The sequence below is a fragment of the Taudactylus pleione genome, unplaced genomic scaffold (genome assembly GCF_031769625.1).
Source record: "Taudactylus pleione unplaced genomic scaffold, aTauple2 ptg000181l, whole genome shotgun sequence".
Lineage (NCBI taxonomy): Eukaryota > Metazoa > Chordata > Amphibia > Anura > Myobatrachidae > Taudactylus > Taudactylus pleione.
Window position 1 is genome coordinate 8964758 of NW_028284583.1, and position 72089 is coordinate 9036846.

A 72089-nucleotide genomic window follows, 5' to 3' on the forward strand; every position below is an offset into this window, starting at 1 on the left:
TGAAAAAAACCAAGAAAGGGGGTCTACAAGAAAGAGCCCCTAACTCAGAAACACGTCTGGCTGAAGCAACGGCCAGAAGGAAAACAGTCTTAGCTGTTAGCCATTTAATATCCACTGAGCCCAGTGGTTCAAACGGCGGTCCTTGGAGAGTCCTCAGGACCACAGCCAAATCCCAAGGCGCCACAGGTGGAACAAAGGGCGGCTGAATACGGAGAACACCTTGCATAAAGGTGCGCACATCCGGGATTGTAGCAATCCTACGGTGAAACCAGACAGATAGGGCCGAAACCTGTACCTTCAAAGAAGCAAGGCGAAGCCCATGATCTAGTCCCGCTTGCAGGAAGGCGAGAATCCGAGACAGACGAAACTCCCGCGGTGCATAACCTCTCGGTCGACACCACTGGAAGAACGTATGCCACACGCGATGGTATATCCTCGCGGAAGACGGTTTCCGAGCTCGTAACATGGTACACAGCATAGAGCTGGCAAACCCCCAGGACCTCAGCATGGCCGTCTCAACAGCCACGCCGCCAAAGACAGCCGAGTCAGGTCCGGGTGAAGACAAGGACCCTGAGACAGAAGGTCCGGTCGTAGCGGCAACCGCAGAGGACTGTCCACGGACAGACCCTGAAGGTCTGAGAACCAGTGCCGTCTGGGCCACGCGGGAGCTATCAACAGGAGCGTCCCTCCTTCCTGTTTGAATTTCCGGATTACCCGTGGAAGAAGGGAGACCGGAGGGAACAGGTATGCGAACCTGAACGTCCACCGGACGGACAGAGCATCCACCAGAGACGCCCCTTCGTCTCTTGTGCGAGACCCGTACACCGGCAACTTGTTGTTGTGCCGGGACGCCATGAGGTCGATTTCTGGAAGACCCCACCTGTCCACCAGTAGTTGAAAAACGTCCGGGTGCAGGGACCATTCCCCTGGATGAACGTCCTGGCGACTTAGAAAGTCCGCCTCCCAATTTAGCACTCCCGGGATGAAGACCGCTGATATGGCCGGAAGATTGCGCTCCGCCCAAACCAGGATCCGAGAGACCTCTACGAGAGCCGCCCGACTGCGAGTTCCTCCTTGCCTGTTTATGTAGGCCACGGTGGTAGCATTGTCCGACTGGACCTGCACCGGGTGACCCTGGAGAAACCGCTGTGCCTGCAGGAGAGCATTGAAGACCGCACGGAGTTCCAAGATATTTATTGGAAGCTCCGCTTCTGTCGGTGTCCACCTGCCCTGGAACAAGTGTGGACCCGAAACTGCTCCCCAGCCTCGAAGACTGGCGTCCGTTGTCAACAGGACCCAATTTGGAACCCAGAACGGACGTCCCTTGTTGAGGTGGGTCATCTTTAACCACCACGCAAGGGACAGGCGAACCTCCGGGGTGAGCACAATCGTCTGGAACTTCAGAGACTGAGGCAGCCCGTTCCACTTGGACAGGATCAGGTGCTGCAGAGGTCTAGAGTGAAACTGGGCGTATTCCACCATGTCGAACACCGACACCATGGAGCCCAGTAACCTCATCGCCGAGTGTAAGGACACCCGGCGGCTGTGCAGACAACTGCGCACCCTTGACTGTAAAGCAGAGATCTTGTCCTCCGTCACGAAGATCCTTTGCTGTCCCGAGTCCAATAAGGCTCCAAGATGCAGAATCCTCCGAGACGGGATTAGAGTGGACTTCTGCCAGTTAATTAGCCAGCCGTGCCGTTGCAGCAGTGCAATGGTCAGGTCCAAGTGGTGTAACAGGAGCTCTGGAGATCCTGCCACCAATAACAGGTCGTCCAAGTACGGCAACATGCGGACTCCTTGCCGCAGAGAAGCCGCCATGACCGCCATAGCGTCCTGTATGTCCAATGACACCATGTAGTCCCCAGGTTCCAGCGCCAGAATGATGGACCGTAGGGTCTCCATCCGAAACTTCGGGACCCGCAAAGACTTGTTGAGTGCTTTGAGGTTGAGAATCGGACGATATGACCCATTGGGTTTCTGTACCAAAAATAGATTTGAATAGAAACCCTGGCCCCTCTGGGAGAATGGAACAGGCACTATAACTCCAGCCTGGAGCATAGTGTGCAATACCTTCCGCAGCTCCGTAGCCTTGTTCCGGTCTGATGGTAGACCCGTGGTGAAGAATCGAGCCGGGGGTCTGTGCCGGAAGGAGAGGGCGTACCCGTGAGAGACCACCTCCAGAACCCAAGTGTCTGTCGTAGTGAACGACCAACACCGGGAGAACTGCAGCAGGCGGCCTCCCACCCTGGGATCCCCCAAGGGGAGACCCGGACCGTCAGGCCGCAGGCTTGTCATCTGGCTTGGGGGCCGGACGTCTGGTACTCCATGCCTGTTTCCGGGGCTTGCCCGATTTCTTAGGGCCAGCCTGTCGAGGAAACGACTGTGGTTTGGGCCTGCCCTGGGCCCTAGATGACCGAAAGGACGATGGTCCAGAACCAGAAGGAGCAGCGGCCGACGGGAGACAAGCAGATTTGGCTGCCGCCAGCGTGGCCACAATCTTATCCAGATCCGGACCGAAGAGAACTTCTCCGGTAAACGGCAACGCTTCCAGACCTTTCTTGGATCTGCGTCCGCCTTCCAGGATCGCAGCCACAAGGTGCGACGAGCAGCTACCGCTGCTGAAGAAATTCTAGACACCAGAGTACTAATGTCTAGAGCCGCCTCGTTGATGTAGGTGGCCGAATCACGGAGATTGCCAATCAACTCCGCTTGTTCGGCCGGACAGTCGGATTCAAAAGAAGCCTCTAATGAATCCGCCCAGCGCTCCATCGCTCTGGCAACCCAGCAAATGGCCATAGCCGGCCGTGCTGCCCCCCCTGCAAGGGAATAAGCGGACTTCAGGCAGATGTCTACCTTGCGGTCCGTAGCATCCTTAAGGGAGGACATGGATGGCATCGGCAATGTGGCACTACGGACAAGACGGGTCACGTGAGAATCCACCTGTGGAGGGGATTCACACTTAGCAAAATAATTATCCGCGAACGGATAAGCCACCGCCAGGCGTCTCTGCGGCTGGTATCTTTTGCCAGGTTGTTTCCACGCCTCCTCTAAATGGTCCACCAACTGACCCGAAAGAGGAAAGACTGTGGCATCGCCCTTCACATCTTTGAAAAAGGCATACTTAGATTTAGCCGCTGGGGGAACTTCGTCCTCAATCACCAAGGCTGTGCGGACCGCCCGAATAAGTCCAGGAATATATACTTTGGACTTAGCATCAGCGTCCTTAGTATGGAAAGGTTCCTGATCGTAAGGATCCAGAATCTCCCCATCATCAGACGTCCCTTCGTCATCCTCATAAGGAGCGGACAGAGACGCCACCGGCCTTTTATGAGGCCGCATCACAGACTCCCCTTGCAATACATCCGACAAGTGCTGTAAAGAACTCGTCAGGGAGTTAACCCACGCTGGCTCCTGAGAACCCGGGAGCGGGGAAATAGGGAGACTGTGGGGTACCACCAATTGTCGTGGGAACCCCTGCATGGGTGACGACACCACAGACTGCTGGGACAAACCCATCGGAGTAAACGCGGGCTGCGGAGCTAACTGGCCCACTAAAGCTGTTAACGCCTGAGCGAAACAAGCCCAGGGCGGCTCCTGTACCGGTGCTGTAACCGTAATAGGCCGCGCCATGGACAACACTGCCGGCAAAGGCCCTCCGCGCTACCCTCCCCCTCCGCTAACGGTACTTTGCACGTGGTACACTGTAGCCGGAGGGGAAAATCACTTTCAGACATGATGGCACCACGTATGTGACCTCTCTCACCAATTAAGTATTAAATAGGCGAGAGACCACCCTGCAGCACCGCACCGCAAGGGCTTTAGCAGAAAGAACAGGGTAGTAATAAAGCTGACAGTTTAGTGAAGAATAGTTACAGGCAGCAGCGCTAGCACAGTCACATACAATGCAGAAAAATAACAATTCCTGCACTAACAGCGCTGATCACTCAACTACACAGACACAGGGCCTGGTAGGACACAGCGCTGCATACACAGACCTGACCACAGCGGAGGAGAGGTATGCGGGGGGACCCAGACCACGATGCTTCCTTCCAGACTTCCAGCAGCGTTCACCATGCGTTGCAGAGAAGATGGCCGCCGAGGAGCAGAGAGAAGCTGGCCTGGGGGAGGAGCGCTGACACAGGACCAGTCAGCACAGTGCAGAGAGGGCTGTGTGCAGCGGGGGAGGCGCCGGCTGTGAGACAGGGAAGGCGCGCTCCCCTGGCATGCATTTAACCCCTGGGACGCCGCAGCGCTACCGCTCTGCTGCGGTCCGCTGTCCCAGGGGGTAGTGGAAGCGCAGGTTGGTCGCCTGGCTCCACGCTGCAGCCAGTCCCCAGGGAGCCCCCTGCCTGGGGACTTAGGACCATGTGATCAGCGGGGACCCACCGCGGGACCCCGCTGCTTACCTCTGTCCCCCTTGAATCCGGCCATGGTCCGGAGCATCTGGGGTCACCGCTAGCTGTGACCCCAGACGCCCACCAGCATCCCCGGATCAGTACCGGCGTTCTGGTACCGGCGGGGTGTAGGGAAGACAGCATGGACGTCAGGACTGACTGTCCATGCTGTTCATCCAGTTGTGCAGCCACAGCTGCATGAAGAATAAGCTTCAGGGGCTCTTCTAGCCCCCACTCCAACAGGTGCACCCGACTCCGGCCGGGCACCAAACTAAACTGAGGTGCCTTGGCCTGGGGGCGGGGTATAGGAGGGGGACCTAGTGCATCCTGGGAGGCTGAAAGCTTAACTCTTTGGTGCCCTGCGACTGACGTCACACCTATACCCCAAGGTATCCTGTGGATACCCTATGGACCCTGAAGTAGAAATATACTTTGGACTTAGCATCAGCGTCCTTAGTATGGAGAGGTTCCTGATCGTAAGGATCCAGAATCTCCCCATCATCAGACGTCCCTTCGTCATCCTCATAAGGAGCGGACAGAGACGCCACCGGCCTTTTATGAGGCCGCATCACAGACTCCCCTTGCAACACATCCGACAAGTGCTGTACAGAACTCGTCAGGGAGTTAACCCACGCTGGCTCCTGAGAACCCGGGAGCGGGGAAATAGGGAGACTGTGGGGTACCACCAATTGTCGTGGGAACCCCTGCATGGGTGACGACACCACAGACTGCTGGGACAAACCCATCGGAGTAAACGCGGGTTGCGGAGCTAACTGGCCCACTAAAGCTGTTAACGCCTGAGCGAAACAAGCCCAGGGCGGCTCCTGTACCGGTGCTGTAACCGTAATAGGCCGCACCATGGACAAACACTGCCGGCAAAGGCCCTCCGCACTACCCTCCCCCTCCGCTAACAGTACTTTGCACGTGGTACACTGTAGCCGGAGGGGAAAATCACTTTCAGACATGATGGCACCACGTATGTGACCTCTCTCACCAATTAAGTATTAAATAGGCGAGAGACCACCCTGCAGCACCGCACCGCAAGGGCTTTAGCAGAAAGAACAGGGACAGTAATAAAGCTGACAGTTTAGAGAAGAAAAGTTACAGGCAGCGCTAGCACAGTCACATACAATGCAGAGAAATAACAATTCCTGCACTAACAGCGCTGATCACTCAACTACACAGACACAGGGCCTGGTAGGACACAGCGCTGCATACACAGACCTGAGCCACAGCGGAGGAGAGGTATGCGGGGGGGACCCAGACCACGATGCTTCCGTCCAGCGCTTCCAGCAGCGTTCACCATGCGTTCTGGAGAAGATGGCCGCCGAGGAGCAGAGAGGAGGCTGGCCTGGGGGAGGAGCGCTGCCACAGGACCAGTCGGCAGCATGCAGAGAGGGCTGTGTGCAGCGGGGGAGGCGCCGGCTGTGAGACAGGGAAGGCGCGCTCCCCTGGCATGCATTTAACCCCTGGGACGCCGCAGCGCTACCGCTCTGCTGCGGTCCGCTGTCCCAGGGGGTAGTGGAAAGCGCAGGTTGGTCGCCTGGCTCCACGCTGCAGCCAGTCCCCAGGGAGCCCCCTGCCTGGGGACTTAGGACCATGTGACCAGCGGGGACCCACCGCGGGACCCCGCTGCTTACCTTTGTCCCCCTTGGATCCGGCCATGGTCCGGAACATCTGGGGTCACCGCTAGCTGTGACCCCAGATGCTCACCAGCATCCCCGGATCGGTACCGGTGTTCTGGTACCGGCGGGGGTGTAGGGAAGACAGCATGGACGTCAGGACTGACTGTCCATGCTGTACATCCAGATGTGCAGCCACAGCTGCACTGAAGAAAGCTTCAGGGGCTCTTCTAGCCCCCACTCCGACAGGTGCACCCGACGCCGGCCGGCCACCAAACTAAACTGAGGTGCCTTGGCTCGGGGGCGGGGTATAGGAGGGGGACCCTAGTGCATCCTGGGAGGCTGAAAAGCTTAACTCTATGGTGCCCAGCGACTGACGTCACACCTATACCCCAAGGTATCCTGTGGATACCCTATGGACCCTGAAGTAGAAATAGGGTATTTCAATTTTCTTACCTGGGCCCAGAACTGCACTGCAGCGCTTGGATGGTGGCTCCCTCCTTGGATTTAACACCGGGGATGGTCGCGAGATTGTGACGTCAGATCCCCGGCGCCCAAGCACAGCCACAGAGAGGAAGCCGGGTTGGAATGTGGAAAGGGGAGGAGCTAGGAGAGGGGAGAAGACAACAGCCCCTCCTCCCCTGCAGATACTGGTAAGCTGTGTCACTCTGGGGGGGAGGAGCTGAAGGGAGAAGAGAGTGGCCACTCCTCCCCCTCCAGCCGTGCCTGGACTGTCATTCAACAATGTGGGAGGTGTTCAGGTAGCGGCGGCACAGCGGCATATAATGAGTCAGTGTGACTCACTGTAATGCCGGCGGCTGTGGTGGACAGTGGCAGGACTCGGGAGATGGCGCCCTTAGAGCTTGGCGCCCTTAGAGCTTGGCGCCGTATGCGGTTGCGTACCTGGCGTAATGGGCCGGCCTTGCCTCTGCCAACCAATACAAACTTTCCAACTGCATAATGCCTGCAACACAGAAGCTATTAGAACGTGTATATATTTAGCCATAAAACCCTTTAGGGTCGCATTAAAGACATTACCAATATGGGAGAGACTATCCGATTACTACCGAAAAGTGTGTAAAAAAGTGTGTAAATGGTGTATAACGCAGACACAATAATAATGTTACCATGTTTCATGTATTGACAGTGTAGGATTTGTATCAGAGAAAGTGTACTGGACATAAGTCTTATCTTCTCACATGACTGAATGAGATTGTACCTCCGACACTGCAATGCTCCCTTCCCTCTTTCCTTTAACAATAATGAACTTTCCTAGCATCAGAAAAAGGCATAATGGGAAACACTTTTAAACATCTTGGGCTTTGTCATGCTATGCAAATTAGATTGTAAAAAGTTAAAATGCATATCTTATTTTATCAACTTAATTTAGATTTAATTGTTCCCTAAAATCATGCAAACGTTCTAGACTTCAGCTATCTGTATAGAAAAAAAAGTGCACAAAATACTGACACATTCTACCTTATTACTGTTCTCAACATTATTTACTTTAATAGAGTGGACTTCATTTGGATTTATTCCATAAAGTGCATTAACAAGCATATGTAATTGTGATAAAAGGAAGAGCTATCAGGTACGCACTAGACGATGTGTGTACCCAGCGACAGCACGACAAATCGTCCATTATATAGTCTAGTGTGTACCCAGCTTAACTCTACAGAGTAGTTTTCTGGCCTGTCAAATTTAAGAGCTGCTACAGTATCTACTTCACAGCCCTGATCAGACCACACACAAATCATTTTATGACCCTTACAGTAACAACTACTTTCATAAGATGATGCAGTCGGAAATTGAGGTAAAGTAACCTCTGCTTTTTGTTAGGAATCTTGTATCGGCACATATTATTATACTGCAAATTCATCAGCAGCTCAGAATCACAAAGATAGTTTAAACTCCTCAACAGCCACTCCTTCACAATATGGATAAAAACTGCACAGTATAAAAGGCACAGCCTGGAGCTGGAACGCATTATATTACATTCCTCTTTGTTAGCAAATGGGTTACCTAAATGTGTAGCCGCTTTTAAAAATATTCAAAATACTGCTGCAAGATTATGCCATATTATACTGTCTTTTCTAATTATCTCTGTATGGAATCTCAATTAACATTTTATATACAATATTTTTCAAAGACTTCAACACTCAGACAACATGCTATTTTTCAGGCCTAATTTAGTCTAGTCTCCATATTATATTCCAATACTGCCCTATACAAATAACCACTTAATAATCTTGGACCCCCCATGACATCAATTTCAGTCATGTCTAAAACTGTTGAAAAATGTGCCTTGAAAAGGATGTTCTGTTAACCTGACCAGCATTCTGAAGCAGTGTAGAACACATATTTAACAATTTTACCCCGCCCTGTTTTAGGCTTGGAGCACTTTGGGGTAGGGAGGGGATGAGGTCAAGAAGCAGATGATCGAAATGCCGTCCACCAGCTTCCCGACTGTCAAATCCCGGCAAGGTACTAATGACAGGCGTCGAAATCCCAACGCCTGTCATTAGACCTACGCCGGGAGCCCGACGCCTGGCATACCGAACGAAGGTAAGCCGGGCGCGGACAGCCGCGGGTGGGTGGGGGTTAGGTTTTAGGGCTCCCGGGGGGACTTAGGGTTAGGCATCCCCCCCCGGGAGGGCTAGGTTTAGGCTAGGGGAAGGGGGGTTAGGGTTAGGCACTAGGGAGGGAGGTTAGGGTTAGGCACCCCTAAGGGAGGGTTAGGGTAGGGTCAGGGGTACTTACCAAAATCAGCTGTCGGGATCTTCACCCCTGCCGGGTACCGCTGTCGGCCGGTGGTATTACATACAGATTCCGTAGGGAGCCAGTATTGCTTTATACTTGTGTTTAGAATGAAATAGTATCCATTATTTTCTGTAGAAAGTATATACAATTGCATATATAAAGAAAGAAAACATAATAGGCTTTATTCTAATTGATATTGTTTATTATGATTAGACTCATGTCATTTAAAAAGATCTGTCGGACAGGTAGAAATAAGAAAGTATGCAAAAAAATCTGCAAACAAAACCATTTTGAATCCTTTAGTGGCAGAAAAAAAAAAAACTACATCGACCGACCTCCCTAACTGGAAGCCATTTATGCTATAGCAGCCAAGTAATCCTTGACTTCAGCAGGAGTGAGTCGCTTAAATCCAGCTTCATTACAAATACCCACTTCAATGTTGTCTTCTGTCATTTGACCCTCAAAGCTTTCCTATTGAAACACAGAAACAAACAAGATTAGATATCTGTCACGGTTTTCATTAACAACTAAAAATTTGTTTTCAGTATTCTGTTACCTTCAATGTTAAAATTGCTGTGTGGATGGCATCTTCAAGTTCAAGATCTTCATTATATCTTAATAAAAGAATATATATCGATATTAGACATAATACAATTACACTTGAAGACAACCTGTCTATACAAAAGGGTAAATATAAATAAAACCACAGCAGTTGCTGGTGGTCTGTAGGCACACTAACAGTCCAGGTTTTAAGGATAGCCATACTAGAGCACAGGTGATTTAACTAGTACATTTATTTTGATTTAAGCATCTGTGCTCAAGCATGATTAGCCTGAAAAACTGGACTGTGTGCCTCGAGGAGCAGGGTTAGAAAACACTGGGTTACGCTACTCCAAATGTCACATTTAACAGAGGCTGTACTAATGTTGAATTTAGTAGAAATGGCCCCACAAGTTAGACCTATATACTATCAGGGCTTCTACATCCCATTCTGTTGTAAAAGCTCATATGTCTCAGAGCATAATGGGACGACGCTCCTTCACAGTATACTACTAGTAATAGTAAGCATGCACCTTATATGGAGGACAATTCTCAGGTGTTTAATAAATTCATCTGGGACTTAACTCTGCACCAAGACAAAGACCGAATGGGGTATTTATTAAAACTTTCAGAGAAATCAAATTGTGAGAGAAAGCGCCAATTAATCAGCTCCTTACAGTCAGTATTCAAACACAGCCTGTAAAATGTAAGTTAGAAGCTGATTGGTCAGTACTTTCTCACAATTTTTTTTTTCCCCCATCATAGAATTTTTTTACTGACATATCAAAAACAAACTGACTGAGATAACAAAAGATCAATCACAGAGAAAAGTTAGATGACAAATTAAAAAAAGTGAACAATAAACGAGCGTTGATACTGTACTCGGTGATAAACCATAACATGTAGTAGCTTATCAAACACATTCATTTTACCAAAGTGAAAAATGCAATATAAGGAAGCAAAAAAAGAGAAACAGGGAAAGAACAGTGAGTAGCATAAAGCTCTTGAGGGGAGAAATCAAAAGGAAACATAAGGCGAAGAAATAGTCAGAGGATAACATAAGACAGCACAAATTATTGCGAGGAATCCTCAAAAATCCAGCTGGGGAAGAAAAGGTGGAATCGAGGGAAAAGAAAAAAAAATCTAAAATTGTGTATCAACCAAAAAATAAAGAGAATAGTAAAGTATATAGAAGTGATAAAAGAAATTGTATACGGGAAGAGGAGGAGCGAGCTGGGGGAAGGAGAGAGAGGAGGGGCCAAAGAGATGAGAAAGACGGGAAAGAGGGAGACGATCAGAGAGAGAATAGTGGGAACAGAAGGGGTGAGCGGGTTCGGTTTTACTCGGATCTTTAAACGGCATTTTATTGGCTATCGCCTATTAAAAACCGAGTAAATCCGAGCCTGCACATCCCTAGAACAGAGGGCCTGATTCAGACCCGTTCCCTAGGATACGTTCACACGCAGCCGTCAGCAGCCAGAGTATGCAAATCCCACGATCGCTAGCAAGACATTAGCATGCCCACTATGTCTTGCCGTGCGATCGCGGTATGTATTTAGACGCCCACCAGCCTGACACAAAACGCCCACTTTCCATTTGTAACATGTCATCTCCAGGAAGTGTATTAAACAATCGGTAACAGCGGACCCATACGCACCACTTGTGGCTGACCATACCCTACCGCAAGCACTGCGAGTACTGCTGTGTGTAATTCAGCCATGTGACGTGTACGCTGACGATGCGTTTTAATTATGCACGCCCCTGGAACGGCATTCAGACGCACAGACACGCCTGCGTTCGAACCACCACACCCGTTTCCATCGACCACATCGTTACCACCCTCAAAAAGCTCATCCTGTCACTCATTATAGAGAAGAGTCTGTGTACAGTGATCGCATGGAGACTAGTTCGCTCAATGTGTCTTATATGCATGCGCAGATTGCAAACATCGGCAGGCTACGTGCAAACACAGCCTAGCGAATGGGTCTGAATCAGGCCCAGAGAGCGAGTGGGCTAGGAGAGGTCAGGAGGAACTACACCCTGAATCCTATACCAGGGAGATCAGACTGCATTAAACTTGTCCACCGGGTTGTTTTGGAGGCTAGTTATATATTCATATATCTTACAATTTTATCTCTCCCCAAGCTTGTAGTAACAAAAGCAACATCGAGAGACAGAGGTAAAAAAAGGTGAGAAGTCCACCTAAAACTGTACTACAATCTAAGGGCGGTATTCAATTGTTTAAGCGTGCCCGATCTCCCGTCTAAAGTGACAAGAGATCGCAGGGCACTATTGAATTGATGCCCATTTTCGTGCCCATAGTGGTTGGGTTAAGCCGCGTAAACCCCCTCCCCCCCCCATCCAATTGAACAGCTCCTGTTGGGCGCATTGAGGGACGAAACAATTGAATTCCGCCCTATGAGAGCCATCTCACCAAGCTCCTTTCTACCATTACTGGAGCACCAGGGCAGCTCCAGGCAGAACTTCTACCACAGTTCAGCTCGTTCACAAGTTCATTTTGAACCCGAACAAAAATTAAAATGTTCTATTTTGATCGATGAGCAGCCATAAGTGCACAGTCACAAGTACAACTAGCAATCAGGTAATAACAAGCTACAAAATGTTACTGCATTATTTTTATACCTTTTTTCAAGAAATGTCTTTCCATTTACATAATTCTTCCCCATTGCTGTAGCTTTCCATGCAAAATATGCACCCTGAAAAAAAAAAAAAAGAAACATTTGGTTACAGAACAAATGCTTTGTGCGACCAGCACGGGGAAACAATAGGCACTTAAATTAGGTTAGGTTACCATGTTCATATTAAACTCAAACTTGTTTGTACGCAAGTAAACTCATGCGACCTTTACAAAATACAGTTTCGCATTAAACACAACTGAATCCAGAGAAAATCTGGCATAACCCTTTAAGCAATTCAGCCTGATAATATAGAACATGGATTCCCCAAGAATATATATTTAGCTGTATCCATTACTTGCTCTATAAGTTTCAGTCGTTGATCAGATCAAACACCAGAATAGGGAAGAAATGTGATCTAAGAGACTTTGGCAGTGGACTGATTGTGGTGCATGAAAGGGTAGTTTATGCATATCAGAAAGTACTGATCTTCTGGTATTTTCACACAAAGGGGGAGATGTATTAAGACTACTTAACAAACGTTAATTATTTGGACCTGCTTTGCCCGTTATCGTGGCAAAGGGGGTCCAGATACTTGCCGCAAGTATTATCTGATTTACCAAAGAGGCGATGTTGTTAATTTGCCTGTCCAGCGAACTGCGCTCTGCCTCTGACAGGCGCTTGCACTGAAACTGCGCATGCCCCAGTAAAAAACTTCCCAGCAGTATTCGCAGTGTTATTGAAAAAACAAAAAACAAACAACTTTGGTTTTTTGTAAGCAGAGTCCCTACATATCCCAATAGCCAGGAACAATGTTGTGGTACGGAAACAGCAGATGCATCACCACTTTGGCGCCCTAACTAGGTATAGCAGCGTCGATAATGACAGGTGAGCATGGCGCCCCTCTCATTCTTGTCACTTCCCTGCATTCGTGCATGCATGTGATCAGTAACTACAGTACATATCGTGCGCAGTTACAGAAATTACACCTATCACCCCTTCATACATCTCACCCACAGTCTCTAGAGCTCACAGATAATGGTGATGGGGCGCAGCGAGTGGCAGTCCAGAGGACAAAATTGCATTGTCAATGAAATGTCAGAAAACAATGGTTACAGCTGTCAGTAACTCAATAACCATGTGTTATAATAATTAGTGTTCCTGCTAGGCTGTTTCAGCGAGGCGTTGCGCACCGCCCAATATCAAAACGGCAAAATGCTCCCTGCCCTTATGGCGGTGCTCTGCTGAAACAGCCTGCCAGATGCGATCCCCACCCGCAGACCAGAGTGTCCCGCTGGTGAAAAAAATCGAGGTTCAGCACTCACTGCCAGTGAAAAGATTCCATGCGCACACAGAATTTATTCAGGGAGGCGAGAGCGTGGGGGCAGCCCAGCATGTCCGTAAGTGCTGGGAACGCCCCCAATATTGATGAAAAGGGGGTGTGTCTTAAGGATACACCCCCTCTTCCGGTGGCCTTCAGCATGCGCATGAGTGACCTTTTTATGGTCCGGTGCCCTGCCCCGGACCTAAAATGAACACTAATAATAGTATGCAGAAGAGCATTTCTGAACCTTGAAGAGGATGGGCTACAGCAGCAGAAAAACACATACCTGCCAGCTAAGAACAGAAAATGGAGGCTACAGTGGGCATAGGATCACCAAAACTGGACAGTTGAAGATTGAAAAACAGTCAGCTGGTTTGACAAATCTATTTTTGCTGTGAAATGCAGATAGTAGGATTCGAATTTGGAGTAAACATTAATCCAGTCTTCCTTGTCTCAACAGTTTAAGTTGATTGTGTAATAGCATGAAGAATGTTTCTTGGAATACATTAGGCACCGAATACCAACGCTGAGTATTGTTGCTGACCATGTCCACAGTCTAGCCACCTTCAAACGTTGCTTCACACAACAAGTCACAAAGCACATGTCAAATCAGCTGGTTTCACGAACATGATAATGAGTTCAGGGTAGTCGAATTGCCTCCACGGTCAACAGATATTAATTCAGTAGTGCACCTTTTGGGATGTGGCGAATGGAAAATTTGCAGCGTGATGGCAATTGTGCAACTGCCTTATGCTAGAATGTCAACATGGACCAGAATATGTCAGCAATACTTCCAGAACCTTGTTAAATCCATATCACAAAGAATTCAGCCGTTCTTGAGGCATAAGGGGATCCCAACTCAGAACTCTAAAAGTGTAACTGATAAAGAGGCCATTGAGTGGATATGCAGAAATAGAGAACTATATGTATAGGAACAGACACCAGGCTTTTACAACCAGGTCTCACCAAATGCGTCTCCTCATTTTTTTATTCCAGACATTAGACTCCATAGCAATACTGCACTGTTTATTATAGATGTATGAGATTTAGTACCCAGAATGCTAGGGGTAACATGCTTATGAAATAAATGACACTGTCTAGCCCTCAATAGCAGAGCTCCTTACAGTAGTTCCAGCAGAATACCCTTTGTGTACAAGTCTGTGTGTAATACAAAACAACCCAACAGCAGAAATAAATGCCACTTTTCTGTTTTCCAGAATGTTATACATAATGAGTTACCTATACACATACTTTCTATTGTGAGTAGCATTTTTTTAGCTTTTTGTGCAATTGCAATTTTGTTTGTATTTTATAAAGTTAATTAGCGTAGTAGAACACCTTTCCATATTTTTTGATGAATTAGGATGTACTAATAAAACAAGAGATATGGTAAGAACTTACCTAGGTTATCTCTGTTTCTCCGAAGTCCATAGGGTCCACAGGGTTGACCTTGGGCTATAGCTGGATCTGGATTCACGGGCACCACGCAGTTAAAGCTTTAGCTGCTCCCAGGATGCACATGGGTCCGTCCTCCTCTATACCCCGCCCCCGAGCCACAGGCACCTCAGTTGGTAAGCAGCCAAGGCCGGAGGAGGAGGAGACTAAACAGAGAGAAGGAAGCCTGGAACACACAAGAAACCATACTCACAGAAATGGGAGACGGAAAAACCGGTGACCAGCCACACAGCCCATATGAAGCCAGGTGCGTCAGGGCGGGCGCCCTGTGGACCTTATGGACTTGGTAGAAACAGAGATAACAAAGGTAAGTTCTTACCATATCTCTTGTTTTCTACTTCAGGGTCCATAGGGGGTCAAACGCATAAAAAGGTGTCAAACGCATAAAACCTCAAAGATGTCTGAATTGAAGACCAAGTGGCAGCCTTACACAGCTGAACAGCGGAGGAACCACGTCTAGCAGCCCAAGAGGGACCCACAGACCGAGTGGAATGAGCCTTAACAGAGGCTGGAACAGGTAAACATTCCTGTATATAAGCCTCACCAATAACAGAACAAAGCCAACGGGCTAAAGTTTGTTTGTTGGCAGGCCAACCCCTCCTGTGAAAACCAAAGAGGACAAAAAGAATCAGGCCTTCTAACTGAAGCAGTCCAGTCCACATAAATTCTTAGAGCATGGACAACGTCCAACGAAGCCTCACCAGCTGTAAGATCAGGAGACTGAAAAGCTGGCACCACAAGTTCCTGATTGATGTGGAACTTAAGAGATTACTTTAGGCAAAAACTCAGGACGAGTGCGAAGCACCGCTCTGTCCTGGTGAAAAATTAAGAAGGGGGGCTACAGGAGAGCGCGCCCAACTCTGACAGCCTCCTTGCTGAAGCAAGCTCCGGACATCGGAGTACCAAGGACGTCTGGGCCAAGCTGGAGCCACCAGCATAAACGTGCCTCCGTCCTGTTTGATCTTTCTTAGTACCCGAGGCAGCAGGGAGATTGGAGGAAACAGGTACGCTAGGTGAAATGTCCATTTCATCGAAAGCGCATCCACCAGACTTGCGCCTGCGTCCCTTGTCCTTGAGCCGTACACGGGCAACTTGTAGTTGTGACGGGAGGCCATCGGGTCCAACTCCGGCAGTCCCCATTTTTCCACGAGAAGTTGAAACACCTCTGGGTGAAGCGACCATTCCCCTGGATGCACGTCGTGATGGCTGAGGAAGTCCGCCTCCCAATTGAGGACTCCCGGGATGAAGACTGCCGAGATTGCTGGAAGGTGGCACTCTGCCCAAGCCAGGATCCGAGACACCTCCAACATCGCCACTCAACTGAGAGTTCCTCACTGGTGATTGATGTACGCCACCGTGGTGGAGTTGTCGAATTGCACCTGAACCGCCCTTCCCTGAAGAGCGGTGCCTGATGACAACAGAGCCCTGTACACGGCCGCAAGTTCCAGAACGTTTATGGGAAGAGTTGCTTCCTCCGCAGACCAACGGCCCTGAAGAGACAACGAGCCGGTCACTGCCCCCCAACCCCGGAGACTGGCATCTGCTGTGAGCAGAACCCAGTCCGGGATCCAAAAGGGGCAACCCTCGATGAGATGAGCTGTCTGAAGCCACCAAGCTAGAGACAGGCACACTTCCGGAGACAACACCAGCGTCTGGGATCGGATCAGGTGAGGTAATCCGTTCCATTCGGATAGAATCTGCCCCTGAATGGAACTGGGCAAATTCCAATATGCCGACAACATGGACCCTAGGACTCTCATTGCCAAGTGGATCGACACCCTGCAACTGCCCAGGCAACTGTGTATCCTCAGTTGTAGAGAGGAAGATCCGCTGTCGACAAGAATCCAGAATGGCTCCCAAATGGACCATCCGTTGTGATGGGATCAGAGATGACTTCTTCCAATTTATTAACCACCCGTGTGCTTGAAGACAAGCTATGGTCAGGTGGAGATGTCGAAGCAGTACCTCCGGGGAGCTAGCCAGCAGAAGAAGATCGTCCAGATACGGCAGTAGCCGAATACCCTGGTTTCGAAGGTGGGCAGCCATAATTGCCATCACCTTGGTGAACACCTCGGAGCCGTGGAAAGGCCAAAAGGCAATGCCTGAAACTGGTAGTGATGTTGCAGAATAGCAAACCTCAGATACCTCTGGTGTGCAGGTGCTATGGGTACGTGGAGATAGGCATCCTGGATATCCAGGGAGACCATGTAACCCCCGGGCTCCATCGCCAGAATGATGGAACTTAATGTTTCCATCCTGAATTTGGGGACCCTGAGGTATTTGTTCAGGGACTTCAAATTGAGGATAGGGCGATTAGAACAATTGGGCTTCTGCACCAGAAAACAGTAGAATAGTACCCCGTCCCCCGTTGAGACTGTGGAACGGGAACAATGACCCTGCTTGCAGCAAGGACTCTATAGCTACCTGAATCTGTGCAGCTTTGGTCTTGTCCAGAGAGGGACTCGTGCAAATAAAACTGGTGGGGCGGTCTGAGCCGAAAAATATGAGATATGGTAAGAACTTACCTTTGTTATCTCTATTTCCACGAAGTCCATAGGGTTCCACAGGATACCTTGGGGTATAGGTGATGACGTCAGGCATCGGGCACCTTAGAGTTAAGCTTTCAGCCTCCCAGGATGCACTAGGGTCCCCCTCCTATACCCTGCCCCCGAGCCAAGGCATCTCAGTTACGTACCAAGCCATAGGCCGGAGGAGGAGAAGAAAGAGAGAAAAAAGATCTGGACACACAAGAATCACGTTCTCACCAGAGGGAGACGGAAAAAAAAACGGTACCAGAGTAAAGCCCATCTGCAGCACAGGTGCGACAGGGCGGGAGTCCTGTGGAACCCTATGGACTTCGTAGAAATAGAGATAACAAAGGTAAGTTCTCACCATATCTCAGATTTTCTACATTAGGGTCCATAGGGTATCCACAGGGGCATCACCAAGCAGTATCCTTTAAGGGTGGGGACGCTCCTGTGCTGAAAGGAGAATCCACCGCCCGAAGGAAGCATCCTGAGAGGCAAAGGTGTCAAACGCGTAATACCTCACACAGGTATGGACAGAGGACAACGTGGCAGCCTTGCAGATCTAGACTGCAGAGGCACCACGTCGAGGTGCCCACGAAGGACCCACAGACCTAGTGGAATGAGCCCTCACAGAGGATGGAACCGGAAGGCCTTCATGAAGATAAGCTTCTGAAATTGCCACACGAATCCAACCTGCCAAAGTTTGCTTTGAAGCAGGCCAGCCCTTTTTACGGAAGCCATAGAGGACAAAAGGCGTGCGACTTCCTAAACGAAGAAGTGCGGTCAACATAGATCCTTAAGGCCTGCACAACGTCCAAAGTGGCCTCACCCACTGAAAGATCAGGTGTGTTAAAAGCCGGCACAACGATTTCCTCGTTGATATGGAAACTTGAAACAACTTTGGGAAGAAATTCAGGATGAGTGCGCAGCACCACCCTGTTCCTATGAAAAATCAGAAAAGGGGGTCTACAGGAGAGAACCCCTAAGTCAGAAACACGCCTGGCCGATGCAATGGCCAGAAGGAATATTGTTTTAGCTGTCAGCCAATTAAGGTCCACTGAGCCCAGTGGTTCAAACGGCGGTCCTTGGAGAGCCCTCAGGACCACAGCTAAATCCCAAGGCGCCACCGGTGGAACAAAAGGTGGCTGAATTCGAAGAACACCTTGCATAAAGGTGCGCACATCAGGGATCGCAGCAATCCTACGATGGAACCAGACTGACAGGGCAGACACCTGCACCTTCAGAGAAGCAAGGCGAAGCCCATGGTCTAGCCCCGCCTGTAGGAAAGCTAACACTCTAGACAGATGGAACTCCCGAGGGGCATAACCTCTCGGTCGATACCACTGGAAGAACGTATGCCACACACGATAGTATATCCTTGCAGAAGATAGTTTCCGAGCTCTTAGCATAGTTTGTACCACAGAGCTGGAAAACCCCCTGGACCTTAACATGGCCGTCTCAACAGCCACGCCGTCAAAGACAGCCGAGCTAGGTCCGGGTGAAGACAAGGACCCTGTCATAGCAGGTCCGGTCGTAGCGGCAACCACAGAGGAACGTCCACGGACAGACTCTGAAGGTCTGAGAACCAGTGCCGCCTGGGCCACGCGGGAGCTATCAACAGGAGCGTACCTCCTTCCTGTTTGAATTTCCGGATTACCCGCGGAAGAAGGGAAAACGGAGGAAAGAGATAAGCAATCCGGAAAGTCCACTGGACGGACAGAGCATCCACCAGAGACGCCTTTTCGTCTCTTGTTCGAGACCCGTACACCGGCAACTTGTTGTTGTGCCGTGACGCCATGAGGTCTATCTCTGGAAGACCCCACCTGTCCACTAGAAGTTGAAAGACGTCCTGGTGCAGAGACCATTCCCGGATGTACGTCCTGGCGACTGAGAAAATCCGCCTCCCAGTTGAGGACTCCCGGGATGAATACTGCTGATATGGCCGGGAGATTGCGCTCCGCCCAGACCAGGATGCGGGACACCTCTACGAATGCCGCCCGACTTCGGGTTCCTACTTGTCAATTTATGTAGGCCACGGTGGTGGCGTTGTCCGACTGGACCTTCATGGGGTGACCTTGGAGAACCCGATGTGCCTGCTGGAGAGCATTGAGTTCCAAGATGTTTATTGGAAGCTCCTTTTCTGCCTGAGTCCACCTGCCCTTGAACAAGTGTGGACCCGTGACAGCTCCCCAGCCCCGAAGGCTGGCGTCCGTTGTTAACAGGACCCAGTTCGCCACCCAAATGGACGAACCTTGTTGAGATGGTCGTCTGCAACCACCAGGCGAACCTCCGGAGTGAGCACCATCATCTGGTATTTTAGACTCTGAGGCAGTCCATTCCATTTGGACAGGATCAATTGCTGCAGAGGTCTGGAGTGAAACTGGGCATATTCCACCATGTCGAATACTGACACGGTGGAGCCCAGTAACCTCATCGCCGAGTGCAGAGACACTCGGCGACTCTGCAGACAACTGCGCACGATCAACTGTAAGGCAGAGATCTTTCCCCCGTCACAAAGATCCTCTGCTGTCTGGAGTCCAATAAGGCTCCAAGGTGCAGAATCCTCTGAGACGGGATCAGGGTTGACTTTTGCCAGTTTATTAACCAGCCGTGACGTTGCACTACTGCAATCGTCAGTTTCAAATGGCGTAGAAGGAGCTCTGGAGATCCAGCCACAAACAGAAGGTCGTCGAGGTACGGCAACATGCAGACTCCCTGCAGCCGCAGGTAAGCCGCCATGACCGCGGTGAACACTCGTGGTGCTGTCGCCAGGCCAAAAGGTAACGCCCGGAACTGGAAGTGATCGTTGCGGATTGCAAACCTGAGGAACTGCTGATGGCGCAAAAGAATAGAGACATGCAGGTAAGCGTCCTGTATGTCCAATGACACCATGTAATCCCCAGGTTCCAGCGCCAGAATGATGGACCGTAGGGTCTCCATCCGAAACCGCGGCACCCGCAAGGACTTGTTGAGGGCCTTGAGGTTGAGAATCGGACGGTACGACCCATTGGGTTTCTGCACCAAAAAGAGATTGGAATAGAAACCCTGGCCCCTCTGGGAGAATGGAACAGGCACTATAACTCCAGCCAGGAGCATAGTGTGAAAAACCTTCCGAAGTTCCAAGGCTTTGCTCCGGTCTAATGGAAGGCCCGTGGTGAAGAACCGGGATGGGGGCCTGTGCCGAAAGGAGAAACCACCTCGTGAACCCAATTGTCTGTTGTGGTTATCGACCAACACTGGGCGAACTGCAACAGGCGGCCTCCCACTTTGGGATCCCCAAAGGGAGGCCCGGACCGTCAGGCCAGAGGTTTGTCATCTGACTTAGGGGCCGGACGTCTGGTACTCCAGGCCTGTTTCCTGGGCTTGGACGATTTCTTGGGCCCAGTCTGTCGGGGAAACGACTGTGCTTTAGGCCTACCCTGGGCCCTGTAAGGCCAAAAGGACGACGTACCCGAACTTGAAGGGACCGCAGCAGACGGGAGACATGCAGATTTGGCAGCCGCCAGCGTGGCTACAATTTTGTCCAGATGCGGACCAAATAGGACTTCTCCATTAAAAGGCAAAGCTTCTAAGCCCTTTTTGGAATCAGCGTCCGCCTTCCAAGATCGCAACCATATGGTGCGACGAGCAGCAACAGGTGCCGAAGAAATCCGAGATGTGAGGATACTGATAGCCAAGGCCGCTTCATTGACGTAAGTGGCCAAATCCCGGAGATTGCCTACCAACTTGGCCTGTTCAGCCGAACAGTCGGAATCCAAAGATGCCTCCAAACTCTATCAGCCCAGCGCTCCATAGCTCTGGCTACCCAACATACGGTCCCCCCCCCCCCCCGCGAGGGAATAAAGGACTTTAGGCAGATCTCCACCTTGCAGTCCGTAGCATCCTTCAAGGAGGACATGGGCAAGGTTGCACCTTGGACTAGGCGTGTCACATGAGAATCCACTTGTGGAGGGGATTCCCACTTAGAAAAATATTTGTCCGCAAACGGATAAGCCACAGCTAAGCGCCTCTGAGGCTGATACCGTTTACCAGGGTGTTTCCACGCCTCCTCTAAATGGTCTACTAACTGACCCAAAAAAGGAAACACTGTGGCGTCACCCTTAATATCCTTAAAAAAGGCATATTTGGACTTGGACACCGGAGGATCGTCATCCTCAATAACTAAAGCCGTGCGGACTGCCCGAATAAGGCCAGGAATATAAACCTTGGACTTAGCGTCCGACTCTTTAGTACGGAAAGAGGTTCTTGGTCAGATAGATCCAGAAGCTCACCATCATCGGACGTCACGTCATCCTCCTCATAAGGAGCAGACGCCACAGGCCGCAACACAGACTCCCCTTGTAACACGTCCGACAAATGCTGTACCGAATTTGTCAGTGAATTAACCCACGCAGGCTCCTGTGAAACCTGGGGAGGGGAAATAGGGAGACTGTGGGGTACCATCAGTTGTCTCGGGAACCCCTGCATGGGTGACGACACCACTGACTGCTCGGACAATCCCATCTGGGAAAACGCAGGTGGCGGAGCTAACTGGACCACTAGGGTAGTAAGCGCCTTAGCGAAACAAGCCCAGGGAGGTTCCTGTACCGGAGCTGTGACAGTAATTGGCCGCGCCAATAAATAACACTGCCGACATAGCCCCTCAGCTATTGGTACATTGCACTTAGTACGCATAAGCTGGAGAGGAAATTCACTCTCAGACATGATAAGTATATGACCCCTCTCACTGATACTCGTTAGTATAGTGGGAGAACCACCCTGCAAGCACCGCAAGAGCTTTAGCAGAAGAAGAGCAGGGACAGTAAAATGGCTGACCGTAGAAAGTGAAAGTACAGGCAGCAGACGCTAGCAGAAGTCGCATACAATGCAGAAGAAATTAATCCCTGCACTATCAGTGCTGTTCCTCAACTACACAGAGCCTGGTAGGACACATCGCTGCATACACAGACCTGTTTCAACGGAGGAGAGGTATGCCGGGGGACCCAGACCGCGATGCCACCGTCAGCAACTCCAGCAGCGTTCACCATACAAAGATGGCCACCGAGGAGCAGAGAGGAGGCCGGCCTGGGGGAGGAGTGCTGCCACAGGACCAATCGGCAGCGCAGAGAGGGCTGTGTGCAGCGGGGGAGGCGCCGGCTGTGTACAGGGAAGGCGTGCTCCTCTGGCATGCAATTAACCCCTGGGACTCCGCAGCGCTTGCCGCTCAGCTGCGGCCCGCTGTCCCAGGGGGGGTAGTGGAAGCGCAGGTTAGTTACCTGGCTCCACGCTGCAGCCAGTCCCCAGGGAGCCCCCTGCCTGGGGACTGTGGACCATGTGCTCAGGAGGGACCCACCGCGGGACCCCCGCTGCTTACCTGCTGCCCCTTGAATCCAGCCATGGTCCGAAACATCTGGGGTCACCGCTAGCCATGACCCCAGATGCTTACCAGCATCCCCGGATCAGTACCGGCGGGGTGTAAGGGAGACAGCATGGACGTCAGCAGTGACTGTCCATGCTGTACTCCCAGATGTGCAGCCACAGCTGCCTTGAAGAAAACTTCAGGGGCTATCTTTAGCCCCCCTCTAAACATGTGCTCCGACTCAGAGCCGGGCACCAACGAAACTGAGATGCCTTGGCTCGGGGGCGGGGTATAGGAGGGGGTCCTGGGAGGCTGAAAAACTTAACTCTATGGTGGCCGATGCCTGACATCATCACCTATACCCCAAGGTATCCTGTGGATACCCTATGGACCCTGATGTAGAAAGACAGGGCGTACCCCTGGGAGACTACTTCTCGAACCCAGGCGTCCGTGGTGGTATTGTGCCAGCACTGGGTGAATTGAAGAAGTCGGCCTCCAAACTCTGAGGTCCCCCAGAGGGAGGCCCGTCCCATCAGGCAGCAGGTTTATCCTCCTGCTTGGAAGGGCGCCTAGCACTGCATGCCTACTTCTTGGGCTTGGGAGCGGCCTTGGTCGCCGAATGTCTCGGGAAGGACAGACCCTTGGCCTTACCCTGAACCCAAAAGGACCGAAAAGCAGAGCTCCTTACCTTAGCCGGCGTTGAAGCTGAAGGGAGGAAGGCCGACTTGGATTTAGCCAAGGTATCTACTATTTTGTCCAAGTCTGGACCAAATAGCAACTCTCCATTAAAAGGCAAGGCCTCCAGACCCTTTTTAGAGTCCGCATCTGCATGCCAAGACCTCAGCCACAAGGACCGACGAGCAGACACCGCTGCAGCCGAAATCCTAGAGGTCAGCAGACTAGCATCCAACGACGCTTCCCCTATATAGGAAGCAGCATCCCTCATCTGTCCAATTAATGCTCTCTGGATATCCGGAGCATTCTCAGGAAAAGTATCCTCCAAAGGTTAGCCCAGCTCTCGATGGCCTTAGCAACCCATGAGATGGCCATGGACGGGCGAGCAACCGCCCCGAGAGGGAGTAAATGAACTTTAAACAGATCTCTACCTTCCTGTCCGTGGGATCCTTCAAAGAGGAGATAGACGGTAATGGTAGTGTAGCGCTCTTAATCAAGCGGGTGACATGGGAATCCACCGCTGGTGGGATTTCCCATTTCCTGCAATGAGCTTCAGGAAAAGGATAGACGCCAACCTCTTTTGTGGCTGGAATCTCTTACTGGGCAATTGCCAGGCCCCCGCCATATGATCCGTCAACTGGTCAGACAAGGGAAAGACACTCAAAGTCACCTTAGCTTTTTTAAAGTTAGGGTACTTGGACCCAGGGGCCGGTGCATCATCCTCTATATGAAGGATAGCCCGCAGCGCCCTAACCAATGCCGGCACATTTATGGAGGACTTAGTCTTCGTTTCCTGGGCCATGGTATCCGAGTCAGTGTCCTCATGAACTTCTCAGTCATCTGAAGACACATCAGAGTCCGACAGCTGCGCAGTCAAAGAACTCACGACGTGATGCTTGGACGCCCTGGGGGGGCAAGTCACTCTGCAACATTAACTGAAAAGCCGAAGATGAGGCAGCCAGACACTGTACAGAGCTGGAGAGCACATCCACCCATGGTGGAGGAGCCGTCTGAGGAAACCCCGGAAAAGGCACCACCGACTGCTGCGTCACAGGGGGAGACTGAACATACACAGGCAACCCCCATAAGGACCCACAGTTTGAGACCCTGAGGGAGACTGCAATAACTGCGGAATACGGTATGGTACTGTGTAGCACACAACTGTATGTAACTGACCTCACAAATACTTGCTTGATATAAGTGAGGTCCCAGAAAACGCCCTTCCCCCACATACCTGCAGGGCCGTAGGAGAAGGAAAGGGATAGGTATAAGCTGACAGTAAGTAGAAAAAAAGTCACAGACAGCAGCACTAGCAATAATCACATACAATGCAGGAGAATTTTAATACTCACTGCACCTTTAGCTACAATCAACTCCCCAGATTCAGTGTCTGGGAGGGCTATAGCGCTGCGAACGCAGTCCTTTTTCAGGGGAGAGGTACGCAGAGGGACCGGTCCACGCACCACCTGGGAGATCTGCGTATGTAGAAGATGGCCGCCGGAGAGCTCTGAGGAGTGGCCGCAGGAGAAGCAGCTCAGCGACGCCAGCACGCATGAGAGAAGGCCCCAGGGACGCTTGTTCCCTTCCAGCACTTACTCCCTGGTGGTCCAGCTGACGCGCAGGGTATGCCTGGAGAGGGGGAGCCCGCCGCCGCTACTAGTGCCACCGGTCTGTCCCCAGAGACCGGCGTCTAGAGACTGCATTTATCCCCGCGAGCAACGCTGATAGCGCTGCTCGCGGCTTACCTGATCCCTGTAGAGCCCGGCAGCAGTCTGAGGGAGGTCCCGGAGTCACGATAGTACTGACTCCGGGGTCCCGCTGCGATCCCCAGATCAGTACTGGAGTCGCAGCGCCAGCGGGGTTGTTGGAGCGGCAGCATGGATGTCCAGATGGACAGTCCGATGCTGCCGCTCTGAAGAGTAAAAATAAATAAAATCTTCATAAAAATAAGCTTATGGGCTGCTTGTGCAGCCCCACTGCACTAGGGTAACCAGACTCCGGCCGGGCATCAACTGAAACTGAGGTGCCTGTGGCTCGGGGGCGGGGTATAGGAGGACGACGGACCCAAGTGCATCCTGGGAGCAGCTAAAGCTTTAACTGCGTGGTGCCCGTGGATCCAGATCCAGCTATAGCCCAAGGTCAACCCTGTGGACCCCCTATGGACCCTGAAGTAGAAAACTAGATTTATGAGGATAGAGCGTACATTTATTTTGTCCAGGAACCCTATTTTTTTTTGTAATTAGAATAGCTAAGCCAAGTTCCTTCCAGCATTACCTGTAGCATATAGGCAAAAACCACAGAAATTTAAGTTCACTCTTCTGATAGCGTTAGTGCAGGTAGTTAATCGAACAATCTCACTATGGGCATTACTCTTGTTGTTGCTTCTATATTCGTTGCTACTTTCTAGTTTTGCAACTAGATCTCTTACCAGTTCTTTCAGTGTATGCAGGGAAGCACAAAACACAGATTACCACAACCTGTTCCCTTAGCAAAAAATTACATTAAGCAGCAGTTGGTAGGTCAGACAAATTAAATATTTATTTTATTAGACCAAAGATAGAGGTGGGCTTCTTTTTAAATAGTACTCAAACTTCCGATTTGGGGTACCAAAAACTTGGGAACAATTTTTAGAATTCTTGTTACTTACAGAAGGATCAGATTGGAATAAATATGGTCGGTCCTCATCCCAGCCTGCAATTAATAACGAGACTCCAAATGGACGTACACCACTGAGGAATGAAAGCAATAGTTACTGACACATTAAGTTAAGCAAAGAACCTTAAACTTGTCTAACCCTTTGTAATTCTTGGATTGTTCTAGAAAATTTTACATGGTTTTATACACAATGATTTAACACAAATTTAAAGGACAACTGTTATACACACATGAATGTAGATTATTATTAATGTGGGGTGTAACATTCCACTCAATCCAGCTGGTTCCAAGAAGTCTGACACCACACCCAGAATACCCATCTGTCTGCCACAGTACGTTGATTGGCAGTCCGCCGTCCGGGTGTACCACGATGTCTGCCACTGCCAGAGTGCACCCCAATGTATCATGGCCTGAGGATGCTCTTCATCTGGGGAGCACAGAATGTCAGGAGGTTCCCTGGCTGGGTGGATTGCAGAATCCAGGGAAAATAAAAAAAATTTGTGCTAATGTTTAACTTATGGCAGTCCATAATAGCTGAAAATTCAGCTTGGGTGGAATTAGCATTTAAGAGGAAAAGTGCATATACTATATAGTGCAAACCAAGGGAGCCAACAACCTTCAACTAAACTTTGTCTTTCATCGTGTGCTGTAGCCATTGGAAAGCCAGACTGCCTTTTTAACGATAAATGGTTTTAACACTCGCTCCTTTATACTCCACTGGGACACTAGGCAGGATTGCCCATCATCTCCACTGCTTTTCAATTTTGACCCTTGACCCCTTAGACACTTTGTTCAAGAGTCGTTGGAAGGGTAGAACCATTGGTGACCATGACATAAAAGGTCTCTGCTTTTGCAGATGACCCTAATATATTTTAGTGAAACCAAATGAGCTATCCCTCTTATTAGACATATTACATGACTTCAATTTGATTTCCGGTTTTCAGGTAAACCCATCCAAAACTGAATCTTTTGCACTTCATGCTGACACTATGAAAGTTTGTGGAGTATCCTTTCCTTTTTGGTGGGCCACAGGCTGCAAAGCCTATTAAGGAATACAAATACTACCTCATCCATGTCTTTTACATTTGGTCAATTTTCCGAAATTAATTTCCCAAATGCTGGATGACTTTAGGAAATATAAACATCTCCCTGTCTCATACTTAGGTCATTGTCATTTGTTTAAAATGATCAGTTATCCCCGTATTCTTTATCCCATTCAGATGATCCCTTAATAAACATGATTAGCGGTTCATAACCACGGCCTTGACAATTTATTTGGGCCAACAAACGTCCTTGTATATCTCTCTTCAAATTGCAACAGTCCCGGGATCTTGATGGCATAAACCTCCCGTGCCTTTGAGATTGTGTACTAGCTACCAATTATAGATATGCACTAGAATGGATTGGTGGGGGTGGGATAACTATGTCAACAAGATGATTGAAAAAGAGTTTCTGTCCGCACTTCAATTTGATTAGTTTACTTCATAGACACTCCTCCCAGTTTCCACCCAATCTCATTGACAATCCATCAATCTCCACAACCTGTCATGCATGGGGGATTATTAGGAAAAGACTCCACCTCTCTGCCTCCCACTCGTTATTTCTTCCTATTGTTTCGAATCCAGACTTCCAACATGGTAGTCCATGTAGTACGATTCGTTCTTGGCATCTTCAGGGCTTACATTCCATTTACCAATCCTTGGAAGGGGAGTGCTCCTTGGTCCTTACTCAGCTCCAGGAGAATTATCCACATATACATTTCTCTTTATTCTTAAATTTTCAAATTCGTAGCTATGCCAATTTGCTGTTGTCTAAATTAAAGCCCCTGGACCAGGCCAATACTTTAGACAAGACAATCAGACACAGAATTATTGGGCTGTAACCACTTCCTTTTATTTATGCTCGCTCCAGACGCAGATTGGATTTATCCATGTTAAAAAAGTAGAATGCCAGGTGGCACAATGTTTTACCGGCAATAAGCCTACAGACCATCGTCTGCTTTAGTGTAAAAGGTGCATATCCACTACACGAGTGTAGAACGACTGTACGATTGCAACATGGTAATCGTTCATCATACTGTGCAGTGGTTAATGTGCCCACATTTAATAATATGTTGTTCAGTGCAGACACCCCCTCCCCTCTGTTGATATCGGCAGGTTGGCCTGCATGTTCAGGCGATGATAGATGCCAATAACCAGCGGAAGCGCGCAACGCTGGTCTTTGCCGGCATATTCACTGCATGATTAATGAATGATTGAACGATAATGATGTCGTAATCGTTAATTTTTATTGTGTAGTGGATATGACACAATAAACAACTGGTAACCGCGTCATATGCTGAGATACACTACAAATTATTACACAGGGCTTACTACACTCGTAAACTGCAACACGTAACAGGTTTATCCTCAGATTCCAAATGCTTCATATGATCCCAGATGGATGCTGACCTAATACACTGCATGTGGTACAGCACCATAGTGTAGGAATTTTGGTTAAAAGTTCAAACCTACATTTCTAGGCATTTGGGCATAACTGTTACTATAGACATGGCATGGGCATGATGGGATATACATGCTTCCCCTACTTCACGCCATTATTCAGCAAGCAATGCCAGGCTTTTAACTAGTATAACTGCCACTGCTAAATAGATTATTTTATCCCAGTGGTTTCTTATTGAGGCTATTTCATTGACGTCCTTACTTCCTAGATTGGCATTCTTAGTCCAAACAGATTGGATTGAATGGTCACTAGATATGGAGGTCTGAGCTGAAAGGTTTTTGATATCTGGCTCCCCTACTTTGTCACTTTGCCTTCTCATGTTTTTGAATATACTAGACAAGCAGGCAAACTGACATCTTGGAATAATCTGGAAAGATTGTCCAAAGGTTCCCCCCCTTTCTAGCATCTTTATAAATCCCTATGGTGTTATTACTATTTTATGGCTATTGTTAAATCCCAATGTTTCTCTTGTCAAAAGACTGGACCAGCCTGTGAATAATTGTAACCTTTTAGTTATATTTGTGATTTATAACACTACGGCTATTATTTCTATGTTCTGTCTCTATTTTATTACTACTGGTGTATGATTCTTTCTAGAATATAAATTATATATATATATATATATATATATATATATATATATCTCTCTTTAATATAGAACATGCCCAATATTCAAAGTGGCCACTAACATTTTATTCAGCACTAAATGGGTTTCTTCAATATAATGTGGTTAACAGGCTTCCAGAGAATTACCCAGCGTTCCTACTAGGCTGTTTTAGCCCTGCCCAATTTCAAAATGGTAGAATGCGCCCTGCCCCTTTTGGCGGCACACCGCTAAGACAGCCTGCCGGGTGCCGTCCCCACCCGCAGGCCGCAGTGTCTGCGGGTGGGAAGATTAGCTATGCAGCAGTCACTGAAAAGGGAGAGATTGGGAGCAGCCTGGCACATCCCCAAGAGTGATGAAAAGGGTGTGTGTCTTAAAGACAACCCTTTACTTGTGGCCACACCCTTTTTTCGGGCAGGCGCGCGCTGAAGGCGCCAGAATGCCCTTTCTCTAGGTCCGGCACCGGACCTAGAGTGAACACTATTACCCATAGTGTTTGTAGCAGAAAATTTAGACTATGGGCCTGATTCAGTAAGGGACGCAAGTGAGAGAATGCATGTACTCTGGCGATTATTTCGTTCTGCGCATGCGTATAAGATGCAGTGCGCTTGCACGAACCATTAACTGCGGCGCGTTAGAGGACGCACGGCATACGCAGTGTGCACGGTAAACCCTGCCAATGTTGATTGACAGAAAGTGCCGTTTGTGGGTGGTGACAGGGGGGTGGTTGGGCGAATGCAGGCGTGTGCGCGTCTGAATGCCGTTTTAGGGGCGTCCATAATTAAGGAAGTGCACCGACTCCATGTACACAGAAAGCGGCCAAGATCCTGCGCGAGGTCAGAGCAACCTCTATTGTGCGTATGGGTTCGATGGTTCTCGATGTTTACGCAGTATTGAGAACTACTCAGCCTTGAGTATAGGGAAGTGGGCAGCATTATGTAGTGCCGGGAGTCTGCATTTTATGTTGCGGTTGCTGTGTGTATGCTTTGATTAGCATATTCTCTCAGCGGCCGAGTGCATGCGTTCTCTCATTTGCGTCCCTTACTGAATCAGGCCCTAAGTGCCAATGAGAACTTTGTAATATGTCCGCGCAATAGTCATAATATAAATTTACTGCAGTAGAAACAGGAAATTAACAAAACCAAGTGATTTTGAAAAGTACAATGATTCTTTCTAATGGACATTTTACTAAGAGTGTCAATCTCACTTGTATTTACTCATAGTGCACAAATAGAATTGGTGTGCTTACCCAGACTGTGTATATTCCTGCATGACAGACGCCACTCGCTGTACTAGCTGTGCTGTTGGGATAGGCTCCTGATACACAAGGAAATACTGCTGAGCTAGTTTCCGGGCCCTCCGAACAAGTACTCTACAAAGCAAAGATTCAAATAGATATAGAGATATATAGAAATAACAATACAAGCACAAGTAAACTAGTCACAAACACAAAGCATTCTGTGTTACGTCTTGCAGTTAATATCCTTTTCAGACACCACCTTTCGTCCTGGGATATTGCCGGAGACTTGCTGCTCGACCCAGGTCTTGGCTATGTGTGAACCAGAGTTGCGCTGAAAAATACTTGATTGGCTGTTAGGGGCACACAGCAGCCAAGTATCCACCCAGTTTTCATGAGCCCAAAAAAGCCTCCCCTTTCAATGACTCACACTGACCGGGTCGACTCGGGTATTTTCCGGGTCCAAGGTGTAGCATGAAAAGCGGTCCCTATCTGAGACATGGGTTGAAGCAGTGTTAAAAAACCTGGGTCGGAGTTCTATCAGAACCTCATCTCATGTTTTAAATGGGAAGAAGACAGTTCTCTAGAACACCTGATGTCCCCCACATACTCCATCCAGGACTCCTCTCAATTATATTACTATAGTAGTTTTACATGGCTTTTCTGCTACAGTGCAACTAGTGTGGTTAGTTTCACATGAGTGGGCCTAAATAACTCATCACGTGGAATCTAGACCCAACTCTTTCTGACAAGTGAAGTTCTGAAACAACGTGAAAAGACGTGAGCAGATTGTGTTTGTTAAGTGGGAGACAGAAAATGATGCGTTTAACGTTAAAGCAAGTATAACAGAAAGAAGAGGACAAAATAAATGGATGAACGGAGAAAGTTAAATGGCTGCCCTAAAGCTACTACTCCTAGACAGTTAAGTTTAAGCAATGCATGAATTGTTGCAAGAGACATAATTCAAAGTATTACCCTACAATTTAGCTGTACCACTTTTATCAATCATTACCCAAGTGATTTATTAATATTAATGGGGCAATTCAATCATCCACGATCTGCATATTTATTACATGTTACATTCATCCAGACATCTTACCTGTAATCTGGGCCCATGCCGCTGTACACCATGCCTATGTGTTTGGTAATTGGTTCCACTTTGTGTACACTTTGTTCATCATACAAGATTGACTTCTGTTTTTTCTCAGTTGCCAAAACGACACCGTTTGCAGCTGAAACACATAAAGGTGTATATATATATATATATATATATAAATAAATAAAACAGCTTCCACACTACACAATAAAGCTGCGGACATACCACAGATCTAAATTCAAACCTGTAAAGTTCAATTTTATTTTTTACGGCATAGATTTCTATGATGAATTAAGCATGTAACTGACTAGTGACTGCAAGAAAATTGTTAATGGAGTTTACCACTAAAACTTGGTACACTCTTTACCAAACGTTCTGCAGATATGTCAGCGCTGACACTACAACTGGGCGGGCATTTAAATTTGCCCGTCTAGTAGTGATGCAACTCACAGTCGGGTCCCTGCAGCAAATGTACGGGTGGTGGGCAGACCTCCCGTACACACTGCCAAATGCTCCAATATATCTGCAGACGTCATCCAGACATATCGGGGGTACACACCAGCCTACGCGCTTACGATATATCAGCCTTCTGATTAAATGGTTGATAGATCGCCCAGCGTGTACCCAGCTTTAGTCTGGATGAGGTCAGTAGTTGTCTAAATGCAGGTCATGTTATCAGACTACAAATTCTAGGCAGCAGCTGCATGCAGCCTAGCACAAACAAAAATGCATTCTATTAGCACTAGGTCTTCTAGTATTAAAAGATATGCAACTGTCTTTATCCAACAGACTGCACAAAATGGGTTCCCAGATGCAGACAACAGAAAATATTGTAGAATTAGTTATCAACTGCATGTAAATGAAATCTGAACTACAGAAAACATTGTTATATAGTCACCAATTCATGCTTTTCAACACAAATTGTTAGTAGAAATAGTCTCCCACTGGTTCTGCAATCTCAGGTTTTTACCAGCAGAATTATCATAATAACTTTATTGTATATGGATACATTTTTGTATAAACTACTAAAGCAAAAAATTTAACATTTCATGGAGTCCATGGTAACTCACGTTACAAAGTGACATATACCCCTTTGAGACAGAAAAGCAAGTTACCGGGTATAGCACTTTTACCCGGTAATTTGCTCATCAACGCTGGTCGTTTTTCTGTCTGAATTGATCAACCTGGGTCGAAATTCCCGGGATTAAGACCATGTAATCTGCGATTTTCACGCAGATCGAGCTATTGTTTGCCATCGGGCATGCCTATTAGCCGCACTGCGCAGCGATCGCATTGCGATTACGGACGCACAGAGGATCCCATCACAAAGTGACTAATAGGTTGTCCGCATTTGGAGGTGGTAACGGGGAATGGCCAGGAAAACGCAGGCGTGTCTGTCCGTTTAAGAGCAGTTACATGGGCGTGCATAAATTAGCCACTACGAGTCCATGTGCAGATCTGCGTGTCAGAAGAGCTCCCAAGGCTGACCGCAAGGGTAAGATGGCCACAGTTGTGCGTCGATGTCAAAGATATTTATGCAGGGATGAGTCGTCCCACGCAGTGGGCGTCTTTATGCTCGGGTGATCTTTACTAACATTAGCATATTTTTGCTGCTGCATTGCGTATGAAATAGCAGCTGTGATCACATTAGCATCAGTCTCTGAATCAGGCCCAGAGTACACACCCACACAGACTTTGTGATAGCAGCTGGAAAAATAGATGTCTTGAAACACATCAGAAATTGGAGGCTACCAGGGACCATCAAAGTTGAAGCAGTTATGGCATAGAAGTTTCTGCAGTCCCCATTGTGACAAATACCTGCATACTGCTGCTATCTGGTAAAGCTGTCACCCTGTTTTTTATGTTTCACTACGTTTTAATACATTTTGTTTATTACCACAGTGGGGGCGATTCAATTCAATGCGATGATGAATAGCCCCAGGAGGGAGCTCCCAAAGCTATTCAACACGATGTTTGGTCAGGCTAAAGGATTTCTTCTCGCACCCTCCTGGGATGGGAGGAGAAAGCCGAAATAAGTGGCGGCCGCATGGCTGTTTTCTGGCTTAGCACGACGCTAACAGACGTGCGGCTGGCTCTTTAATAGAAGAATGCCGGTTCTCTCGGGGCTATTCAACATCACATTGAATTGAATCTCGGCCATATATGGTAGTATTACATTTTATTACTTAATGAATGCACTTCAATTTGCATATAGTGAGCTTTTTTTTATACCCATGATACATACTAATTGAAGTTTCATATATTATGATCAATATCTGCCTTCTAAGGTTATTATAAGACATATGGAGTGTCCAGTATTTTTTATTGTTAATATATTGACACATGGATGAATACCTCCCATCAGGAATGTCTTAACAATGGGGTAGTGAGGTATTACATTACAATTTACTATAACTATAGTCAAATGTCAGTATAATACGGACATATAGTAGGGTTCACACTAGGTCAGGCACCGTGTGGCCGCACGTCCAAAAAGGGTGCATGACCACGAGAAAAGGGGCATGTCTTTAAGACATGCCCCCCTTTTCATCACTCTTGGGGGCGTGCCCGACACTTACGGACATGCCGGGCTGCCCCCAAGCTCTCTTCTCTATGTGAATACATGCCGGCTATTTTACCCAACCGCGGACACTGAGGCCTGCGTGTGGGGTTGGCACCCACCAGGTTGTTTTAGCGGGGTGCATTGTGCCCTTTTGAAATCAGGCAGGGCGCGGTGCCCTGCTAAAACAGCCTAGCGGGAACACTAATAGACCTTCCAGATTCATATCTGGAAACTAAAATGTTGGGATCTAGTATTCTTTAAATAGGATGTTATTTTTATTACACACATCTAAATGACACCATTAACAGGTAGGAGTAGATTCAATTAAGATCGGAAGTCGCGTTTTTACCGTAATAGGTGGAAAAAAAATGCACAAATTTATTCAATTAAATCTGCACTGTAGGGTCAATGAGACATTATGCACATAAAAGGTTGTATGTTATGTCATATGTTTTCAACATGCAAACTGGAGAGCTGAACATAAAGTAATGTATACGTAGCCAAAAACAATTACATACCTTTGATTCCAACAGATGGAGCACCTGCAGCTACAGCAGCTAAAGCATATTCAATCTGTACAAGTTTACCTGATGGACTAAGGAAACAAATGTTTGTTAATATACTCAATATGTTAATATATTCAGGCAATGCAGCAGTTACTGGCTATACATAAAAACAATGCCTCACTTGTTGGGGGCTCCTTAGGGCCCGTAATATCTGATGTATAATAGAGAAGCATCACCCATCTCTCCAAGAACTTCTGGTTACTGTACCAGACAATTATAATGAGGATAAATTAGATCACATACAGAATCTGTGAAACTAAATTCGACCTTTAAAAGTGGAAATGACCCCACAAATTTCAAAATAGAAACTCCATGAAAGTCAACAGGAAATACAGTAGTGATATTTAGCAGTCTCTTTACTTTTGACAACATATAAACTTAGGTCTCTGCATTGTACAGCCATGGCCAAAAGTTTTGAGAATGGCACAAGTATTGGTTTTCACACAGTTTGCTGCTTCAGTGTTTTTAGACCTTTTTGTCAGATGTTACTATGGTATACTGAAGTAATATTACAAGAATTTCATAAGTGTCAACGGCTTTTATTGACAATTACATTAAGTTTATGCAAAGAGTCAATATTTACAGTGTTGACCCTTCTTTTTCAAGACCTCTGCAATTCGCCCTGGCATGCTGTCAATCAACTTCTGGGCCACATACTGGTCGGAATTCAATTCTTTATAGCTGCTATCGCGCCCTACGAAGCTATTCAATTCTTGCTCCTGTCGGGCACGATGAGCTGCCAAGAGCTGAAATGTGCGAAAAGTGACATGTTTGGGCGCCCAATCGTCACTTTTTGCGATCGCGCCCAGCACTTTGGTCGGGTTTAGCTGCTTTACGCAGCTAAACCTGACTTCTATGGGCGCGATCATCTTGGACAATTGTATAGCGGCCCGCGATCTCCTGTCACTTTAGACGTGAGATGCGGGCCGCGAATACAATTGAATTCCGCCCACTGACTGATGGCGAATTGTAGAGTTCTTGAAAAAGAAGAGTCAACACTGCAAATATTAACTTTTTGCATAAACTTAATGTAATTGTCAATAAAAGCCTTTGACAGTTATGTAATGCTTGTAATATTACTTCAGTATACCATAGTAACATCTGACAAAAAGGTCTAAAAACACTGAAGCAGCAAACTGTGTGAAAATTAATTATGTCATTCTCAAAACTTTTGGTCATGGCTGTATATAACTCTAGCTACACATCAGATATGTTGTCCTATCCACAGCCAGACACACATGGGCCAATCCTGCTGTCCAAAATCCAGTTTGGGCAAATTAAAAAAAAAAAAAAAAAAAGATTCAAACATTCTGCGGCTACTCTAGAACATAAAAGTAGCCTGCTAATGCGGTGAAAAAGTGACTGTACACACAGTCCAGTAACGTCATGTTCCGATTGTATTTATCAATATGCATGACAATGATCCAAAAAGGAAATTGTTTGACAGCGGTTTGGGCGCTACGAAGACTGTAATCTCGCCAGTTGCCCAAGAGAGCAGCAGGAACAAGAGAAAAGAAAAAATGCCTGAAAGACCTTGTTTTTTGTAGGAAAAATATAGGGCCTTATTCAATTAGTTTCGCACCCGAGATACTTTTTCGCATGCCAGACTTTACGCCTACATTGCGTAATTTAGCTGCGTAAACCTATCATGCGCTCCCCCACTATTCGCCGTATTCAAATCCAAAACACGCGAAAACGCAACCCGGCAAATGCAAACCAGGCGAAAAGTACTGTCAGAATTGGGAAATTCAGCCTGACACCCCCTCAAAGATGCACTAACATGTCCCCGAATAGCCCTAATAAAGCTATTTGTGGTACTTGAGGTGTGTCAATATCTTCTAATTAGCGTCTTTGGACTAGTGGTGAAGAATAGCATTAAGCAGTTTTTTTTTATAAAATAAGTAGTCCTGACAAATTGGGGTGCTTGAAAATGGGTGCAAGCATGGTTTAAAGTCACTAAAGTTAAAAAAAAAAACGTAAAAAATGCACCTGCAACAAGCACCTGCAATCCCAAAAACACCTCACCAATACTTGCAGACCGCTAGTTTTTAAGTTTGTACCTCCACTTTGCGGCCCCCTTTTCTAGGTCATTTTTTGGGGTGTTCCTCTATTTCTTTTTTTTTTTTTTTACGCAGTTATCCTTTGGGGGGCTGTCCCGAGGTTGCAGAGTGGTTTTTCCAACTTTGCACCCCTAATTAGTGATTTTGCACTATTTTTCGACACCTATTCATAGGCGAATCTTTTTTGCGGATTACGACGTTTCGCGGCTAATTGAATACGTGCCTCAGTCTGAGTCTCAAATGGTGTGGATATAACAGTACAGTTCTTTGTAGTCATTTTATAGCTTTAGGATTATAAATATATTGAAGTTATTTGTTTATAAATTCAAACCCTTATCTAATAAACCCTTATCTAATAAAGTTAATTAAGAGTAGTGTTAAGAGTGACTTGACGTGCAATTACCATTATGGTGATCACGCCCCTTAACTGGCGACATCACATGTGATGCGACTGCAGCCAGCAGTGCTTCAGCTGACAAGGTCGCATCACATGCAACCGCGCCGCCCCGGTGCTTCCACCGGCTTTTGCAGAGGAGATCCGTTCTGCACTTGTGCAAAACGGATCTCCTCTGACTACTCGGAAGTGTGGCAGTCTATGACCATCAGAATCGTGCCCCAGAATTCTGTGCGAACGGCACTCCGGGGATCTCGGTGCCAGAAGGGGAACTTTGTTTTCTTCCAAGCACTATTTGGCTGAACTCTGCAAGTGCAGAGATCAGCTTCAGCTGGAGGACTGATCATCAGTCTCCCTTGACACATGTTCTGCATATGGGGGGGGGGGGAAATCTATCATCAGCGGGGGCCAGGAAGGGGTAATAGAGAAATATGACACTGGAGGGGGCCATAATAATAATTAAAAAAATATAGGTCTCAGGGTAGGAGGAGGGTGTCAAAGAAAAAGTGGCTTTTTACAGGGGGGGGTTTGGTCAGTGTAGAAAACAGGGATTTTTTTTTTTTAATACTAATGGGGATTGGGGGGTATTATTATTAGGATTTATTGCCAATAGGGGGTGGGAGATTATTTTCTAATGGGGGCCTATTGACACAGGGGAATGGTTGGGGGGGCTTGCAAAACACCCTCTAGATAGATAGTTATATATATTAAATAACATATTTAAATATATTAAAAATTATTTTTAAAGTTTATTAAATAATAAAAAAATATATATATTTCTGAGCAGCTGTGTGTCAGTTAAGTGGCTAAATGTATACCTATTAAAAGGTACACAGGAGCTCCTAACAAAAATACATGGCACCAGATTATATTTTTAGCTACTGTGGCTGACTGCTGGTATTTACTCAAAGTCCTACTGTCTGTAACTTCACTTTCATCTGTTCTTAAAATTCTGAGGAACATACAATTAAAAAGGCTAGCCATGTGAAAAATATTTAACTATTCTTTATTCTCCAAAATCAGGTTTGCTAAAGCTACTTGTACTAAAATCCCTGTCTGCACTCATACCCCACCCAGCTGCCAATAGTGAAAGTGAAAGCTGAAGAGCTGTGTCATGCCTGCTCACTGACTACCAACGTACATGTAACTCACTATAACCTAAAGCTAGTATGCAAAGCTAGGACCAGCAGAGGTATTTGTCATTTCTGCATTAAACAATGCAGATTTGTGGTAAAAGTTCAGAACATTGGATACACTATAGATACACACACAGAGAGATGGTAAAACTGATCTGCAGATGATGGTTGCTCATACACACTGAACAACCTTCTGTCATATGGCCGTGGGTCCCACAGTCCTGGGGTCGATCTGCGACCCCCTCCGCTGCAGGTGTACGGGCGGTCGGCTGATTGTCCATCGCGCTGTGTGTATGGGCGGATATATCTGCCATCGGCTGCGCAGCACAGTAGTTCACTGGTACACACTGGGCACATGATATATTGGCTCATCAGTTGATCATCCAATATATCTGTCAGTGTGTACTCAGCTTAAGGCTACACTACAAGTCCAATCATGAGATTAGATATGGCATCACTACCTATTTAAAATACACAAAAACTTTGATATTTTACCTATATGGTAATTTCCAAGTACACTAGCGATATCCTAAAAAATAAATAACTTGTACAACTGTATGATTGAGCATAGAGGTGCCTGCCTAATGCACAATTCACATGCCAACAAAGCTTCACAGATTTGAACAACCAAAATAAAAATGCACTGTGCGCAGGACCATGTCCAGGCCTCATAAGAATGGATTAAACACACAGCATACATGATTGTGTGATATATATTTATAAAATGGTGTTGTAAAAGCATAGAAATCCCACTAACATGATTGGACACACTAAGAGGGTGATTCAATTCAGAGAGAGGTGAATAGCGCCGGGAAGTTGGTCCCGAAGCTAATCAATACACCTGGCAGTTTAGTCTGACTATAACAACTTAAGTTGGAGAATGCAGGTTCTCTCAACTTAACCGGTGTTTAATCCTGAGAACCGGGATCCTCCAACTAAAGTGCCAACCTCGAGGCTGTTGGCAACACTACGCCAGCAAACAGCCTCCCAGCCAGCAATTTCTCCTGATTTCTACTTGCATCCTCAGGAGAGTGCGAGAATAAATATCTTTAGTCGAGCTGTCAGCGCACTGAATTGAATAACTCCGGGAACTCTTTCCCAGCGCTATCAACAGCATGCTGAATTGAATCGGGCCCTCAGTCACATGGCCGTGCATTATTTCCCGAGGAGCGCACACCTCCCAGCGTAACCGCACGACTGAACTATTTCCCACTGTCACCCCACAATGGCATCACTCACAGAGACTATTCTCAGAGCAAAGCATCACATCACTGCCTCACTGACAGAAATACAAATATCTAAAAGAAAAAAAAAAAAAAACTCAACTCTTTTAGTCACTGACACTGTTATCCAGTCACATGTTTATTCATTTAAAATAATCCAAATTAAACAGCCTATTTTAAAATATGTTCCCCCTATTCTGTTACCTTTTGACTACATAATCTCCACGTAGAACAGGGACCATTTTATAGGATAGAAGACCCAGGGCGTGCATAATGTATATATCAGAGAGCTCTGCAGAACAATACCGGACAATGACAGGAGCAGCTATGCTCCATCCTATAGTCCAGTAGGCACCACTATCCTGCCATCATCCCTGCTGGTTACCGTTAAAGAGTGTCAGCTCCTGAGGCAAGGGGGCTCAGTGTTGTGAGTGCATGCAGCGAGGGGACGTCTCCCTATAGCCGGGCTCGGCAAAGGAACCGGTATATCGGGGTCTCCCCGTTCCACGCTGCGCTGCAGAGGCCGGGCTGGCGGCAGTGACTGTGCATAGTGCCGGGGGGCGGCGGTGCACAGAGCGGCGTATGGTGCCCGGTGACACTGGCTGGGGCGGCTATGTGTTGGGGACGTACGGACCCTATGAGCCGCAGAGCACCCCGGCCACGCTACAGGACAGCGCTCACCTGAAGGTGGTCAGAGAGAAACTATAACCCCGCTCCGCCATCTTCTCTCTACGCCTCTGTCCTGTGTTGTGTGAGCATCCGCAACACGGCGCACGTAGCGTACGTCACTGCGTCACATGCCACAGCCGCACGGTCTGATGGGAAATGTAGTTCCCGAAGGAGCCTTTCCCCGAATCCAGTTATGAAGACTTCAATAACCGTCACACTTATTATATATATGCTCCTCCTGGGTTCCTCTGAGGCTGCTGCAGTGCTCCCTCCGCGCCGGTTATAATGTTACATGCGCATGTCAGCAGACATTATAGCAGCGTGTTAGTATGGGCTGTCCGTGTTGCGCTCTGTACAGTTCGGGTTTTACAATGTACATATATGATGATGATCTTGCTCCCGGTTTGAAAACATGTTTTATAACAAATAGACATCCCGTGACACTCCACCTGTTGTGGAACTACATATCCCAGCATGCTGGGAGGTATAGTTCCACAGCAGCTGGAGAGTCACATGTTGCCTACCCCTGCTTTACATTATAATGCTATTACACGAAGTTTGTCAGGAGGTCGAGCGCAGTGCGCATGCGCAGCCTATACCAGCACATGGGAAACGTTCTTTGTGGAAGGCGGACGCCATCTTGTGGATGGCATGTCGCCTGGTTTGCACGCATCACTGGTAGCGCATGCTCTTAACATAGAAGTGTGGGTGGGTAACAGGCGACAGAGCAGCGGCAGTAGGCATTGACTACAGGAGGTCAGTTGGAAGATGGCTGTCCCCGGAGGCCCGGTTGCGGGTGCTCTCAGGCAGCTACTTGGATGTTTCCTGCGGGCGGAACACACTCTCCTGCGGGTCCTGGGTTTGCAGCCGCCGCATTCGGGTAAGGTGGCAGTAATACAGAGGGTAGTAGTGGCATGGCAGCAAACCCTCCAACATGACCCGTTCCATTAGGTACAAAATGCTCTGATCCTGGGCTTCCCTCTTAATGTATGATTGCAGTCACCTGTGTGAAACACCTGTCTCATCAGTTAAGTAGTTCAACACAGGTGACAGCAATCATAAAATAGGTGGGAAGTCCAGGAGTAGAGCGTTTTGTACCTGATGGAAAGGGTCATGTTGGAGGGTAGGTGGCAGCTCTCACCAGCCTCACATGTCCTGTAACTGCATGCATGGGGAGGCCGGCCTGTCCCAACCACTTAGACGTCTGCTTCTTATTGTCAGGGATCTTCCTTTATATGTTAAAGTGATGTCTTCGTCCATTCTTCCTTCACTATTATCTTCCATCATCAACCTGGGTATACAAGCACTCGGAGATCAGTAAGCCCTAAGTTTGGCTCAGTTATTAGGGTACATGGCCGTAACTAGGATGGCACTCTGAGGGCTCAGCTACCCGCAAATCCTAACTTCTGGGGGCCCATAGCTGCTCAGCGCTTGAGACGACTCACTGCGAATTATCCCCGCCTTGTATTTTTGTTCCTGGCTTGTGGTTCCGTCATGGAGCCGCCTTGATGTTGTGGCCCAGAAGTGTTGTGTGTGTACGACATCATGATGTTGTAACGCACCTGAGTAGAAGTCCTTCACTTTGCCAACGTCACCTGGGCCTTAAGCTGGCCACACACTAGACCAGTGTTGGCTAACCTTGACACTCCAGCTGTTATGGAACTACATAATGCACTGCTACAGTTTTGCTATTAGGGCACGCTAAAACTGTGGCAGGGCATGCTGGGATATATAGTTCCACAACAGCTGGAGTGTCAAGGTTAGCCAACACTGCACTAGACCAACTTACATCCAACCAGCCAACTTGTTAATTGGTTGGAATGAAAATCTGGTAACAGATGGGAGTAACTATTGATCAGCAATTTGCTCCTAAATGCCATAAAACAGATGAAAATGGTCGTCAGAAAAGTTTGAACAAATTGTTTAGATCAAACATTTAATAAACACCAGTTTTTGTCCATTTTCTGGCGTTTGGGAGCAAATTGCTGATTGTCATTTGCTTTCATCCTTACCACATTTTCATTCCAACCAATTAACAAGTTGGCTGGTTGGACAGAATCTTTAGATGTGTGGCCAGCTTTAGATACGCTACTGTTAGGTAGGGTACATAGTAATACTGATACATTTGTTGAATATTGGGTAATTAATTGCAGCCTTAAGTAATGCACCCTTTTCTGAAAGCGCACGTCTTCTTTTTTCCACATGAATTTGTTCCATCCATAAAGGACAAGTCACCATCATCCTTTCGTTAGGAGTGTTGATTTATTTTTTCTCACTATCGGAACATAAAATATTGGCAGTGTGTGTGGCACTCGCAACAAAATAAAAACTTAAATATGGTTGTCCAAGTGTGGAAAGTTGTGTTGTCCAATTCTTAAGCCAGTTATATAAATATCCGATTTAGCAGTGTTACCAATGTTTCTAATTATTTTATAGCTAAAGTGTTACTTGTCTGATATCTTGTTTACATCATAGCTTCTATCAAAACATTCACGTGCCCAGCCAGATAAGATTTAAAAAGATAAGATTTAAACTCTAATCTAGGTAGCTGTGTGTGTGTGTGTGTGTGTGTGTGTATATATATATATATATATATATATATATATATATATATATATATAATATATATTAGTATTCATTAGCACCCTGCACGTGTCACAACCACTGCAGTTCCTGTTTCCTGCCTGGGGTGTCACTCTCTGCTCTGGTGCTTCTAGCACATTCTGGGGTCTGTATCTCAGCAGTTTGTTGCATTAGTTGAGTGTGCTAGAAGTGTCAGAGTCCCAACAGTCACAGTGCCTGCTCCGGAATCCCGAAGGCGAAAATCCTGATGTAACTGTGTGAGTAATCTAACCCTAACCCTCCCTTTAACTGTCCCCTTTGGCAGCCTAATGTAACCGTCCATTTTCCACAGCCTATCTTTAACTGCCCCCTTCTGAAGTCTATCCCTCCCCCTAGTGCCTAAACTTAGCCCCTAACCCTAATAGTCATCGTTGGGGTTCTGAACGTCAGGATACCGGAGCCGGTGTTCTGACTTTTGGGATCCTGACAGCCAGGATCCTGACTGCATCCCAAAAGGATAGGTTTTGTAGAAGATGCATATATAGAAATCAGCTGTACAATCCCAGCAGAAGGATAGAAAATAAGGATTGCAGTGATGTAGCTTATTACCACATAGACCATGGAGTGAATCTTAAATACTTATCCACAATAGGACACATCCCATCAATGATGGATATAAGCCAGGAACAGAGTGAAGTGCAGTGACCACTGTTCTAGCTTGGATGTCCTGCATGTAGGTGGAGATAGATGTTATAGCGGTGAGGTGTTTATATTCCATCCTGAGTTCAGCAAGTCACAGCTCTGCTCCTTTCTTATTTGTCAGACATTAAATGCAAACTACTCTCCTACCCACTAGTGTCAAAAACATTATTTGTACTATTTTTAAATTGTATAAACAGCTGAGCAAAATGTAAACTGGTATGTTCTTCAAGAGCACCATCTTTTTGACAATCCCCGCACCCCACCCTTCCTTTCTTCATCAGTCAATGTAACTGGCCTTCTATAACTTTTGCATGCTAGTTCATTCAATCCCCAAGTCTGATGCTTTACTGATTATATGTTGCTGGTGGTAACTCTTTAGAAATAATCATGAAGCTGTGTGTTTGTTTTTATCTTGAGGAAAAGAGTTTAAAAAGATGTGTTTTTCTGCAGCTCTAGCTATCCAAGCTCCAGTAATATGTCCATCTGAGTCAGCAGACTTTGATGAAGCTGACAATGTGCCCAGTTTTCTGGATAGCATCTTCTGGATGGCAGCACCTAAATCTAGAAGAACAATTGAAGTGAATCGCTGTAGACGAAGGAATCCTAGGTATCTTATAAAAGAAAAGGTACCCTTATGTCATGTTTGTTTAAAATGCCTTGCTATTGGTTGTACTAAAACTTAGGCTTGGTACTCAGACGATATATTGGACAAAATATTGTTCCAATGCGGATCAGAACGACATATCGTGTAATGTGCAAGAATAAAGGGGATAGTATTCTAATGTGGGGCACTCAAATAAGCAGTATCTCCAAAAATGTAACCTTTATTACATTAATTAGTAAGAATTATAAAATCAGAATGTTAAGTGATATGTACTGTAACATGTATGTAGTTTAGATTGTCAGTTAAAAAACAGACCCCTTAAATATAGGGTATTTACCCCAGTCCTTAGAGTGTGGGCCTTGAGCTAGAATGCAGCTTTTTGTAATGGGGGGTGTATTATTATCCATGTCAATTATCCACCTCAATTTATTGGTGGTTACCTCTCCAAACCCTCTATACCTGAAAATGTACTTCTATCTGCTAGTGGCTCGTATATATTCTAATGGAGCATACACACGGTCAGATTTGTCAGATGAACGATTTTACCAAAGTTTTGAACGATTGAACGATTTTTGACTGCATTAAAATGAATGGAATCGTCCAAGTCTGACTGCAAACACATCAGATGTCAGATATCGTTATCTGACAAACGGGAACGCGCATCGTTCATTGTCCATGGTTCAGGCATGTCAGATATGTCAGATTTTCCTTCAGATATGAACGACTGAACGATTTTTAAATCGTAATCGTTACGGTCAGAATTTTCCTTCAGATATGAACGACTGAACGATTTTTAAATCGTAATCGTTCAGATCTGAAGGAAAATTCTGACCGTGTGTATGCACCATTAATGCTGCTGGTTACTAGAATGAAACGGTCATGTAACTACACATAGTAACTATTTCTTCTGTTACAGAGTTGCTGCTCTCTGTGCAGCTGGAATAGGTCTCCACTCTGCTGCTCTTAAGGCCCCCACACACGGAGCGATGTATTGGCCGATGCGACAGTTTTGAACGATACCGCTGCTATATCGTTCCGTGTGTGGGCATTATATCGTCTGCTGCACGCTACCGTGGGGTCGTCCATCGCTCCTTCAGATCTTTCTGCATGTTCAATTGATCTGGGGGATCGACGAAAGATCCCATGCAGTGCTATGTGGGTGGGGGAGGGAGGTGCCGTCATATGGGGCGGTCAGCCCCGGACCGCTCTGTGTGTGGGAACCGACCGATATGTCGGCCGTTGGATCTGCTGTCTCATCTCTAGGTGCATATCGCACCGTGTATGGGGTCCTTTAGCATTTAAGCAGTGACTCATCTCTGTTAACCACAACAGGTCAAATCAATTGACTTATTCAGCCCTCTCTCTGTGTAGGTACAATTAGTGTATATCTACCTGCAGTATCCTTCTACAATAACAAGTAAACCCTGTGTAATTCACTCGTGTCTTTTTCAACAATCTGTTATAGAAACTAGCTACAGATCTGGCACACACTTTAACACAATTTGTGTGTGACCCAGTAGTACTAGTGTACTACCCAGTGGCAGTGTGTTTGTTTTATTGTGTAACCCACAACACCCCCTCCCCCCACGCCGCTGGCCCAATGGCGCCCCCCCCCCCCGGTTACGCCACTGACTATTCGTACCTACACAGAGAGAGGGCTTAATAAGTCAATTGATTTGTCCTGTTGTTGTTAACAGAGATGAGTCATTGCTTCTTGACTGGGGAGAGCAGCAGAATGAAGGAGACTGATTCCAGCAGCAACTCTGTAACAGAATAAATAGTTACTATGTGTAGTTACATGACCGTTTCATTTTAGTAACCAGCAGGATTAAGAATACATAAGAGCCACTAGCAGATAGAGGTGTATTTTCAGGTACAGAGGGCTTGGAGAGGTAACCACCAATAAACTGAGGTGGATAATTGATCTGGTTAATAATACACCCCCCATTACCAAAAATGCATTCTAGTTCAAGGCCCACACTCTAAGGACTGGGATACATACCCTGGTGTCCGTTTTTTAACTGGCAATATGTACTGTAATATGTATGTTTTTAATGAATGTAATAAAGGTTACATTTTATGAGATACTGCTTATTTGAATGCCCCACATTAATTACTACCCCCTTTATTCTTGCATGTGATATTTATTCTAGGGTGCACCTCCCACGTGAAATTAAATATATAGCCATGGCCAAAAGTTTTGAGAATGACACAAGTATTGGTTTTCACACAGTTCGCTGCTTCAGTGTTTTTAGACCTTATTGTCAGATGTTACTATGGTAACATTACAAGCATTTCATAACTGTCACAGGCTTTTATTGACAATTTCATTAAGTTTATGCAAAGAGTCAATATTTGCAGTTTTCACCCTTCTCTTTCAAGACCTGTCATGCTGTCCTGGCATGCTGTCAATCAACTTCTGGGCCACATACTGACTGATGGCCGCTTATTCTTGCCTAATTGGGGATTGACCACAAGTTCTCAATCGGATTAAGGTCTGGGGAGTTTCCTGGCTATGGACCCAAAATTTTGATGTTTTGTCCCCTGAGCCACTTAGTTATCCCTTTTGCCTTATGGCAAGGTGCTCCAAGCATGCTGGAAAAGGCACTGTTCATCACCAAACTGTTCTTGGATGGTTGGGAGAAGTTGCTTTTGGAGGATGTTTTGGTACCATTCTTTATTCATGGCTGTGTTCTTAGACAAAATTGTGAGTGAGCCCACTCCCTTGACTGAGAAGCTACCCCACAAATGAATGGTTTCAGGATGCTTTACTGTTGGCATGACACAGGACTGATGGTAGCGCGCACCTTTCTTTCTCCGGACAAGCGTTTTTCCAGATGCTCCAAACAATCTGAAAGGGGATTCATCAGAGAAAATAACTTTACCCCGGTCCTCAGCAGTCCAATCCCTGTATCTTTTGCAGAATATCAGTCTATCCCTGATGTTTTTCCTGGAGAGGAGTGTCTTCTTTGCTGCCCTTCCTGACACCAGACCACCCTCCAAAAGTCTTCACCTCGCTGTGCGTGAAGATGCACTCACACCTGCCTGCTGCCATTCCTTGAGCAAGCTCTGCACTGTTGGTGCCCCGATCCTGCAGCTGAATCAACTTTAGGAGACTGTCCTGGCGCTTGCTGAACGTTCTTGGGCGCCCTGAAGCCTTCTTCACAACTATTGAACCTCCTTGAAGTTCTTGATGATCCGATAAATGGTTGATTAAGGTGCAATCTTACGAGCCGCAATATTCTTGCCTGTGAAGCCCTTTTTGTGCAAAGCAATGATGACTGCACATGTGTTCTTCCTCTGTTAACCATGGTTACCTGCAAGAACAATGATTCAAGCTCCACCCTCATTTCAAGGCTTCCAGTCTGTTATTCTAACTCAATCAGCATGACAGAGTGAACTCCAGTCTTGTGCTCGTCAACACTCTCACCTGTGTTAACGAGAGAATCACTGACATGTCAGCTGGTCCTTTTGTGGCAGGGCTGAAATGTATTGGAATGTTGTCACAGCCCTAAAGGCCCCCATACATCAGAGATTGATTGCAGCAATCGTGCAATTTGCAATCGATTGTGTGTAAAAATCTTTCCCTTTTTCAATCGATTGTGGCATCTCTGCAATCTGCAATCGATTGAAAAAGGGAAAGATTTTTATACACAATCGATTGCAAATTGCTGCAATCAATCTCTGATGTATGGGGGCCTTAACACTGTGGAGTTTGTATATTCTCCCTGTGCTTGCGTGGGTTTCCTCCGGTTTCCTCCCACACTCCAAAAATATACTGGTAGGTTAATTGGCTCCCAAGAAAAATTAACCCTGTATGTGTGTGAGCATGTGATAGGGAATATAGATTGTAAGCTCCACTGGGACAGAGACTGATGTGAATGGCCAACTATTCTCTGTAAAGCATTGCGTAATATGTGTGCGCTATATAAATAACTGGTAATAAATAATAATTGTCATGGCAAAGAGGGACTGCAATTAATTGCAATTCATCTGATCACACTTCATGACATTCTGTAGTACTGTATATGCAAATTGCCATCATAAAAACTGAAGCAGCAGATTTTGTGAAAACTAAAGGTGCCTATCCACTAGTCTATTAAAATGAGCGATTGAATGATATCGTTCGAACATAGTTTGAAAATTTGGCCTTTTAGACATCTGTCATCGTGCAGACATGCTGGTCAACCTGATGATATTTTCAGGTTCAGCATGTTTGCAGATGATTGATTGTGCCTGCACCGAATGACATATTGTTCAGTGTGGGCACCCTGCAGTGTAGTTAACGATATCGTTATCGTTCAGTCTTTTCACTGTGCGGTAGTGGATACCCGCCTTTAATACTTGTCAGTATCAATTTTTGGCCATGGCTGAATATCAATTAGACCATATGTATGAGTGCAATATATAACAATACGTAAAAAATTGAAGTGCTCTTGTGCGGGTACTAAATCCCCTTTTTACTTATATCGTGTAATGTGTACGCACAATCGTGCGTACTTCGTCAGTGACGTAGTCATGTCGGTTGTGCTGCACGTCGGTTGATGACAGAATGCCGGTAAGTGGAGGATGCGTACACTAGATTGTGCAGTGTGCACAGCCACCCGCTTAATTGTTCCATCGTGCCTCCTGTCGGCTGGGATACACATCGTTCTGATGTGTATCCAGATTACATTGTCTTATCCAAAATATCAGTACTGCTTCCCACTGGCTATTTCAAAGGGGTTGAAATACCACTGGCCTTCTACCCTCTGTAATAATCCAGAAATATTCCAAATCCAGTTTGGGCAGTGGCTCTGCATTCCGCATGTGTTCATTGAACATAACGCTGTGTACATCTCCCAATTTATGTGCTGTCAGTGGAGGAGAAGCATTAGTAGCAGTGCCGGTCTGGCACCCACAGTCCCCCTATCTATATTGTAGTGGATGATGGTTAAAGTGTGTTTTGGGTTGGAATTAGCCTTTGTATACTTATAAACTGGACAATAACATTTAAAATATCACATTAGACCGTTTTGGGGGGGGGGGGGGACAGAATGGTTGCTTATGTACTGGACAGTAGAATAGACTAGAACAAGGATTCTCTATTATGCTGTACACTTATTGTAAATCATGCTGGACAAACATTAATATTTTAATATCTGCAAGGTTATTGCAAACATTGAACTGTAAGAACTTGTTCTGCTTTGTTACAAAAAATGAGATTACTATTCTATTTATCTTGCTCCAAACCCATTTCCACAAAAAAAGATTTAAAGCCCAGTATTCCTTTTAAATATTAATCTGATGTTCTTTTCAATACTGAAAGACAAAGGCAAACGTATGTGTTTATTAAAGGGAACACCACACAGCTGCAGATGTCTCCTATATCCAGTGAAGCCACCATTTGACATCTACTTCCCTGGTACGGTTGACAGTGACTTCTCTGACCTTTAGTGTTTTGTGAATGGCTGGCTGGCTGTACCACCCAAGATGGAAGTCACCAAGTTACCCTACAGTTGTGTGAGGTTCTCTTTAATAGTCAAGGAAACAAAGTTCTCAACAGATGTGCCTTTTAGGATCAAGTTTATTTTTTGTCTTGTGTTTGCAAAACTGTTAACAAGTTCCCTTTGCTCTATTCAGACCAACAGTGACATGTGTCCAGAATGTGGGCATCTGAAATTGAAACACGTACTTTGTGGATTCTGCTATGAGAAAGTTCGCCATGAGACTTTCCTGATCAGGCAGGAAATAAAAGCCAAAGAAGGTGGACCGTTCAATGTCTCCACTGTGGAGACGCTGGTTCTCTATGAAGGTGAAAAGCCACGTCCTGAAGATGAAGGGAAGAGGTTAATTGAACGGAAACGTATACGCCCTTCATGGTTCACTTACTAATTCGTCTATCTTTTCATCTGCTATGCACTATTCCAATTGACTTTTGAAATGACCTTGGAAAGACAGAGAACCTCACAAACACGCATCTCCAACTATTTCACACTTTTTTTCTTGGTGTTCTTGCTTGCCAAACCGATATTAACAGATGAAATGTATGGTTCTCTGTTCACCTTTTGTCAATCGAGTGACCTTGGCTCTTTAATGTTACACCTATTAAAAATTAATAAAAAGTCAGTTTTGTTAAATATATAATTAGGTGAAATTAATTCTTACTGTTAAGAACATAATCTCTAGCAGCAGAAGTTGTCGGAGCCATTATGTCTGCCTATAACCATGGGCAGTGCCACCCCGATCTCCTCTGACTTTTTAGTGTGCACTGCACATACACATCACATATTAGGGAATTTTATCAAAACGAGTAACTATAAAAATGCCCATGGTTTGGGGTACATGTAAATAAGTGAATGTAGCAAAAAAGTCAAGCGAGTCATCAGCTAAGTATGCATTTGCAGCAACTAATGGTGATTAATTACTCAAACGCTCCACATTAAATTTCTTATAGATAAAAATACAAACGCAGTACAGTTTTCACACACTGATTATTTTGCTTTGGTGCATCTCTATTGATTAATTGACTTGATCTCTAGTTTAATATCTTTGGTATTGTGTGACTGGTCAGAGCAGGCGATAACCGATGTGTCCTTTTGCAAGAATTGTGAAGTGGGACATGGGGCCTGATTCAGCAAGGATCGCGGTAGCAATCGCACACGCAGTTATGCTGCGAAAGTATGCTAATAATTGCAGTCGTAAAGCACTCATACAACATGTAGACGCCCACTTCCCCTCTCGCACATCCGTAATACCTTGCAATCCAGCAAAAACATTGGTAACATTGAAGTGCATCAGAGCCACTCGCACATTTAAGGCAGATCTGACCCTACCACTAAATTGCCAACTTTCCTGCACGCAGTGAATGCTCAACCTGCGTATGCCATCTCAGTGGCTAATCTATGTGCGCCCCTGCAACGGCATTCAAACCCACTAGCACGCCTGCGTTTCCCTGACCACCCCCCCCAAACTGCACTTCCTGTCAATCACTCTGCGATGGGTCTGCGTAGTCACTGCAATCGCGGTGGTGACTTCACACACTCGCAATGCATACGCAGTGAGAAACAATAGGCTGTCTGCGTATGCTTTAGCAGTTGCGATCCTTGCTGAATCAGGCTTCTAGATCGAAGACTGACTGTGGTGTAATTTTACTAACAGGAACACAATAATAAATGCTGATGCACTGTTGATATTTGTTTAAATGTGGTTAAATCTCTAATTAGTTAGTATTACTAAAGCGGACCTCTCTCCTACAGACCATTGCATTAAACATATGCCTTTATCATGAGGCCTTATAATTGGTATATTTTACATTTGGGGTGAGCGTTTGGGCCTAGGGCCCCCGGGGCTGGTCTGGCTGGGCACACTCATGGCATCACCACTTAATGCACATAGTTGCTTTTTACATCACATATTATGTTTGTATTTTTTTCATGTAATATTTCACATATATTTTAACCCCTTTTTCCAACACTCATTAATTAGTCTTACACATCTATACTTTACACTGCACTGTCACTCTTTCCATTTTTCGTGTGATGCCCTGGGGGGGGTCATGGGCTGGACGTTTTTCGGGGTGCACTGCGCCCCGGACGTGAACCTCCTAATGTTAGGGACTGCTAGTGACAGAGAAGCCGTGACGAGGCCTAGCAGCTTTCCATGTATTTGCAAATGCATGCAACTAATATCTCTGAATGTCTGACCATATAGTCTTCATATATTGTTGCAAGTACTATTCAGTGTGCTGAGGAACAATAGGGGGTTAAATCCCCCTCCTTTTTCTACTTAGTATGACCCTTCCCTTTCATGCACCTGATTAGTACTGCTATATTGATTCAGCAGCTGCCATTTATGTTTGTTCACTGCATTAAACATACTTGATACTGACAAGTTTACAATTACTGTGTATTATAGCTGTATAGTGTCTTCTACATGCAAGAGTATCAATGTGTGTGCCCTCCCCATGTACTGAGAAACATCCTGTGACATCAATAATCTGACACCGAGCAGTACATTGGCTGTGAATGATCACATGAACTGTGTGCCAAGTGATCATTTAAATAAGGGACTTGTTATACAAGAGAGAGTAGTCGGTTATAGAGCAAATTTTGGTATATGTGTTAGTAATTGAAAATTGCAATTAGGCATTTTACTAAGGCTGAATTTTTTGACACTTTGATAACTAGTACCGCAGTACGTCTGTGAAACTATAATGATGACTGGACAGTTAGAGTAATTTAAAGAGGCCAAAGTAACTATTGTCAAAAAAGGGATATTGGAGAGAGGTAGCATTGAAGGTTACCATGAATCAAAACTGTTAGGAGGAAAGCCAGGACTGTGGGACTGTTGTATTTGTAATATCATTGAGAAAATCCGTGATTTTGAACAAAATGATCTAATTTTGGGACATTGACAAATATTGGGACTAGTAGCTGGAATACCCGGCGTTGCCCGGGATTTTAAGAATGTTTGTTTACACATCATCCTCCAACAAGCCTCTCCTTAGGCAGGCCTCACGAAAAGTGTGACCCCCATCAACAGTCCTAAGGTCTTCGTAGGAAGTAGGACCTGTAACTGTATAAAGCAAACTTCGGAGATAGAAGCATTCAAAATTTGTAGGCTGTACAGTGTAAACACGGCCAAGAGCTTCTGTTGCTCTGATACCAGATGACCATCTACAGCGACTCTCTGATTTCTGCGCAGAAAATCTTTGGGAGAAGCATTCCATGTGTAATATTTTGGCAGCTCACAGTACAGCAGGGTCCTTGCAAGTCATAATTTTGACACAGTTGGAAGAAAGAAGTAAATGTTGTTGCATATTTTGGTTTAGTCAGAGAGCTGAGAATGCTGGCAAAGCCTGCTAAAGCTCTCTTCGATAATAAACATTAACATCATGACAACACAAAATGCTTGCTCCGAAGCCTACCCATATGCCATGAGGCCCTAGAATGAGTGTTTACCAAAAATTGTGGTTCTAAAATAATTAAAAATTAACAGTAATTTCGATTCAACTTTTTTTTTAGTTGCCTCCGCCGTGTTTTAATAAGCTTGTATGTAAAATGTCATTATCTTCGCTTGTAAACTGGATTTGTATAGAAAGACAGAAGTACAAATTTTCGCTTTGATATAGTAGAGAAGATAGAAAAGAAAAAATAGTAGATAAGCGATATCCTCTTGGAATTCCGGACCTGACGTGTAGAGGGCGTATGCTATACAAAAATTGTGGTTTTTCACGTAACGATTTTGTTACCAACGATTTTCTGTCAGATTTTTTTTAAAGTGTAATGAACGATTTTTGTAACTTCCCTTAATGAAAATCGTTCAGTTGGTCAGTCAGAATGAACTACAAACGGGAACACGCATGAACAATAATCGTTCATCATTATAACTCCAGAAACTGAATGATTTTTTTCAACGATTACGACGTTGTTATAGTTAAATCGTTAAAAAAATCGTTACGTGTGTAAGCACCTTAATTCATTTCGATTTAAAAAAATTTTAGTTGTCTCCGCTTTGTTTTAATATGTTCGTATGTAAAATTTCCTAGTGGATGATTTTTGTATATTTTTTTTTATTTTCATATTTTTTTTTTTGCGGTCTTTTTCCTTTTTTCTATATGGCTTATAATTTGAAATGAAACGCTTAAAGATATTATTGCCATAGGTTTTAATAGATCTGTGTCAATTTTGAATAGCTCTATAGTTAGCAATATCTTACAGTAGTTACTCTGAGGTATAAGAGATCACTAATTACACATCCATCTTTCATCCTGCAATATCTCAAATGCATTTACATTATATCTGGGATTAGTGGTTACCATGGTGACAACAAGGCTGACACTGCGTCTCACCAGCAGGAAGCCAGCCTCTGGTGGAACGCAGATTGTCAGCTTCCTCACATGTTGGGGATAGCGCTGTTGTACTAGCCGCGTGTGTCAGCTGACTCTTTGAGATGCCGGACTAGCGTGGTTACCATGACTTCATTGGAGCTGAGCGTGCGTTCCACCGACAGGAAATGACTCCTGGGTGGAGCACACGTGGCTGATCGATTGACCACGCTTTAAAGCAGCAACAGGTTTTTCGCTTTTATTAAGTTTATGCTCAGATTTAATGTCTATAAGCTATATAATATTATTGTGGATGTGTTGTATATTGTACATTTGTTACATCACATTGTTCCACTGGAGATTTTTGGGTTACTTTTTTAGGTTAGACAGTTATGGAGCGTACACACGGTCAGATTTGAAAGATTTGAACGATTGAACGATTTTTGACTGCATTAAAATGAATGGAATCGTCCAAGACTGACTGCAAACCCATCAGATGTCAGATATCGTTATCTGACAAACGGGAACGCGCATCGTTGATCGTCCGTTGTTCAGGCATGTCAGATATGAACGATTTTCCTTCAGATATGAACGACTGAATGATTTTTAAATCGTTATCGTTCATATCTGAAGGAAAAATCTGATCGTGTGTATGCACCATTAGGGATGGGTTTATTAATTAGAGTTGGTTGTGCCTGCAGGTGCTCTCAGGGTACTTATAGAGGTTTGCAGCACTCAGTTATGTATCTCGACAAAGGTCCCAACTTGGGACCGAAACGTCGATATGATGTGAAACCTGCTATGACAAATTATAATAAGATTTTTATTCAGAAGACTGGTGAGTGCACCCCATTTTTTACAAATCAGAATATTGGATAGATCGATCTTGTAATAACTTCCTTTACTGAAAATCACCACTAGGTGGCAGTTTTGCCTTGCACAAGATTAGAAAGACAGAGAACAGCATAAATATATACAAATTCAAAAATGAGTTCTTATTCTTATAATTCCATTTTGATATTGCAGGATATTAGATTATTGCCCATTCTACCTAATAAGTGTTATCAAACCACAGAACTGAGCAATTTTATGGGCATCCATTTACTTTTATCTGTATGACTGGAAGTGTAATTTACGAGAGGCACAAGATGCACCTAGATGGTTCACCCAGCACAATTCAAACCACATACCTAGGGGTATATTTACTAAAGTGAGGGTTTTTAGAAGTGGAGTAGTTGCCCATAGCAACCAATCAGATTCTACTTCTCATTTATCTAGCACCTTCTAGAAGAGAAGAGAATCTGGTTGCTGTGGGCAACATCTCTACTTATAAAAAACCCTCACTTTAGTAAATATACCTCCTATCCTCCACTCTCCGAAAATGTCTATGCAAAATTAAGTCTTGGTTTTCAGAGAAATAAATTCTGAAGAAATGCACTGTGCAAAAGTTTAAACATCACGTGCAACCTCCTACCTCTTTATAACCATACCTATCAATAAAATAAACATTTCTATTATTCTGATTTGCCTAATTTTAAGAAGTTTCAATTTAAAGAGTTTAAAATAATCATTAGATTGATGGGACGGTCTTTATTAGATGTGCATACCTCCCAACTTTCCCGCATTCAGTGAGACAGTCCCGTTTTTCTGGGATTGTCCCACACGCGGGTCGTAGTGTCCCGCAGTTTGGGGAGAAGCTGGGGGGAGCAGGGTTGTCTTAACAGCAGTGTGGGCTCTGGGCAAAGCAATTACTTGGGGCCCCTACCCACCCATTCATGGGAAAAAAATTAAATGGCCAATAAAATTAAACCCTCCTGCATGCCCATCAGACCTCCCACACATGCAGAGAGACTTGTCTGCTTGGTCTGAAGCCGGCGGATGCAGTGAAACTGATATGAGTACTCATCACCAGGGGAGGGGGAAATTTTGGGGGGGAGGTTAGATCAGAATACAGTGCAGCGGCGGCCGGCATATAAAAATATCACAAATTTACCAACTGGCGGGTTGGCGGGCCCCTACAAGCTTCGGGCCCTTGGGCAACTGCCCAACAAGCCCAATGGAAGAGATGGCCCCGGGGGGGGGGGGAGCACACACCGTTGCTCTGTATAGCAGAGCAGCGTCTAAGCAGGGGGAGAATAGATGCCCCGTTTCCGCAAGGCCACGTCCCCTTTTCGGGCGCGCGAGATGTCCTGCATCCTATAACTAAAAAGTTGGGAGGTATGCTTGCGGCAATTGTATGTGCGCCCCATTGGGCCCAATCAACAGACTGGTTTGGGCACCCTTCTTAACCTTCCTTTTGTCAAGAAAACATACAAAGAAAGAAGTTTCAGTAATCTCGTGCCTACTGGAGCCTTGGTTTCCCTGGGACATCCTTTCTGCGCATGCGCAGATCACTGTGAAAATGGTTGCCGCCATTTTCCCAGTGAGTTTTTGCTGCTCTGCAATGTCGGTCCGGCGCTGCGGAGCAGAACATCAGAATCTGCAGACAGGTAAGTATTTATTAACAATGGGTGCAGGATGTGCGGTGTGAGCCTCCCTGGACCAGGGGCGTGTGTGCACCGCACACCTTGTATCCTTTATAAAGACGTCTATAAGTCATCATCTGGCTCTGCATGCGCCCCTCTGCACAGAAGCATGCCTGAAAAATCATATTTTCTACACTCTTCATCTGGACTTGTTTCTGCACCGTTCCGTAAAATGTGACTAGTCTCCTCATTCCCTCTCATTTTTATTTCTTTAAGACCACAGTTAATCCTTATTATGAAGAAAAATGCAGGAGCACCAGATAATAAGGCTAGTGGTTATTAGCCAACATGTGAGCTGACATCTACAGTAGCGGATTTATCTAGGAACTACAGGTTGTTTTTTTTCCCCTACTCTGCTTAGCCGCAGTGGAGTCACTAGGGTTGGTGTCACCCAGTGCGCCTACTACCCTGACACCTCCATCTCTGGACTCCTTGCATGTGCCACGAAAGAGGGTATAGCCTAATGTGCACAAGCCACACCACCTGTTGTATAATGTTTTGGAGGCGTGACTGTGCGCCACGTCTCCATTCTCTGTGAGCTGCTGGGCAGTCCTCAGCCTCTCTGGGCACAGTGTGGATGACACCGATATCACCGCTGCTTGGTGACACCATCCGAGGGGATGAATCCAAAATAGCAGTTCAGCTCTGTGTATAGATTGTGTAGAGCAGAGCCGGATTACTGGTTAGGCAACCAAGGCACGTGCCTTGGGCCAGTTAAGCCCATCTGCCACTGATGATCATTTTACCTTTTTTCCCCAAATACAAAGGGGGGAATTCAAATGTTTGTGTCAGGGCGTCTTATTTAAGCGCCCTGTATTCTTCGCCGCCATCGCGGTTAATCATCCGGCTTGTCAGGTCCGGATTCAATTGTTTGTGTTGTGGGCGTGTAGAACTAGTGGGCGGCGATGTGCGCTTCCCGGCCTGAGCGCCCAGCAGTCCTCCACGCCCACCCACCAGCGGAGCTTCTGTATAGCAGCAGGCAGGAGAGTGCGGAGCGGGGTGTGAATATGGCGGACGGGGAAGCCGAGAGCAACAGCAGCCTCGGCCTGGACGTTACCGCCGTAATCCCCCGTTTGGAAGAGAGGCTGAAAGAGCCACCGGTGGGAGAGGATGAGGCCGTGGAGGTGGCCAGCGACTACTGCCAGGTCAGTTCTGGGAAGTGGGCGGGGGCTCAGGGCGGGTGAACCATGCCCATTGCCCCTCCCACCTTCACCGGGTATTGCGGGCTCGGACTGGCGAGCGGGTTCCCCACCTCTGTAATGGAGGCTGGTAGTGTGTTGGGCGGGATCACTGGCTCCATTCTGTATTTACATGGTACATACATGCAGGCCTGTCAACCTCCGTCCCATCATAGGTCAGCCATGTCCCCTCCTGCCTGGATGCTGTGCCCCCTCCCTCCCATCCTCTGCCAGTGGCGTCACGGGCTGATTGGGCATCCTCCAGCACAGCACTGCACGCCCAGCCTGGTGCTGCATGGCACGGAGGACCAGTGTTATGTGCCTATTGCAGATGCTGCTGGGTGCATGACCTCCCTGTCCTCAACCCGGCTCTGACAGACAACATCCTCCATACATCTCCCCGCCTTCCTGCTCTGCAGCCGCCCGCCTTCTGGCACCTTTGTGTTATCCCAATTATATCGTCCCTGTAATGCTATGTATGGTACCGTGTTATGTATTGTATCGCTTTCTCCTCCCAGCGGAGGGTGATAGGATCTGCAGAGGGGGAGCCTCTACCCACCCGGTCATATTGCAGCCTGTGGTATTCAATTGTTGTATCTCCGCCCTGTGTGATTCTTCTGCATATTTTGAGTGCCACCTAAATATCTTTTTGCATTAATATATGTGTAATAGTTCCTGGACCTTGCACGGTGTGATACCCTGAATGTTTCTTTCAGTGCAGGTGTCTTAATAATAGGATATATAACCAATCAAACACTTCAATCCTTCTAGTGAGAGCAGGCAGCTGTCCTTTCCATATATCTGTATGGCAACCAGACAAAATGTGATCCGGAAAATGGGGTGGAAAGGACAAGCGCCCAATAGTGTGATAAATTACAAACAAATGTGCCCGTGCTCAAGTAGTAATGTGCGTACCAAATAAATTCTTTAAGGCTTATCTGAAAATTCTGTCAGAGGGATGTAGATAATACTGGACCCGGAGTTCTGGTGCCAGGGAGGACCTTGATGAAGAAGGCTCTTGTCAGAGCCAGACAGGAGAGAGAAAATATAGTGTAGTATTTCCAATTCACAGATAAGTTTATGTCAATAGGTGTGCGTACCAGATAAATTCTTGTATAAAGGTGTGTTACGTATGTTCTTTGTTGATCATCCAAATTCCCTTTACCTCCTGCCCCAGAGGTTTCCACGTATAATGGTGGTGAGCTTTAGACCAAAGAAAGACCCATCATCAGTTGTGGTATAATTTCAAGGCAATTACATTTTACATATATCAAGGGAAAGTGCAGTGGGAACATACAAACAAATTAATACACAGGGTAATAAAATAAAGTGCTTATCTGCAAGGTAGTTGCAAGAGTCCTTATAGGAGAGGCTGGCAGTGCCCAATGAGTTTCGTCCTTTGGACTTCCTCAGGGGTAAGGCCTTGGGGAAGGAGGAAAAGGGAATTTGGATGATAAACAAAGAAAATACGTACACACCTTTATATTTTTTATCACGCCTAATTTCCAACAATTGAATAGCCCTGGCCATGTTACAGATAGGCTGAAATTTAGGTGTGATAAACCACAATTATCATAACCAAAATATGTTCAATTGAATAGCGACTAAATTTTATCACACCTAAACACATGTTTATCACGTGTAAAAACACTGTGATAAAACAATTTGAATTCTCCCCAAATTGTTTTTTGGTAAATAGTGTCTGGATTCTGAGTGTGGGTGGAGGGGTGTGGCGTGTACTGCTGAGCCAGTACCTATACAGAATGCCAGACAACATCTAATCTATGGGGTCCATTCATTTATGCAGGATGCCTGCCATACGGTACATGCGGTAGCCCCTGAATTGGGTATTTTAATATGTAGCACTAAGGTGCTGCAAACTGAAATGTGTGGTTTGAGGGCAAAATCTGTGTTATCATGGGTGCGTTTGCTGGCGTTCTAATGGTTTATAATGGTACATTGTGGGCATCACCTGCACATTGGCCCTGATCAAATCTACTGATAATTTCTATGGTGTATATTACTAAAGGTTGATTTTAATCGATTTTTGATCAGTTTAAACTTGATGAAAATAGACCATCAATGTTGTGTTTCTGGATCTAAATCACACATTTACCTTAACTCCCAGCTGCCCCGCTTTTCTGGGACTGTCTGCTGTCCCAACCATAGGTTACAGTGTCCCGCGGTGGGGGGGAAGTTGGGGGGAGCACACACAGCTGCACTGCATAGGAGAGCAGTGGGTAAGCAGAGAGAGAATAGATGTTGTGCGCATGTGCTCGGCTTCTATTCACAGTGCGGGGGGAAGCCCGGGGCAGCCCAGCATCTCGGAGATGCTGGGCACATCCCTTCGTGATGCAAATGGGGGGGTGTCGTAAGACCACACCCACTTTAACAGGCCACACACCCTTTTTGGACACACATGCCTCAGGCGTGCGGAAGTCCAGAGTCACCAAGGACGAATGTAAAAAACAATCAAAAATTGTCTGCTAGTAAATGTGTGATTTAGGCTGGGTATTAGGCGATATATGTTATGATACGTAATTTTCAGGCAAATTGGAACGACATATCGTTCACGTCCCAACTGATGTGCTGCATGGGCCAATCACGTTGATGATGGCATGTAGGTGAATGTAGTATGGAAAGGTATAAACCGCGGTCGTACAGTGGAACATGCAGTGTGTATGGCTGCCCGATATTTCCTTCCATCGGGGGTCGGGTCGGCTGGGATACACATCGTTTTGATGTGTACCTAGCCTAAGACCCAGAAACACAACATTGATGTTGCTGCCGGAGGAGGCGGCAGCAAAGTTTGCAAGTATGGACTGGTGTCTTTAGTATACTACTGTATCATAGGGCCTGATTCAGAGAAGTACATGCCAGTGTTTTCACAGTTGAGCGATTATCAATATGTCCACATGTGTCAAAGTCCATTACCGTAATTGCAAGCAGCGACTTTTTATTTGCAGAGTGATTGGGGGAGGTAGTCGTAACAAACAAGATAAATACCTATTTCCTGCGCAACAAGCTGCCAAGAACCCAGTTAACTTGTTTAGTGTACCCCACACTAATAACAATATAACAAATCACAATAATACAAGAAACTTAGGTCCGGCGCTCGGTAAGATCTTTTCAAAGTCTTTTGATATGCTATGTTGTATTCCCCTCAAATCAAGAGACAAGGATTTGTGGAATATATATCACCAAGATAAATAAAATTAAATTAACCTACTTACTGTACATCTCAAAATCATGTTATCAGCTGACATGTATCCCACGATATCTGCATAAACTGCAGCGAATAGGCTCTGGGTTTCAAAATCCAGAAAAAAATTGTAGGAATCTTCTGTCCACAGAAGTTTTATTTGAACAATGTTTAAAAAAGACACTATACAACCTTCTCACAGGAGTGCAATTGTCCGTATGTGATGCAATCCCCAAATTGCTTAAGCATCTGTAGATTTAGAGAAAAGCGTCCATATGCTCACTCCAAAGAGTGCCATATAAAATCCACCAACACGTTTCGAAGTGCTTGCTTCTTTGTCAAGGTGACAGGATGGGCTGAAAAAAAACGCAGACATGTCGCAACCATTTTTTGGGGCGAGTTGCTGCCTACATCTGCAATCCCATGCGCTCAAAACATAGCTCTGGTATCTCAGTTCAGGCGGCTATTCTGCGTGCCCATAGGGTCACTCAGGAGGTCGATTGTCTAAGGATCTACGTATGTGGCTGCGTATTAGTACAGAGTTGCTTGGATTTGCTATGGCGTTTGTGGGCAGCTCAATACAAATCCCAGCACCTGCAACATAGTATATTTTCACATATCCTCTGCGTACAAAATCACAGCAGCAACGGCAGTAGTGTACATCTCTCAGGCCCATAGTGCGCTTCCAGCATATATTGATAAGCTTTAAACTTATCTCCAAGTAGACATTAGTTTGATTTGTACAGAAAAATAAACATGTAAATGCACCATTTTTTGCAATATGCATTTTTCATGTGCGTTTTGTATGCAAATGCATTTAACGCTAAATGTCCCTCATCATATTTCAGTTAGAAAACATTGGGTAACTCTCCATAATATAATAAGAATGTATATTTTTACACCGAGCTATTTTATTAATTTAAGCTATAGGAAAATGCAACACCCCAGCTCTATAAAATTACATTATGTAAGGAATCAGTGCACATGTTTGTTTGAGCATAAGAATGACCTTTGTTCCTTTGTTAAATAAAATGGACATTTAACAAGTGAAGCTCGTCATCTTTGTGTATTGTAGTCCCAGATCTAATTATTGTGCTTGATGTAATTCAGTCTTTCCTTACTAGAATTCCCTGCGTAGTATCTGCAGGAAGCAGTGCTTGTGTCATTTCTAGATTTATCATACACTTCTATTAGCTAATTACCTATCATTCTACTACATGACCAAGTCTCAATGTGTTATTGCCCATGGAACAAACTGCAAATTGTTTATGCAATTCAGGATATACTACATTATTCCAAAAATTGTCACTAGTGCATCATAGTACCAATGTGGAAAGCTGTAAACTGACATTTAAGCCATCACATATAATAAATGTTTTACATCTGTATATATGCCCACAAAATGATTTTATTCATTTTATTTACATGCAGCATCTAGTAAAATGCAAAATGTGCACAGATGCAGTAGATTAATGCAAAGTTCTCATGGGAATTGCCTCTGCAAACGAACAGTTCACCTCAGACTCAGTATCGGGGGCGCCAAGATTGCCCGGGCTTGCTGCAGGGGCCCGGCGGGGGTCCGGGTCCAGCACCGCTCCCCCTCCCTCTTAAGTCACAGCAGCCCAGCACACGCCGCTGTGTGCTGGGCTGCACTGGGAGACTGCTCGTGGCTGCTAAAGCTGATCGCACCCCCCATTGGCTGTGTGCCGGGCTGAGGGGCACACAGCGCTCCCCTCCCCAGCACACAGCGGTACTGAAGTTATTTTTTTCTAAGGAGCGTGGCCACACCCCCTGTCACCTGGGCCTGGCGCGGCTATCGTCGGCCCTGCTCAGTATAGAGAGAGGTTTGAAAACTTCCTATCCTTTTAGTATCACCCTTTTCAATCAAATAGGCCTTTCACTACTTCTCTTAATTTACTGTAAAGCAATGCAGCTGCATATCATGCGAGTGTTGCTTCTGAGCCTCCTTGGACACTCCGCATCCCGGCTGGAAAAAGTGGTAGGGTGCCGGAGAGGGTTTTACAGGGGGATGATATCACACTGATCCCCCCCCCTGGCTCAGCCACTGGGCTGCCTCGTAACAACAACCATTTGCCGGTGTTAAAATTAGTATAAAAACAGTACACCCTGCCAGACTATACTGCGGTAGAGATGTGTGATCAATAGCCTTCGCACATGGGTGCCTCTAGTCGGGCAGGGCCATTGAGATATCCATGGGGCCTGGATACTAAGCGGGCATGGATAAACCTAGGAGGCATGGCCACTCCCCTCTGAAAAAAAAAATGTAAAATACAATGCGCTGCACTGCTTAGTACTTGTCCCCCTCAGCAGCTGGCACGGGACCCCGCCAGACACCTCCAACAGTCCGGGGCCCAGGTAATTAGTACCTGCCCCCTCTCTTGGCGCCCCTGTAGTCAGGAGCCTGGTGTGGGGGGAGCAGGAGCTCTGGGCGCTGATGGAGACATAGACTTTTCAGTAGATGACACATCAGAGAAGGGGGTATGGGTGGATCCGGCCCCATTCAGAATCATCACCAGCTTGCATATCTATTGCCTAATACAGGTAGTATGAGGAACCTCTGTTTCTATATGGGGCGCTGCGCATACTGCACCCATGCTGCCAGTGGCGTAACTAGGGCAGGGCGAGCGGGGCACGTGCCATGGCAAGCCCTGCAGAGGGGGGCGCCACCGGCCAGGGCATCGTACCCACATGCCCTCCCCCCCCACCATTGTGTCCGGAGTATGCTTGTTAACGAGCAGTCAAGTGTGCCTGCTAGCCTGCTGCTGGCTTGGCTGCCTGTAGGGGGAGTTGCAGTGGAGGCTCACAGCCCCTCCTAGGCAGATTTCCTACCAAGCTCTATCCTCCTCCAGACTAGAGCTGCCGGGTGAGGAGTGATTCTTCCCTCCCCAGCGCTCTCCATCACTGCTGCCTGCTCAGTTCTCAGAGGTGGGATGTATTGGATGGCTAAACTGCAGCACCGGGGGAGGGGTTTGGATGGCTAAACTGCCGCGGGAGGGGAGGGGAGGTGGTGTTCATTTTTTATGTGGGGGCTGCTGGCTGCATTTGTATATGTGTCCTGTATAGGCTTTCAGTGTGTGTGTGTAAGTGTGTCTGTATAAGTGTCTGTTTGTATAGGCTTTGTGTGTCTGTATAGGCTTTCAGTGTGTGTGTGTGTGTGTGTGTAAATGTGTGTCTGTATAGGCTTTGTGTGTAAGTGTGTCTGTATAGGTTTTCAATGTGTAAGTGTGTCTGTATAGGCTTTGTGTGTAAGCGTGTCTGTATAGGCTTTCAGTGTGTGTGTGTGTGTCTGTATAGGCTTTGTGTGTGTAAGTGTGTCTGTATAGGCATTCAGTGTATGTGTAAGTGTGTCTGTATAGGCTTTGTTTGTGTGTCTGTATAGGCTTTGTGTGTAAGCGTGTCTGTATAGGCTTTCAGTGTGTGTGTGTCTGTATAGGCTTTGTGTGTGTAAGTGTGTATAGGCATTCAGTGTGTGTGTAAGTGTCTGTATAGGCTTTGTTTGTGTGTCTGTATAGGCTTTCAGTGTGTGTATATGTGTCATGGTGTATGTGTACATGTGTCATGGTGTGTATATTTGTCAGTGTTTGTGTGTGTGTATATGTGTCATGGTGTATGTGTACATGTGTCACTGTGTGTGTAAATGTGTCACTGTGTGTGTAAATGTGTCAGTGTGTATGTATATGTGTCAGTGTGTATGTATATGTGTCATGGTGTGTGTGTGTGTGTGTGTATGTATATGTGTCAGTGTGTGTATCTGTATCATTGTGTATATGGCAGTGTGTGTATATGTGTCAATGTGTGTGTATATGTCTGTGTGTATCTGTGTCAGTGTATGTGTATATTTGTCAGTGTTTGTCTGTGTGTTGAGAGACAACGCTGGGGGGGGATTTGGTGTGCTGAGAGTTGATGCAGGGGGGGAGATGATGGTGTGCTGAGAGACGGCGCAGGGGGGAGAAGCGATGGTTTGGCCAAGAAGAGATGACATGGAGGGAGATGATGGTTTGGCTGAGATGATGCAGTGAGATGATGGTGTGGCTGAGACACGCTGGGGGAAGGAAGTTACACAGGGGAAAGGAGTCTGGTTGAACTGCTATCGTATGATGATGACCTTGGTAATATTCCTACACAAACGGGCATCTTCCGGACGATGTGACCTACATGAATATTAAATACCGACTGAAGTTGCTGTCATCCCAGGGAGGATGTATTTCTTCAGAGGTTCCACATTGTGAGAAACCACCATATAGGTAAGGTGCATATGGAATAGAAAGGAATGTTCCCAGACTGACTAGAAATTGGTAGCGTGTCATGTTGTCCCGCCCCATTTTCTGTAGCCACGACCCTTTTGTTGTTTGACCATGTCCATTTTTTTGTCTATGTGGGTGGGACTCCAATATTAAATTTGCCCTGGGCTCCGAAGACCGTAGTTACGCCACTGCATGCTGCACCCCTTTGCTCCCAGTCTCCCACAACTGGAAGCACCTCTGTCCACCAACTCTTTAGTTGGCTGTTTCTGTGTCAGAGTTACTCTCCCTGCCCCCAAGTGTGTTTGTCTTAATGTCCCCTTCTCTCCTCTCCCCAAGTGTGGCTCTGTATCATCTTTATCTGACTGTCCTTTCTTTTACTACTTTGCCTGGGTCTCCCATCACTCCTCTTATTATCTATCCCCAACCTGCTACCATTTATTCTCACCATCCACATTTATCCTGTTTTCCCCAGCACCCATCGTGCATTGAGGACTGGCTGTTTTGTAAATTACCTCAAGTGTGTTTTTACTGTAGGTAGAGGAGACTGCAATATCCTTAACTTGATCATGCACTCTCCTAGTTAAGAGAAATATCACTCTGGTGCTAGTTTCCTGCTTAACCCAGCCGATGGATGCACAGTAATACATTCAGTGACTGGAAAATAGAACAAGTCACTTACATGTTCCCTGCTCTGCTTATTAATGAATATTAATGAACTAAGCCTCTTGAGCTCAGAACTAGTTCACTTTATGTTTGAAACTGAAGAACTCAGAAGTGAAAGCATCGAATAGTATTAACCCTTTGAAATGCAGGGGAGATTTCATTCATCATTAAAAGAACTAAAAGATCGTCCACACAGACACTATTACTATTTAATTCATCCTTCCCAATAGATTGATCATCCTAATAAATTTTAGTTTTTAATGGGGAGGTGTACCCAGGAACATATGGATATACAGTAAAAGCGCAAAGAGAACAGAAAAAACAGTGTTCCAACAAGGAGCACTCGCGGACTATCGCTATCTAGATCCATCTAATTGGGATCTCTCAATCGTGGTAACCCAAGAAAATATATAACAAATAATATTTATTAAAATTAAACCTTTAATTCATCCTTTAAAATTAAGACTACCAAAATAATAAGTGCAAAATTGTGCAACCCCTATTGTGTTGAAGTGATATAACTGTGAAACAGCACTCACATAAAGTTACAAATAATTAAAATACTGCCCACCCATACTAACCCAGGTCTGAATAAAACCTAAAACATACACCCCATCATTCTGATACATATCTGAGGGTGATTTGGATTGGAGGAATGAATGAATCATATTATAAATATAAGAAACCTAGTGTCGAATCTGAATGGTGATAAGATATACTAAAAAATACATGCATGGGGTATATTATAAAACACTAACCCTGAATAAATAACTCAAAGAGTTTTGTCACTACTGGGACATAAGTGAGAACCTCTGATGAGGACATGCCCCTATATAATATTATACTGACACCCCAAGAGAAATTGAAACTAATTCCTAGGCGTGGATTCTATAGTTTGAGGAACATTATATACTGAATCACCACCCTAAATGAATAGGAGTGGTAATGATAGTGTGATATGATTAAACTACAGGAGCATCCTACGAGACATAACATACAAATTGAAAGGCCAATTGTAGTATTTAATATAATCAACAATATAAACATTTAAAAATGGACGCAGTATTTTAATTATTTGTAACTTTATGTGAGTATTGTTTCAGAATTATATCACTTCAACACAATAGGTGTTGCACCATTTTGCACTTTATATTTCGCTAGTCTTAATTTTAAAACATGAATTAAAAGGTTACATATTAATAACTATTATTTGTTATATATTTTCTCTAGTCACTGCAATTGAGAGATTCCAATTAGATGGTTCTAGATATCGACAGTCCGCGAGTGCCCCTTGTTGGAACACTTTTTTTCTCTCTTCTCTTTGTGCTTATTCATCATTAAAACAAAGTTTATAATTTGAAAATAAGTAGGGATGTGCGCCGACCCCCGTGTTTTGGTTCTATATCTCCTTCGTGTTTTGGATCTGAATTTGGTTTTGGATCTGTATTTTAGAAAAATAAATCATAAAAACAGCTAAAAATCACATAATTTGGGCCTGTTTTTGTTCCTACAGTATTATTAACCTCAATAACATTAATTTTCACTCGTTTCCAGTCAATTTTAATCACCTCACAGCTCACAATATTGATTTCATCCAGTTTAGGCCAAAAGGTTGCATCCTACTAGCTGGCTGACTAAGCTAAGCGACAGCAGTGGGCGGCATTAACATGTGGCTGGCACAGAGTGGTACTGCAGTGATAGACAGGATGGCAGTTTAATAAACCATACCAACCCATAGGAAGTTTAGAAACCAAGAATGGTTTCATTAATCAAGAACTAGGTGAGAGTCCCGAGGGAGTTAGAATATGTTTAAGGACTAAAGTCAGGGAAAAGATGGAAAAATCATTTTTAAATTATTTATTTTAATGTTTTGATTCTTAAAAAAAATAATGAGGGAAGATCAATGTAGAAACAAATTCTTCAGTTCATGAAAGACCTCTTTGATCTGGAGGAGGTTTTTTATACAACTAATAGAAATGCGGTGGCCTTACTTGTGGAGGTGCTGCTAGCACACACTGTAAACAGATGTTTCCTTTGTGCTCTGGGAGGTTGTTAGGGATAATGGGACCAAGACTTGCTGTTTCCATCAGAGGAAAGCAGCCTGTAGCTCTCCAGTTGAACTGCAACGCCCAACATCTGTGATGTTTGCCGGGCCTACTGGAAGTTATTTGTCATCAACAGGTGGCGTGCATAGTTTACCTCAGCCTGCTTTATGCACTGTATGTAATTTCTGGACATATTTGGCATTCAGAAACCGCATGTAGAATATTTCAGCAGCTGTGGCAGTTCAACTTTCAACATGGCACATCAGGAAACATGTTTTTATTATTAGCTCCTCAGGGTATGGTTGCTGACCTGACTAGAGCCACGCCTACCTCATCCTCTGCCACGTTCATGCATTTCTCTTCCTCTTTTTCGAGAACCAAAAACCCTAATTTTAGCAGACTCTGGTATCATATCTTCCGTCCTTACTGCTCGGGTTTTCTGGTATTTCAGCATTCACCACCCAATACGGAATTGCCTTGCCCCCTACTGCTGGTAACTCACCCAAAATGTCAGTGAGTGGGATGTCACTGTTTTGGATCTTGGTGGTTGCACAGGGATAATATAAGAAGAGTTCTTATTTTAAATTTCTATTCTAAATACTTAAACAGGTTTCTTCCCCATGCAGATACGTCTACAGAACTCCCATACCCCCCCCCCCCCCCAACTACAATAGTACTTCTGCACATGCACAGAGCCATCTTGGTTACTATCTATGAGTGCCACAGTGGAACAAAGACTTAACTCTGTGAGACCCTGCTATTTACCAGGAGATACCTGCACCCAAAGCATGCTGCCACCACTTAATCAAGCACCGCTACCCGCATAGTCACCAGCTGGTGATTTCTATGCTCCACATAAAATCTGCTCCATGCTAAGAGTCTGTTAATGCATAACTGTGAGTACGGCTATACGGATCACATTTCTGCTAAATAAACCACCCCGCTGGTTAAGTACTGGGCTCTTTCGTGACTCAGAGGGATCCACTATTGTATACTACTACTCTGCCATACCATTGCCAATAGTATACACCAGTGGCAGATTTTGCCTAGGGGCTGCAGTGCTGCAGCTCCCCTAGTAAAATCCGCCACCTCATTGTAGTCAGTGCAGTCCGTGACTGCACCGGCTACACTGTGACTGGCAGTGGCTTCCTATTGGAGCGCTACCTGCCAGTCACATACACAACAAGTAGTCTCAGGGGGGGAGACACCTCCCCCTGGGACTGCCAGTCCGGGCTGCTATTAGCAGATAGCAGTTTCCAGTAGGAAGCCGCTACTCTGCCTTTCTGCCAGCCCTAACTAGTTTCTAGGGGCTGCAGACGATGCAGCCCTTTGGAAGCCGGTGATATGTACATGCACAGCTCCCTGTCAGATCGATTGTGCAGGCCCCGAGACCCGGCCAGGAGGAGCCGGTGAGTTAGGTCTTTTTTTCTTATGTATCCTCACGTTTGAGACAGCAGCAGTCCCCCTTATCTAAAAGGGTAGGAGCTGCCACTGGTATACACATATTTCAAGTATTATAGAAACGCTTTAGGAGAGAAGGAATCTGATGCACTTGCTGAAATGTCCGTTGGCTTATGACATTCCAGTCTATGCATTTGATCCCTATGTTCCTTCTACCCAAGTGCTGTGTAGTGGATTTCCACTACACTGTGGTGAAAATCACACTTAACTGTGTTTTTTATTTGATCAAATTGGCCAGAAAAGCATAATAAGTCAACACCATAAAAGATTCAACTAAAATTGTCATGTGTTATTTGCCCTGACTGCAAAACTGGGTCAAATTAAAAATGTAAGAGCTTTTCCAGTGAAGTCACTCTTACATGAAATCAATGCAGTTCATTTTCCTTTTGGATATGATTTTCAAGGATTAAACTGGGAATACTTAGAAAATAATCCCCTTGATGTGAAGCTACATTTTATTACATAATGGCCTGATACAGAGAGTTACACTAATGCTGCCGCAGCTGCCGATTTGTACGCAGCAGGTGTGCGAAAATATGCAAATTTAATATTTGCTGGGATTCGTGTTGAGACACCCACCAGTGTCTTCGCAAATCCAAGTGACTGCAAACGAAGACGCAGCTTGGCCGTAGATCAGTCGATTAATGGACTTCTGAGTAACTCTATGGTAGTGCAGAATGGCTGCTGGAACCACCCTGAAAATGATCCCAACACGCCTGCGTTTGAGTCGCCACCTCCTCGTTGCTGCCCACAAGCTGTCCCTGCCTGTCAGTTAGTGTGGGAATAAATCATCACTGTGAGTGACATCAGTAATGATACTTGACACATGCACAGACCACCGGCAATCGCTCAACTGTGTAACATCAGTATTGCATCCATCTCTGAATCAGGCCCCAAATCTGCTAATATTATCAGAACATTTAGTAGCTTCTCTGGTGCTAAATCTTGATCATGTGGAATTAAAAGAGGACAGCCAAAATGTATTGATCAATTTGTAATTAGAAAGATGTTGGCAGTAAAAAAGCAGTGCTCCAAGGCCACAGCCCGGCAAATATATTTGAGTAAATAAATAAGAGGCGGATTCCTGCCCGGCGCAAACTGGCCTGAGGTAGAACCATTCACCATTAATTGGCATAGCACTGACCCCTCCCTAAGATGATGGCTCGGTCCCCCCCAAGGGGAATGAAAAACTTGCCGCTATCAAAAGGCAAATGCTACCCAGGTACTCTTACCCTATAATAAGCCGCCTAGGAGCACTGCTTCCCGCCAGGCTGCACCTCCACCTGTTGGAAGGAAAAATTATTGCTGCCATGGGCTATTATTTTTGATGGACAAGTTCCTGGCTACGCCCTCTCCTATCATTTAACCCCTGTTGAACTAGCAATATTCCATCACTAATCAGGGTACTTATTTTTCCTCAAACTTATTCATGTATTCGGATCTATTAATTTGTGTGATGAACTCTTACACTGTGGCTATAATTATATTTAATTACCTGTGTGGAGACACTCCCCGTGCTTCTACTACTCTGTTCACAACTGTCAGTTTTAAATTGTCAAGATATAAATTGTTTATACCATACGGTGTTGCATTGGTCCTCTTCTCTCTTTTTACATGTGCTTGAGTAAAATACATATAAAAGTGAAAATACATATAAAAATGTTTGACATTAGAAAACTTTGTTTCTATGGTCAGCAAACAGCATACTTGCCAACATGTCATGTGGGAGATTGCAGCATCCCCTCCCACCACTCAATGCTGTGTTGGGCCATTGAGCAGTGGGCGGCAGGGTCATGAAGAAATGATTCACTGCAAATTGCTTCAATATATCATTGGGTGATCCATGTCACTAGGGCAAAAGGCGGGAGTTGGGAGAGCTCCCTTAAATCCAGAGTCTCCCAAATGTTCCGGGAGAGTAACAAGTATGCAAGAACCCCTATCACTCATTTGCAAGAGTCATGGTAGTGCTCCAGCTTCCACAATTCATCTTGTTATATCCACATGAGTTACCATCAGTAACAACATTGTGGAAGCCTGAAGGAAGCTCCAGAACATATCTCAATATTTATCAGAGAAGAAGGTGCTGTAAACAGTATAATTCCTAAGCTGAGGTGACTGTGATGCTCTGGAACATGACAATAATAAAACCAATGTAGCCACAGTGATAATTTGGTTCATCAATGCCCTCGCATAGCCAGTGACCACCAGGGAAGCCTTGCCATATATAATATTCTGATGTGAGAAAAAAAAAAAAAAAAAGAGAGAGAAATAAATAACTTTCCCACAGTTCCATTTTATTAGCCAGGCAGGAGACGCACGGGGGCCTTTATAGCTGATATAACTAGTCTTGGCCTGGCCCAATCAATATATGAACATCATGAAACAATATTTTCTATTGTTCCATTACATTGATAATAATTGACTACAATCCCATGCTGGTTTTCTACCCACTTAGCAGACTACAAAGAAAAATTTACTAAAGTGAGAGTGTTTAGAAATGGAGATGTTGCCTATAGCAACCAATCAGATTCTAGCTATTATCTTCTAGAAGGTGCTAATGTTAAGTAGAATCTGATTGGTTGCTATGGGCAACATCTCCACTTCTAAAAAGTCTCACATTAGTAAATTTACCCCATGGAGCTGAAATTAGGAACAGAGAATGATAGTAAATGAGAAGATGGTAAAACAACTGTGGTACTTTGCCATATTCCTATGTACAAAACAGGACTCGCTCCTTAGGACAGGGTGCAGACAGGGTTAAGGAACCTGCTGTCTTCTACAGAAAAGGTTTCACACACACAGCTGCACTACATGGGTGTGATTGATCTGGAGTGTGTGATGGATAAAAGGATTGTGGGATCTGGTGGGCAGGACTACCGATGCTGACTAGCAGCCGGACGATAGTTAGGGCTGGTGAGGCATAGTTAGTGTCAGGAAGCCATTTCATGTATACAAATGCGCTGATATAAAATTTGTAACAAGTAAAGAAGCCATCTGACATAACCAACTGGTGTGAAGTTTGTTTGTTTGTAAGCAGATTCTTACACAACATATATGTAGTAGCTAGCAGGTGTTAGATAGGAGGTGACTTTGA

The 72089-nt window shown here is 45.7% G+C and overlaps 2 protein-coding genes across 3 annotated transcripts; one reads left to right on the plus strand and one right to left on the minus strand.

Annotated features, from left to right (window-relative positions):
• Positions 1 to 8965: 8965 nt before the first annotated feature.
• Positions 8966 to 40173, minus strand: PSMA2 (proteasome 20S subunit alpha 2). Its single transcript, XM_088476049.1, has 8 exons — positions 39993 to 40173; positions 34451 to 34527; positions 31373 to 31505; positions 30286 to 30408; positions 25923 to 26004; positions 11963 to 12036; positions 9336 to 9393; positions 8966 to 9250 (listed from the first exon to the last, which is right to left on the minus strand). Exons 1-8 carry the CDS (start codon positions 40031 to 40033, stop codon positions 9134 to 9136), a joined length of 705 nt encoding a protein of 234 aa, XP_088332175.1. The 5' UTR covers positions 40034 to 40173; the 3' UTR covers positions 8966 to 9133.
• A 437-nt stretch (positions 40174 to 40610) lies between these two features.
• Positions 40611 to 49967, plus strand: MRPL32 (mitochondrial ribosomal protein L32). 2 transcript variants are annotated; one of them, XM_088476069.1, is made up of 3 exons: positions 40611 to 40860; positions 43695 to 43870; positions 49471 to 49967. In XM_088476069.1, the coding sequence occupies exons 1-3, from the start codon at positions 40749 to 40751 to the stop codon at positions 49720 to 49722; spliced, it is 540 nt and encodes a 179-aa protein (XP_088332195.1). In that variant the 5' UTR covers positions 40611 to 40748; the 3' UTR covers positions 49723 to 49967. The 2 variants fall into 2 exon arrangements, with proteins under 2 accessions (XP_088332195.1, XP_088332196.1); XM_088476070.1 differs by lacking the exon at positions 40611 to 40860 and adding an exon at positions 41031 to 41103.
• The last annotated feature ends 22122 nt before the right edge of the window (positions 49968 to 72089 follow it).

Coding starts and splice junctions, on each gene's coding strand:
- MRPL32 (XM_088476069.1), top strand. CDS start 40,749: ATGGCTGTCCCCGGAGGCCCGGTTGCGGGTGCTCTCAGGCAGCTACTT. Junction 40,861..43,694: donor TTTGCAGCCGCCGCATTCGG/GTAAGGTGGCAG, acceptor GTTTTTCTGCAG/CTCTAGCTATCCAAGCTCCA. Junction 43,871..49,470: donor GGTATCTTATAAAAGAAAAG/GTACCCTTATGT, acceptor TGCTCTATTCAG/ACCAACAGTGACATGTGTCC.
- PSMA2 (XM_088476049.1), bottom strand. CDS start 40,033: ATGGCGGAGCGGGGTTATAGTTTCTCTCTGACCACCTTCAG. Junction 34,528..39,992: donor TTCTCTCTGACCACCTTCAG/GTGAGCGCTGTC, acceptor TTGTTTCCTTAG/TCCATCAGGTAAACTTGTAC. Junction 9,394..11,962: donor AAGACATTTCTTGAAAAAAG/GTATAAAAATAA, acceptor TCTTTTATTAAG/ATATAATGAAGATCTTGAAC.